The sequence below is a fragment of the Lycium barbarum genome, chromosome 8 (genome assembly GCF_019175385.1).
Source record: "Lycium barbarum isolate Lr01 chromosome 8, ASM1917538v2, whole genome shotgun sequence".
NCBI classification, from domain to species: Eukaryota; Viridiplantae; Streptophyta; class Magnoliopsida; order Solanales; family Solanaceae; genus Lycium; species Lycium barbarum.
Window position 1 is genome coordinate 129,203,396 of NC_083344.1, and position 71,771 is coordinate 129,275,166.

General features: G+C 35.0%; 8 protein-coding genes across 8 annotated transcripts in view; 4 read left to right on the forward strand and 4 right to left on the reverse strand.

Moving 5' to 3' along the window:
* LOC132607379 (protein NCA1-like) overlaps positions 1–3,731 on the forward strand; it is a 4,722-nt gene extending 991 nt beyond the window's left edge. The window contains exons 2-8 of the mRNA XM_060321319.1: positions 653–1,117; positions 1,231–1,459; positions 1,546–1,691; positions 1,856–1,943; positions 2,069–2,212; positions 3,093–3,242; positions 3,334–3,731. Of these exons, the coding sequence (XP_060177302.1) occupies positions 666–1,117; positions 1,231–1,459; positions 1,546–1,691; positions 1,856–1,943; positions 2,069–2,212; positions 3,093–3,242; positions 3,334–3,387 (1,263 nt within the window). The 5' untranslated portion in view covers positions 653–665 and the 3' untranslated portion in view covers positions 3,388–3,731. The remainder of the gene's footprint in view (positions 1–652; positions 1,118–1,230; positions 1,460–1,545; positions 1,692–1,855; positions 1,944–2,068; positions 2,213–3,092; positions 3,243–3,333) is intronic.
* Positions 3,732–3,883: 152 nt separating this feature from the next.
* Positions 3,884–7,406, forward strand: LOC132607378 (probable L-type lectin-domain containing receptor kinase S.5). The gene is made up of 2 exons (XM_060321318.1): positions 3,884–6,209; positions 6,419–7,406. The coding sequence occupies exons 1-2, from the start codon at positions 4,861–4,863 to the stop codon at positions 7,107–7,109; spliced, it is 2,040 nt and encodes a 679-aa protein (XP_060177301.1). The 5' UTR covers positions 3,884–4,860; the 3' UTR covers positions 7,110–7,406.
* A 3,506-nt stretch (positions 7,407–10,912) lies between these two features.
* LOC132608337 (E3 ubiquitin-protein ligase BIG BROTHER-like) lies at positions 10,913–11,998 on the forward strand. The gene is made up of 2 exons (XM_060322372.1): positions 10,913–11,160; positions 11,464–11,998. The coding sequence occupies exons 1-2, from the start codon at positions 10,913–10,915 to the stop codon at positions 11,996–11,998; spliced, it is 783 nt and encodes a 260-aa protein (XP_060178355.1).
* Positions 11,999–12,478: 480 nt separating this feature from the next.
* LOC132607380 (actin-66) lies at positions 12,479–16,320 on the reverse strand. Its single transcript, XM_060321320.1, has 5 exons — positions 16,133–16,320; positions 14,840–14,911; positions 14,354–14,747; positions 13,154–13,767; positions 12,479–12,846 (listed from the first exon to the last, which is right to left on the reverse strand). Exons 2-5 carry the CDS (start codon positions 14,897–14,899, stop codon positions 12,781–12,783), a joined length of 1,134 nt encoding a protein of 377 aa, XP_060177303.1. The 5' UTR covers positions 14,900–14,911; positions 16,133–16,320; the 3' UTR covers positions 12,479–12,780.
* Positions 16,321–28,988: 12,668 nt separating this feature from the next.
* LOC132607382 (probable plastid-lipid-associated protein 13, chloroplastic) lies at positions 28,989–34,000 on the forward strand. The gene is made up of 7 exons (XM_060321321.1): positions 28,989–29,354; positions 30,724–30,845; positions 30,929–31,012; positions 31,931–32,027; positions 32,572–32,788; positions 33,261–33,313; positions 33,664–34,000. The coding sequence occupies exons 1-7, from the start codon at positions 29,121–29,123 to the stop codon at positions 33,751–33,753; spliced, it is 897 nt and encodes a 298-aa protein (XP_060177304.1). The 5' UTR covers positions 28,989–29,120; the 3' UTR covers positions 33,754–34,000.
* Positions 34,001–36,108: 2,108 nt separating this feature from the next.
* LOC132605479 (VQ motif-containing protein 25-like) lies at positions 36,109–37,424 on the reverse strand. The gene has a single exon (XM_060318617.1). The coding sequence runs from the start codon at positions 37,380–37,382 to the stop codon at positions 36,864–36,866; it is 519 nt and encodes a 172-aa protein (XP_060174600.1). The 5' UTR covers positions 37,383–37,424; the 3' UTR covers positions 36,109–36,863.
* A 12,658-nt stretch (positions 37,425–50,082) lies between these two features.
* Positions 50,083–54,399, reverse strand: LOC132607383 (zinc finger CCCH domain-containing protein 14-like). Its single transcript, XM_060321322.1, has 3 exons — positions 54,088–54,399; positions 52,937–52,997; positions 50,083–51,143 (listed from the first exon to the last, which is right to left on the reverse strand). Exons 1-3 carry the CDS (start codon positions 54,158–54,160, stop codon positions 50,396–50,398), a joined length of 882 nt encoding a protein of 293 aa, XP_060177305.1. The 5' UTR covers positions 54,161–54,399; the 3' UTR covers positions 50,083–50,395.
* Positions 54,400–63,477: 9,078 nt separating this feature from the next.
* On the reverse strand, positions 63,478–64,715 carry LOC132607384 (uncharacterized). Its single transcript, XM_060321324.1, has one exon. It carries the CDS (start codon positions 64,616–64,618, stop codon positions 63,644–63,646), a length of 975 nt encoding a protein of 324 aa, XP_060177307.1. The 5' UTR covers positions 64,619–64,715; the 3' UTR covers positions 63,478–63,643.
* Between the last annotated feature and the right edge of the window lie 7,056 nt (positions 64,716–71,771).

The following is a 71,771-nucleotide window of genomic DNA, read 5'->3' on the forward strand; positions in this document are numbered from 1 at the left end:
TATTGTTGCAGTGTATTAAGTTTATTGCATGGACGGTGATGGATGATCACTTTCTGTGGAATTTTAGGATAATTGTCACAGTATGTGATCCAAATTTTAAGTTAATTAAGACAATTCTTTTAACATCCTATATTACTACATATTTGATCAGCAATTAGAATTATTTCGTTTGTTTCGCAAAGTAGAGCCTTTTTTCCCTGGTGACGAGGGAAAGAAGCAAAATTAACTCTTTCAAAAAGGAAAAAGAGGGACTTTTTAGGTATTATGAGAGTTATTATAGGTGAATGAGAGGGTAGAGATTTGTTGATCTCTATTAAGGATTACATTAGAAATGTCGATGTGTGGTGCCACTTCTTGCCTTTTGAATTTTTTTTACTAGGGTATTGAGTCTGCATTGTTTGAAGCCAGATGGCAATCTTAAGTTAGACAAAGGTTTTAAATAATTTATGTGATTTTACGTGTTAACTATATTATGTAGACTGAAACAGAATAAAAAGCAATAGCTAGTTCTTGGTCAGAATAAAAAGTTTTGTTGACAAAGCATGTGCTTTTTCTTTGTCGAACTGCTGGATTTGTGGATTTTCAGTAATTGTCTGGTCTGATCATCTGTTTTTTTTCGTAAAAGATATGAATAACTTTGTACCCTTTGCAGTGAATTTATAAAGATGACCTCGGTTTGCCCTTTTGCTGGAGCTTCCAGACCTGATGATTCAACTCTTAAGAAACAAGAGTGTGGAGAAGCTGCAACCATGTCACTTAAGTGCCCCTTTGGATATGATTCGACTCTTAAGAAACCTCGTGACGACCAAAATAAACAACAGGCTGTCCAGGAGAGTAATGCTAAACAAGAGTCTGGAGAAGCTGCAACTGTGTCACCTAAGTGTCCCTTTGGATATGATTCGACTATTAAGAACCCTCATGACGACCAAAATAAACAACAGACCGTCCAGGAGAGCAAGCCTAAACAAGATTCTGGAGAATCTGCAACTGTGTCACCTAAATGCCCCTTTGGATATGATACTCAAACATTTAAACTTGGTCCTTTTAGCTGCATGATATGTCAGGCACTTCTTTATGATTGCAGTAGATGTGTGCCCTGTTCACATGTATTCTGCAAGTAAGCGGTGTATATTTGTATTTTTTTTTTTTATGATATTTTAAAATCAAGAAAAGGGAAAAGACAAAGATTCCCCTGGACATTTTTAAGTAGTATACCTTTTTGGTAAACAGGGCATGTATCTCCCGGTTTAAGGACTGTCCATTATGCGGTGCTGATATTGAAAAGATTGAGGCCGACATGAATCTTCAGAATGTTGTTGATCGCTTTATTGAAGGCCATGCCAGGATTAAGAGGTCTCAAGCTTATAACGAACAAGAAGATGTAGGCGAGAAGAAAACAGTTATATATGAGGACGCGTCTTTGGAGCGGGGAGCTTTCCTGGTGCAACAAGCCATGCGGGTATGGTTAGCAAAAATTTCACTAGTCAAGACTAGCTAGTGAATCACATTTCACGGTTTCCACTAACTTTTGGTTTTAATTTGAAGGCTTTTCGTGCCAATAATATCGTTAGTGCAAAATCAAGATTTACTATGTGTGCGGATGACATCAGAGAACAGCTTCAGAGAATGGGGAATACATCGGAGTTGTGCTCACAACTTGGGGCAGTTCTTGGTATGCTTGGTGACTGCAGGTGTGTCTCATCCAAGTTTCTTCTTTTACTCTTGAATGAAAAAGATGTCACTCCCTTTCATTTATCATTGTCATCAAATGATCTTAAGGATTTATTTATTCAAGTGATTGTAGAACTTTTGAACAGTTAGTTTGTTAAAAGAAGTAACTTGAGGTATTCTGTAGTCGAGCTACCGGAGATGCTGTATCTGCAGTCGCTTACTTTGAAGAGAGTGTCAATTTCCTTTTGAAAGTACCTAAAGATGATCTAGAGGTAACTCTTAATGATGCTTTACACACATGTATTTTACGTATTTTGTCATAATCTATGATGATATTAGTACATATATGTTCATATATGAGTGTGTTGTTTCCTTAATTCGTTAAAAATCTTTGCAGATCACACACACTCTTTCTGTTTCGCTAAACAAAATTGGAGATCTTAAATACTATGATGGAGATTTGCAAGCTGCAAGATCATATTATATTCAGGCGTTGGATGTTCGCCGCAACGCCATCAAGCAACAGTCTGTGCCATCTCAGGTTAGTATTTTTCCCAAGCCGATGAACATCACTATCCACATTGCTATTTGTTACTAATTTATGGCAACAGTCCTGTCAAAGAACCTGTGGCATCTTGATATCCAAAAGAATTAATCATTTTCTGTTCCCCTTTTTTTTTTTTTCATCTTGTGTTTTTCTGCTGACGAGTTCCATCTTTTACCCTCATATATTTGAACTTATATCCATCGATAAGATGTTGGATCAACCTTTTACCTCGATTGCCCATTTTGTCATCTCTAAATTTGCCTAAAACTTTGTGTGGGCTAGTCGTACGTTATGTGTACGAACCTTCCGCAGATCAAAAGCCTGATATTTAAGGGGAAAAGGGTAGAGGAGCTAGCTGGCCATTATCCACTAAGTTACGCACCATGCGCAACTGGCCTTCTACGGATCTTTCGATTATCAAAAAAAAAAAAAAAAAGCCTAAAGCCTTAATGTTGATCAGTATGCTTGAAGAAACCTTCAGAATTTGCTATTTCCGGATCTTGGACCAAAGTCCATATACAAAATGGAGAAGATTTATTCTGCTGTATGTGTTTTAGATCTTATGGAATCTTCATCAACTACAACAACAACAACATACCCAGTATATCCCACAAGTAGGGCCTGGGGAGGGTAGAGTTTACGCAGACCTTCCGATAGACCCTCAGCTCAGGATAAAGCAAAAATAGAATCTGCATCAATTATGCCCAAAAAAACAGCTAACTTTGGCTATCTTATACATGCATGCTGATTTTCATGTTCTTTTGCTCAGTCCACCCCATTTTTCTTTGATTGATTGATTGAAACTCAAAGCATTGCCCTCTCCTGCTTTAAGTAACTCTCTTCCATATTTACTAAATCTCTTCCGTTACTCCAGATAGTCGATGTGGCCATTTCCTTAGCAAAAGTAGCTGATATTGATCGAAATCTTGGCGATGAGTATGCTGCAGTTGAAGGATTTCAAGAAGGCATAAAATTACTGCAATCCCTTAAACTAAATCCTGAAGAAGTTAGCCTCGAACAACGGGTAATACTCATTTGTTGTCCATTTAATTGTCCTCTACTTCATTGGTGTATTTACCCAGTAAAACTGATTTAGCCTTGTATCTTGCTTGCAGCGGCTATCAGTGCTCGAGTTCCTCAACAGCCAGCTTGAAAAGAAACAAACTTGATTCAGCTGCCCGGCTGAAGTCATTTCCAACATAGTAAAGGACGAATAAGGGCAATACGTGTTGTCATATCGTTTGGTGGTGTGAACACTAGGTGTGGTTACCTATCTCTTGCAAGCTCGGTTTAGAGACAACCCGAGATAAATTTCGGTGTAAATGCAGTAGAAATAAGTGATAGATGCTAAAAGATTTTCTAAGTAATATGCCTGTGCCAAATCAATATAGTCGTATATTCCAAAGATTCAGCATCTTGTGCGTGTACCAGTTGGTACTTAAAGAATCTCTACAATTTCAGTATCCTTTTAGTTACCAAAAAAATAAAAACAATTTCAGTATCCTTATTACAAGTTGACTATATTATTAAAGTTCCTTTTGAACAAAAGTTATTGGAGGTTTCCGATAATGTTTTAAAAGTATCATGTGTGGTTCTAAAATATGAGTCTAAGATATTTTTGTCTTTTAACTTTATGCTATTGGCGACTAATTCTACTGTTGAAAAGGAATAGGTGTCATTTTCATGACACAAGGAGATTGGTGCCTAATTCAATATACTAAGATTTTTAACCGAAGAAAATATAATAAAAGAGCACATAAAGTTCAGCTTAGCCTCTGGAGACAGAACATAGGTGAGTTTAGTTTATAGTTTATTAGTAGATAGATCTGCCTGTGAAGTATCTTTAGCAGTTTCTACTAATTAAACTAATGATTTTACAAGTTATACCAGAAAACGTAGAGCCTTATTCCAGTATTGACCTAAGAGATACTTGAAAAAGCGTCAGTCTTTACATATTAGTTTATATAATATGACGAAATCCTCTAGTTAGACTTTTCTCAAGCTATAACGTCAAATATCAGAACTCAACCCTTGTCGGGTCTACCCTTTGGTTAGAAAAAAAAATATTTATTTGCACTCGGAATTTATGCCAAGCTAGACAATTCAACTATAAAGGAATCAAAAATAAAAGTGAAACTCTTTTTAAAAGAAACTTTTTCCTTTGAATTGGGGGGATCAGAACGGGATAATGAAAATTAATGAAAATCAAACTAACACCTATGGAGTGAGAGTCTTCCATTGATACTAATAAACTACTATAAGTGCTGATTGTGAAAGTGAAAATATAGACATGTTACTTAATCATAATTAAGTGATAAACGTTCAAAGTGCAAGACACATATATTTCATTCGTTTGCAAGTTTTGGTTGCATGAACAAAATTCCATCTAGAAGTACATGAAACACCTGGGAAGTTGCTTCTTCATTCAAGTCAAACCATTTGATCAAATCACTTATAGAAACTTTCCCCATAAATAGAGAAACATTCATCTCCCTTATTTCAACTGAGAGTTTATCATTTCCTTCTTAATTCAGTTTTTCAAATAGATTTTCAAGTACAAATTTTCACTACAAATCTACCATTATCTTCCCTCTTGAGGCCAAAAAAAAAAAAACTATACCTTTATTGTGATATATGTTGCTATGTATCATCTAGGCAAGATTAGTTACTTAACTTTCCCTATTCATCTTTTGTTCATAGTCATACTTCTCTTGGAAGTACTTTTGGATCTTAGAGTGGATTGTCTAAGTTTCACCTACCCAAGTTTCACCCAAGAATCCGAAAATGATTTCATCACTACTAATCATTCCAACATAGCCTTTGATGCTATCCAAGTAACTGAAGAAGCTCGTGGAGCTTCCATTACAAATTTGTCTGGAAGAATATGGCATTCACAGCCTTTGAATCTATGGAACCGAAAGAAAAACATCACAACATCGTTCAATTCCACGTTCGTGATTAATATCAAACCTGAAAGTGATCCATCAGGTGAAGGATTGGCTTTCATATTGACTAACGAAAGTGGTAATGGCTCCATCCCAAATGATAGTTATGGACAATGGCTTGGAATTGTGAATGCAAGTACAAATGGATCTCCAACAAGCAACATAGTTGCAGTTGAATTTGACACAAGGAAAAGTTACCTTGATGATCTTGATGATAATCATGTTGGCATTGACATAAACAGCATCAACTCTGTCAAACAAGTTTCTTTAACTGATCACGGTGTTAACGTTTCACGAGCTATTGATGTGATAGCAAGTGTCCGGTACGATGGAGAATCAAAGCTCTTGAAGGTTTATACATTCATGAGTAATCAAATAGGAGACAATGAGAAAAATCCCATCATTTCCATGACTCTTGATCTTTCTATTTTTCTATCCGAGGATGTTTTCGTGGGATTTTCAGCCTCAACTGGGATATATAGTCAGCTGAACTGCATAAAGGCATGGAATTTTACAAGCACAGAAATTGGGAATGATCATAAAGTTAGCCTATTATGGTTGTGGATCTTGGTACCAATAATATCAGTTCTGGTTATTTTCTTAGGAGGGGTTTGCTTATATTTCATCTCAAGGAGGAAAAAGAAGAGGATGCAAGTGTTAGACCAAGATGAGAATATAGAGATTCAGATTCAGAATTCAGCTAACGCACCTCAGAGATTCCAGCTGAAGGACTTGAAACGAGCGACCGGGAACTTTGATCCCAAGAATATTCTTGGAAGAGGAGGATGTGGAGTAGTATTCAAAGGGTTATTAGCTGATCATAATAAAGAGGTGGCTGTGAAGAAATTCTTTAAAGATTCAAGTCAAGGAGCAAAAGATCTCATAGCAGAAGTCACAACCATTGGCAATCTCCATCATAAGAACCTTGTCAAATTGATAGGATGGTGCTATGAAAGCAATGAACTCCTAGTAGTTTATGAGTTCATGCCAAATGGGAGCTTAGACAGGTTGATATTTTGCGAAGAAAAAGGAGAAATCAGAGGAAGGTGAGGCTTTCTTTTTTCTTTTTATTTTAATTACAGTCCAGTGCCTTTCAATGATCTAGTTTACAAAATAGCCAGCAAGTGTATAGGTTTTTTATGTTTAAGTATAAATATATACATATAATATACATAGTAAGTGTATAGGTTCTGTATATTTTTCCTAGCCCCCGTAATTAAGTTTGGCTGACTTAATTTTTTTTTTTCCTCTTAAGGTTGAGACTTAACTGGGAAAGAAGGCATGGCATCACCTGTGGCATAGCTCAAGCACTGGATTATCTGCATAATGGCTGTCAGAAAAGAGTACTTCACAGAGATATAAAAGCTAGCAACATCATGCTCGATTCAGAGTTCAATGCTCAGTTGGGAGATTTCGGATTGGCTAGGACAGTTCAAGTGAACGGAAAAACTCACCATTCGACGAAAGAGATTGCTGGAACTATAGGCTATATGGCTCCGGAGAGTTTCCATATAGGCCGAGCCACGGTTGAAACAGACGTCTTTGCATTTGGAGTGCTCGTTCTTGAAGTTGCTTGTGGTCGAAAACCTGGAAAACAAAACGAGGAGAATGGCTATAGTAACAAAGTTATTGAATGTGTATGGGACATGTACAAGATTGGAAGGATCATTGATGCAATAGATGTTAAATTGGAAGGAGAGTTTGATGAAGAACAAGCTGAATGTGTGTTGATATTGGGATTGGCTTGTTGCCATCCAAATCCTTATGAAAGGCCAAGTATGAAAACTGCTTTGCAGATTCTTATAGGGGAATCAGTTCTGCCAAGTATTCCTACTGAGAGACCTGCATTTGTATGGCCAGTTAGAGCTCAGTCGACTAACAAAGCTGCAGGTGATTCTCTACAGGAAGGCCAACTTACACAAATTACAGTTCTCAGTGGCAGATAACAAGGTTCACAAAAACAATTCCTCATTATCAAACTTAAATGCTTTGTCAAAGCAGCAACTCTTTAGGAGGCAAAACATACTTGTAAATTCACATATGCAAGGCAAGAATGAGTGTTTTTTACTACTTTTCTTCATAGTGTTTTTCTGCATTGTAAATAATTTGCAACACCAAATTCCTCTCCACCCTCTGTTTGGCGTCATTTTGTGCAACAACTTCTCTATTTTAGGAGTGAAAGTGCTTTTTCTTTATTTTGTTACACAAGCTTACTCTCGAAGTGTTTGATTTGAGCAGAGCCTCAAAGTTGGAATAACAGAAATGACGCCAAAATTATACTCCAATATTTATCATTTGTATATGCATTTATTTCAACTTAATAAAGGAATACAAATGGAAATATTTCAAAATTGACTAACATAATATGTTATTCTAAAACAGATTTTGAACTAAATACTACACTCATTTCCCAATTTATGTGGGCCAAATACTTGTGGGTTAGAAAGCACCTCTCAAGATCTATCATTAACTGATATTGCAGAAATTCTTTACACAATCAGTGTATATGAGTAAAATCTTTGCCTGAATTCACTATCATAAGCAAATCAGACTAATGGATTAATCCACGCATCAGATTCTTGCAAGTAAAATCTGAAAACAAAGGCAGCTACATGACATACTGCTACATAGCATAAATATTCGGCAGAATAGTCTTGTAGACCCCTGTACTTGTCCAGAATTGTCATGCCGGTGTTCGTATTTACGAATTTGTCAACCAAAACCCTCTACCGTAAAAGATTGACAAATTCGTAAGACGTTACAAAAATTTCACTATCAATCACTAGAAAATCCATCATCATCTTCATGCTCTGCCACTGTAACAGCTCAGCCTGCTAGTGATATTGACCATTGGGGCTTAGGTCTGCACGACTTTAAAACGTGTCGGTAGGATATAAGGCCTACTTACTTATATACCCAACATACCTCTAGTGTATTGCCGAAGTGGGAACTCTTCCAAGGAAACTCTTCCATACTCCACCAAGAACAGCTTCTCTTGATTGTTCATGCCTGCTACGTCCATTGTTTATTACTGCCAAAGTGCTAGTGCAAAACCTAAAATTGAAAAAATGTAGAGCAATCATACCAAATGACAAGCCAGCAAATAAACAGTAAATTATCTTTCAGTTAAAGGTGTCAATGAATTCAACCAAAAAACAACTTCTTATAGACCAAAGATTCAGTCTTTCTATCTTGATGAGATCTACCAAGAGCAGCCCAAATAAATTCAACGGAAAACACAAATTTTTGCGCGCACCTCGACTAATTCCCTGGGGTACGTGCTGCCAGAGGGGAATCCAGGATTTTTAGAACATTGATTTACTACTAAAAAAAAAATGCATTCGTGGGAATTGCACCTTGTTCCACTAGGTAAATAACAAAACTTTTAACCAAGTGCACCATTAGGCCTTTTTGTAGTATGGGTGTCATTAGGTAATATTAGATCAATTCTAGAAATATGTACATAAAATGTCTAGTTTTGCGAAAAGAAAATAGGTTCACGTGTCCCAAAATTCACACATAAATTCGCCCCAGGAATTGGAATTATTGAAGAAGCTCTTTATACTGGAATTGAATCCTACACATAAGAGCATTCCGAATGCTAAAAAGTTTCGGTTCATTTTATTTACGATGTAAAAGATTTTAAAAAAACTTTCTTTGCTACCTCCCACCAGCACAGGTATTGGTTAACTCTGTCCGCCTTGACATATGGGAAGATATCAATTCTCATTCAACTAGAAGCTCATGAATCAAGTTCATATAAACAATAAGGACAACGATGACGCCTACAAAAAAAAGAAAACATTTTTATGGTAATATCAGGCACTCCAAACGGTGGATGAACAGAAATCCATTTTTAGTTAAGGGTATCAATGAATTCAATGAAAAAAAAAAAAAAAAACTACCTAAAGACCAAAGATCGTTCTTTCCACCTTAAGTAGTCTATCAGTGCAGGCCAAAAGAACAACTAACGAGTAAATAAGCACGAATGAACTGAACAAAAAGAAAGGTCTTGATTAGATTAGTTATTTTACACCTTAAAGCTTAATGGTCTTTCAAAAAACGAATGTCATCTTTTATATTTAGAAATAATTTAGTTTTATGAGATGATTTATCGCTACACAAATATCTACGACTTATTTTGGATCATAAATTTCCAAAATTCTTCCTATTTTTTTAATCTCGATACCTAGTCAAATGATGCCACATAAATCAGGACGGAGGGAATATTATTTGTCTGGGAAGACTGTCGTAAGGACTCAGGCTAGTATATTTGTAACGAAATTATGATTATTTTTTCATCAAAATCATTTAATTATATTACTTAATATAAAAATCAAAAAAATTCACCCTACTAACACAAAATCTCATCCGCCGAAAAATCCAACTTTCGATAGGTATACTACTTTTTTATTCTTTTTTTTTATTTTTAATCTAACAAAAACAAAATTTCTATATATATTAGATGAGTTTAAATGTAATGATATGATCAATGAAAATTCATATTTACAGTTGATATCGAGACTCTTAGAAATTTTTTATGTGTTGTTTTAATATAGTGTAACGATAAAATTGGAAACAATTTTTTTATAATTTAAAATCTAGAAAAATTTATATTATGCATGATATATTCATAACCTAATAATGAACCATACATTTCAACAACAAAGGGTTATGACCTGTACTCAACTATTATATAATATATAACTTATTCTTGAATCAGACGAGCTTTAAATTTCAATTTTCTGTTTATTTCTAAAAAGAAGTAATGTATTTAAAAAAATTGGCTGTTGTTTTTCTTTTGATCTTACATGGATGAATCTCTAGTTTCCCCATTCATTAAGCCCAAGAGAAATATTATGTTGATAAATGATAATGTGATTTTTTAAACTCTTCAATATTTTATCAATTGAAATATCTGGTTATACTTTGTCCAAAAGGTGTTGTCAGTGCTTCTGTTTACCCATCGTAAACTTATGTGAAAAAATATTAGTGAATATCAATCAAATAGTTAATTTTATTAAAGCAATGACTCAGAGACTTTTTAATGTGGCTACTCACTTAGTACATGATATTTGGTTAATAGGTTGACTAATTTAATTCAGGAAAATCGTTTACAATACACTATCAAAAGTTTCTTTTCTTGTAGGGTTTGAATTCGTAGTTTTTGTTCGGTTTGTATTTAGAATAAGGAAGAAAACTACTGAAAAGGCGACTCATCTTTAGGTTTTCTTAGTGAAAATATAAATGATATAATTGAATTTTCTATCTATTAGATTAAAACTAAAAAAAGAATAAAAATGTATTACCCGTCGAATGTTGAATTTTCCGATAGATGTGACTTTTGTGTTGGTAGGGTGAAAATGGTATGATTTTTGTGTAGAAAATATAGTGAAGTGATTTAGGTGGGGAAAAAAATTATAAGTAGATGAACATCTATGATATTTATCTTAAGATTTCCCTCAACCATAAGGTCTGTTCTAGTTTAGGAAATACTAAATCCTAGTCCTAGTAACAAAAGGATTATGTGAGCACCGCCTGATATTCCTATTTCTAATCGTTTTGGGCATGGTAGTTGCTTAACCTATATATACATTGCTCATACTACTGAATTGATCAAAATCATCGTTGCTCATTCCACTAGTTAATTAGTTTCTCTGTTCTTGGTGTGATTGCTTTCTTGTTTTTGCAAAAACCCCAACATCGATTTAGAATTGCTACATAGTTTGTTCCTCTGTTTTGTGTTATCATGAGTACGAATTCGCAAAGTCATCACTTTTGGCAAGTAGCCCAGAATCATCTTGGCTATTATCAAGCTCCAGCAAATAATCACTACGTTTCAAGAAACACTGATAACCACTTTGCTCCGCCTAATTTGCATCATAACTCTGTTTTTACTGGTCCCGATCATATGTATTATGGACAGAGTTCGTTTGATCACATTGAGGATCCATATTTATGGAATGGCTATGCTGCAACGACAAATTATGACACAGGGTATTATAATTATAATTATCAGCCAACAAGTGAATACATTGATGATACATGTCTATGTTGCTACTGATCGGTTTCCTTTTATCGTGAGTACAAATTCACAAAGTCGTCATCTTTCGCAACTAGACCAGCACCATCTTGGTTACCATCAAGATCCAGGAAATTATCACTACGTTTCAAGAAACATTGGTGATCATTCCACATAACTTGGATCACAACTCAACTTGGATCACAACTCTTCTTTTACTGGTCCTGGACATACATATAATGGACAAAGTTCGTTTGATCGTGGGATGATGGCTATAGTCAGTCAACAGGTGAATTCATTGATGATGTTTATGTTACAACTGAAAGTGAACTCATTAATGATCCCTACGACACAACTGAAAGTGAATCAAATGATGATGGATATGAGACAACTGATTGGAATCAGATTTTAGACATAATACGAGACCTTTATCGCATGAACATCGGCAGTCATCTCAGTGGACAGCCACTTGATTATGGAACTTTGCTTGATCTTTTGGCAGATATGGAAGGCGACAATGAGGAGGCTGCAGCAGAGGAGATCATAGAAAATTTGATGAAAGCAAGAATTCATTGTTGTACTGACTATGGAGAAGAAATGTGTGTTATTTGCCAATGTGAATATCATAATGATGAGACAATTGGCACTCTTGAATGCAGGCATGAGTTTCATGCAGGTTGCATTGAAGAATGGCTGATGAGGGGGAAGAAAACTTGTCCAATTTGTAGATCATCAGTTTTTCCATCACAGGAACATAGTTTACGAGAATTTTGCCTTAAGTTCCTAGATATTGTTTTATTGGTTATTAATTGATTCCTTTGTACAATTCTTTTATTCACCTGACATTTTTGCTCATTAAACTTAATAGAATGGAAAAGTGATATATCTATTGTTGATTTACAGTCACAATCTAATACTTACAGGAAGGTTTTACTTCTTCATGTTCTGAAAAACTATAAATAGCCAACTACATTTATTAACACAGTCCAAATATAGTTTGGCATTGAGACGTAATTGATTTGGTTAGTAACTTTTAAATGGAAATTGAAAAAACACATCAAGCTGTTAGGTAAAATTATGCCTATCTTGTGTGGAATTAGTCATTCCCTAGATGCATACACTTAGCAAATTTCACTAAATTGCTTCAAGAATCAGATCCTATAAGTGAGAGTCTTCGTATAGAATGCTAACTTCAAGGAATTATACCGTAAATTAAAGTAGACACGGGTCATGGAGATGGGAAATGAAGGATGTTTCTTATTTTTGGATACACAAAAATTGAGACCGAGAGAATATATAAAATGAATCAACAAGCTCTTTATCCATAATTCAAATCACAACATCATTTTTGACATACAACTCTTCTACATAAAAATATTAATGGTAAATTGACTTAAACATGAACTGCTTGCTTTTTTTTTTTTTTTTTTCAATACCAATGACCAAATATTTGAGATTGACTCAGATGAAGGAACAGAAACAAAAATAATCAAAAGGAAATACAAATAAGAAGCATATTATATGCAATGAATTGACGCGGTACTGCTCTCGAAATGCAAGTTTGTATATTTCTTCTCTTTCGCAGCATGCTGTATTTAGAAGCATTTTCTGTGAACAATCGAAGGTCCAGATTCATCGTACTCTGCCTTAGCTATCCACATCTGTACTCAAGAGAAAAGAGATCTCGTAAGTAAAATTTCTTGTGCGTCCTTGACAATTATTCATCACATTCAGTTGACAGAGCTCAGGCATAGAAAGTAATGGTCAGCGTTTGCTCTCAAATAATTCGCATTCTCAACCATAATAGAATCACCTAGGCAAGTTGGTTTTTATGCTAAAAAGCAAGTTGGTTTTTATGCTAAAGTAATCTACTATACTTATCGAGATAGTGAATAAGCTTTAAGATGTGCAACTTTGAAATGAAGCAGACTACAAAAAATAAATAGATCTCCTGCTGATTTTGCGTACCTGCTGGAATGTGCTGAGGGAGGCCAAAATAGATCCTCCGATCCAGACACTGTACTTCCTCTCAGGTGGGGCAACAACCTTGATCTTCATGCTACTTGGAGCTAATGCTGTTATTTCCTTGCTCATCCTATCAGCAATGCCGGGGAACATTGTGGTACCACCACTGAGGACGATATTTCCATAAAGATCCTTCCTGATATCAACGTCACACTTCATGATGGAATTGTATGTGGTTTCGTGAATACCAGCAGCTTCCATTCCGATCATTGATGGTTGGAACAACACTTCTGGGCAGCGGAATCGCTCAGCACCTATGGTGATAACCTGTCCATCAGGAAGCTCATAGCTCTTCTCCACGGATGAGCTGGTCTTTGCTGTTTCAATTTCTTGTTCATAGTCAAGAGCAATGTAAGCCAACTTCTCCTTCACATCCCTGACAATTTCCCGCTCGGCCGTGGTGGTGAAAGAGTAGCCTCGTTCTGTGAGAATCTTCATGAGGTGATCTGTGAGATCACGTCCTGCCAGATCAAGACGCAGGATTGCGTGTGGGAGGGCGTAACCTTCGTAGATGGGAACTGTGTGGCTGACACCATCTCCAGAGTCCAGCACAATACCTGGCATCAAAAAGCACAGTCCATAGTCAGATAAGCTTATATTTAGGAGTGGCAAATGGACAGCTCGAATTGAATATGAAGGGGTCTAAAACAGGTTAAACAAAAACTGATAAAATATCCATATTTAACACGGAAAAAAATGGGTTCACCAAAGGAAAATATGGATATCCATATTATCTATGGTTTCTGGAATAGTTAGGTGGGAACGCAAGCTAAAAGCCAAAATAAGCTCAGATTCCCAAAAAGCAAGAACACATGAAAAATAATAAGCAGACAAATGGGTATTGATAATTTGGATATCCATATTATCCATCTGGATATCCATTTTTAGAGGATAATATCGGATTGGATGGTTACTTGTGTTTGTTAACCATTTTGCCAGCCCTACTTACATACTTTAGGTGGTTTTAAATTGAGGAACACAACTAACTTCATAATTTATTTTCACTAATTCTATTCTCTACCTAACAAAAAGGACTCAACATAATGTTTCAACCAATAATCAATCTCATGCTTCAGTGAAGCAGTTGGATTTCAAGCATTCCACAAAAATATATATAAGTAGTTGGGCGAAGACAACGCTTACCAGTTGTACGTCCACTGGCATAGAGGGAAAGAACAGCCTGAATGGCGACATACATGGCAGGGGCGTTAAAGGTCTCAAACATGATCTGAGTCATCTTTTCTCGATTGGCTTTTGGGTTAAGAGGAGCTTCTGTGAGGAGAACTGGATGCTCTTCTGGAGCCACACGAAGTTCATTGTAAAAGGTATGATGCCAAATCTTCTCCATATCATCCCAGTTGCTAACAATACCGTGTTCAATTGGATACTTCAAAGTCAAAATACCCCTTTTGGATTGAGCCTCATCACCAACATAGGCATCTTTCTGGCCCATGCCAACCATCACACCAGTGTGACGAGGGCGTCCCACAATGCTAGGGAAGACAGCCCTAGGAGCATCATCTCCAGCAAATCCAGCCTAAAAATTTTAGGACAAAATTAACAGTCAGTATTTCGGATCAAATAAGGCCAATGTCGTCTTTAATGAATCCAGTGAAATATCGTTGTTACCTTAACCATTCCTGTTCCATTGTCACAGACAAGGGGCTGAATATCCTCACCTTCTGCCATTTTTTATGTGCTCTGGAATAAGATAAACGTTATTGTCATGTTACTGAAATCAAAAGCATAAAAAGATCTCGTGTAATAGCGAAGATCAAACAAAACACAATAAGCGAAAAATACTAATACTTCCCATCTTTTATGTGCTCGGGAATAAGATAAACACCATATTCACGTTACTAAAACCATAAACATATAAAGATCTCGTGTAATTTTGAAAACCAAACACCACAATAAGTGAAAAAAAATCCTAATGGCTAAAAAGTAAATCAAATTCACACGTGTCACAACTAACGCTCATAGCTGAGAATAATGAAAGGCTTTGACAACAAGCTCATATGATCATGGATACACTGCATGTATATTTATGAAAGCACAATAAAATTAGTACATATCCAACCTAAATCAGATCTTTCCATTAACTCTCGATGCTTTCCTTTTTTATGTGAAAGTAACCTCATTTGAATAATAAAAAAAAAAAAAAAAAAAAACAGAAATGTCAATTGAGGTGCATGCTTAATCAATTGGACATATTCTAAAGAACAGATTGAAAGGAACTACATCTACCAAAAAGAATGAAAAAAGAAAAACCAAACAAAAAAGCAAATAAATGAAATCACATCTAGCTTTTAACATTTCACTCAAATGGAAGACCCCCATTTGCAGATCCAAGAATCCACCTTCAACAGTAAAACTATTATCCATTTCCAGCACAATAAATCAACAAACAAAAAAGATCAAAATCACAAATACACTACCAAATCAATGATTAATGCAAACAGAGGAAAATGTTGCTTCAGGCTCTCTAAAAATGACGCCGCACCCGTGTTGAATCCTCCAAAAATGCACTACTTTTGGAGGATCCGACACACACCCCTCGACATTTTTGATGAGTCTGAGCAACATACATTAGACCCACAAAAGAATTTCTTTAAAATATCAATTCGGGAATATCCACAAACATGTATTAATAATGAGACGATTTTAAAATCACATACACTACCAAAATAAATGATCAATCCAAATAGATGACACCCACAAAATTCTTTCTCCAAAGTATCAATCTTTATTAGGAAATATCCACAAACATTGATTGAGAATGAGAAAAAAAAAATTAAAAATCACATACACCACCAAACTAAATGATCAAGCCAAAATGATTATCAATATTTATTGAAGAACATCCAAAAACATGCATTGAACATGAGAAAAAAAATCAAGATTCAATAGTAAAGTTTGTACCTTTAATGGATTTCCAAAAATGGTATTGTTGTTGATGGGCTATATTGCTCCTTGGTTCTTGTTTTTGAAAGTGTATGTTAAGTGTTACAATAGCAAATGAAATTGAGCCTTAAAATGAGCCTCAAATTTCAATATTCTGTTGAGAGAGGAGGAGTTCGTTGGTTATCATTATATCAACAAGTGAGTGGACCTCATGACAGCATTATTTTCATGGTGGATATAGCTGTCTGACTTTTGCCTTGATTTTTTTCTTGTTAGGACAGATTTACCCCTTCCATTTTTTTTATTTCAACTCCAAAACCAATCATTTTAAATCCTATTTAATGATTAATTTTGGAGGTTTCAATTCGTCAAAATTAGTTGTTCAGAAAAGAATAACATATTTTTATATCTAGAAATAATTAACTTTACACTTACTATTTATTCTTAATGAGAAGCTTAATTTTTATGATCACGTCACACGGATGTTATGGTAGGATAAAGCTACAAAAGTCTTTATTTCTTTATTTTATACCATTTAAATTATTTCACTTAAGTTGGAAAGCATCATATAATTGTTGTATGTATTAGGACAGAAAAAAAACTTGGAAACACTTCATGTTTTGTGTTGTGGAGACCTCATCGAGAAAAAAACATAGAGAAAAAACGTGACTTTTATTGATTTGCTTTTGTTGTAAAAACCGACATAATTAATTTGATTTGATAAATAAAAAATCCGAATCAAACCAACTTATATACACCCCTAATAAAAACTATGGGTGCAACTTAAGACTGTATTAAACTTAATTTCTTTAGCTAATATAATTTAAACACCATAATATCAATTATCGACTATTATTAATGTTATCACTTCCTTTGAGCCGAGGGTCTATTGGAAATAACTTATTTATCATACAAAGGGCAAATGTAGAGATAAGATCTGCGTGCATGCTGCCCTTCAAAGACCCACTTGAGAGATTAGGTATGTTATTGTTGTATTAATATTGTCACTAATGCTTTAAAGGACAAATGATTAAGATGCTAAACATTGAGATAAAATTATGTATAACCTTCCATATTGTCAGCAACTTGTGAGCTGTGACTTTATTATTATACATTGGTGTCGAAAATTAAGAAAAACGCATGGGACATAATTGTCCAATTAGTATCGACAAAAGGGCAAATTTGACATGTGAAGGGTGCCCCAGTATTTTTTTTCATAATATATGCTTTAATTATTTTTTCTAGCTCTGGCGATTTTAACTGTCAGTACCATCGTGGTGTAGGTGAGCATAATAATGACACATTGTGGGGGACGATTGCGAAAAGGAATCAGGAAGGGAATGCTCCTGCCACTAAGGATCACGGTAAGATTAACGTGATTATTTTGACCAAAAAAAAAAAAAAAAGATTAACGTGATTATTTCATCCTTAATAAAAAAAATCGAGTTCAAGTTTTAAGCATGTATGGGGAGCGTTTTTTCGTTTAATCTTACGAGGCACGAATTCATATTTGTTTATGATCCAACGTGGATACTGATCACCAAGGGCGGATATGGCCTTTCGGCTATATATATATATATAGAGAGAGAGAGAGAGATTTATAAAAAATTTAACAAATCAAAGGATAGCTTAGTGCACAAAGCATTACGAGTTAACAAGTTCAGGGAAGGATCGCACCTCAAAAGGTCTGATATAGACAATCTACCCTAATGCAAGCATTAATGGTTGCTTCCACTCCTCAAACGCATTGTCTATAGGTCACACGGAGCTAATTTTACCGTTGCTATTCCCTTTCAAGTTTTTTGACAAATAAGATCTAAACTTATAATAATGAATTTACAATAACAACATATGCAGTGTAATCTCATAAGTGAAGTTTGAAGAAGGCAGAATGTACGCAGACCTTATCCCTACTTTAAAAGATAGAAAAACTGTTTCAATAGATCCTCTACTCATAATGATGAATTTAATATTACCAATTGTAAATTTAAAATATATTTAATATATAAAATTCTGAATCCGTCCCTTTGAATATCGATTACCGGATGAAAAGAAGGGATGGATGCTCCTCCTCAAAATTGGTAGGTGGAACCTTGCCAGCAAAGAATTATTCCCTACCACCTCCCAAGAGATCATGTCGGCCTCTTTCCCTCACGTGTGGGGTGGATGTCCACTCACCATTAAATTGACAAATTGATCAATATTTATATAGCCCTGGTTCAATTTGTGTCTTGATAAAATAAGATACGTTTATATTTTTATGGGTTAAAATTGGTTTCCCTAAGTTTACCTAGCAAAATTTCTCAATATTTCGTTGTTAGTTCTAAGCCTTTTTGTCATTCCTACAGATTTAAGTCCCTTGTTACCCCTTTTTGTAATGGCTCGCTTATGAGTCCTCCTAGTTTAGGTGCTATCGCTTGTATGGTAAATAATATTGACCTCTCGGTGCTTTCGCAACATCTCGCGCCTTTTACGACGCTTTTGCTATAATATAATAAAATATCGCTTGTACCAAGAAAGAAGATTTAATTTTTTTTCCTTATCTTTGTGAGTGTTTCAAAAAGAAAAATGCTAGTCCTTTTATCCCAATGCGCGGGTGTTATTGTAGATTTGTAGTGAAGCGTTCATTATCAAATTTCGATCATCATTCATGAGTAACTACGGATGCCTACGATGTGTGGCTAGGCGGTTGTGGAAATTAATTGATGTACTCGATCAAATAATATTGAGTTTACCGCTTGATAAAAGACTAATTGAGAATCTAAGCAGTAATATCTAGATGAATATCATCTTATATATCCACCTGATCTACATTTGACAAAGACTACACCAAGAAGTTATATATTCCAAGTCCATTAGTTTGGAGGGCCAAGCTAGCAAAATAATTGCTTCTAATAGAATATAATAGACTTGGTAGCGATGATTGTTATTTCTCACATCCTTTTATGATCTGGCATATTTAATTATTGATGAACAAATTACACAAAAAATGGCTATCCTTTATTGGGCAATAATAATGTTGAAAGCTGGATTTCAAAAGCATAATATATCCGTGAAGAAAATAAAAAAGATATCAGAAGAATAATATAAATATTTATCTAGCTATGTGGTTGTGGGGGGAAATTAAATTTGAAAACCCAAAAGTTATAGACAATTCATGTGGGAAAATGAGTCTTTAGACGTGCATAGCTATATGGTTGTCGCTATCAAAATTGCCCTTTAATACCCCCTTTAAAGAACACTTTTGATAGAACATATATAAGGGTACTTTTGATACCCTTTCCACTTCTTGAATTTTGATATAAAACTTTTCTTTGATTCAAAAGGTTTTGGTCGTCTAAGATTTAGGATTTATTATACTAACTTATTTAGTAGATTTTTCAATTAATATACAAAATGTGAATCAAGATTACTAGATTATATCGAAATCTTACTTCTTATTCTAACTCCGCCTTTGAGCCTAGTGTTAATCTGACAATATTTTGAGCCAGATTCAAAGGTTTAGTTACGGGTTCATGTAACCTAGTAGGTTTTGCTCAAATCATGTATATGTATTAGTAATTCAGTAAATATCTATAAATATTTGATTGTGAACCCAGTTATTGTTGTAATATTAATTTAAGGTCAATGTAAGAATCCTCTATATAGGGCAAAATCCGTAGACACCGAGTGGACATATCAAAAGATGACTCGTGGCGATGGTGACAGGTCATATTCAAATCAGCAAGCAAGGGGCTCCGGGAAAGCATAACGACACTCCGGAGAAATAATTTGATAACCGCTGCTGGAGACAGAAACTATAAAAGGCCCAGAGAAGCACGCCAACTCACCGGTCAAACGTCATTCAATGCATAGCTGTTACAAGAAATCCATAGTCTTTCTCCAGTCTTAAATGCGCATTAATACCCTTTATTACCATTCATTATCACATCATTAATATTGGTAGTAAAACTATTCATGGAACTTGTACTCCTAGTTCCTAGTATAAATAGGACTTATCATCCCATTGTAGATGACACGAAATCCAACAGCAATACACAAGAGCATTGCACACTTGCCTTATTTTAAACTCTTATTACTTTAGTTTGGAGTCAATTGAGGGTCCGGTTGGTAACTTAGCCGGAATCGCTAGCTCGAAGCTCCACGAGGCTCAGGCTATCTCTTACTTTTTTTTTATTTACATTTCATTCATATCGACTTTACTGCATATTTTATTGCTTTACTGGTCACATTGATTCACGTTTTCTGACCACGAACACAAATTCAACTGTACCGATTTTATGACTAAACATCCTCAAACTTCAAATCCTCGATCCATCTCTGACAATATTAATTATTACTTTTTTTAAAAGTAATTATTCACCTTGATCTTCTTGTTGGGTGGTTAAAATGATCATGAAAGAGAATCAATCAAGTATATATACCTTAAACTCCAAAATTGTTTCTTTTAATATTCAAAGTCATTAAAGTTTATATGGAGTAACTTTTATGCTGACCGTCAATGTCAAGTGTCAAAAGTGATGATTTAATTGGGATCTATTTAGTCTTTAATTTCTCGCAATAACCCAGATAATTATCGGACTGTCATCATTTGTTTGTTTTTGTTTCCCTTCATGTTTAAAAATTTCTTTGATTTTATTTTTAATACATGTATTCTTAAACTATTAAAAAAAATAGTTTAAGAATACATGTATAGTACTCACGGTACTTTATTCACTATAAAAGTACTAAAATTACAATAACGAAAAAAGATTGTAACATTAAAATAACGGAATTCTAATCATTATTATAACAGAAAGTTATTTTGATGGTAGTGTTATCGTTATAGACTTATAGTAATTAAATCTAGTGATGTACTTCTATATATAGTATGTAAGTCAGTTATATATTTCAGCATAACAAAACATTATTTTGTAACTTTTCTTATCATAGTGGATAAAGTTTAATGACTTGTTGTTATAGTAGGTGAAGATTAGTTACTTTAATATGAAAAAATAATTATACTATTTTATTTGCTATAGTAAATAAAATTTAATATATAATCACATGTGAAATTAACCCTTTAATTTTGTGATACATGAATCTCCATTTCTTGGACTGTTATAGTTAGTTGTAGTGGAAGTTTTCTTCTTTATACATACGAGATCCTTTTCTTGAAAGTAAAGTTCCTTAGTGTGTTTGACGTAGAAATTTAGCAAAGGGATTATGTTCTCCTAACAAATAATTGGTAAAATGGAAAAGATTGAATAAACAGTAAACCAGAAAAAATAAGGAATTTACTGTACGGTTTAAAAACTTCCGATTTGGTAATTTTAGTTTTTGGTTTTTAAATATGTTCTATCATTGCCGTATCAAATTAGTTCGATTTGGTTCAATATTTTTAAATTTTGATTTCAGTTTGTGCACGGTAAATTGATAATTACAGTTTGTTTGACTTCGACTTACATAAAGTGAAGAATTATAACTTCAAAAACGATGAAAACTCTTTCATGCGATCAAATGTCTAGTGTTGGTCATGGCTGGAAACAACACACATATTTGAGTAATTTGTATCATATATAATTATATGTAGTTAAATATTTAGTAGTAACATCACAAAAGCTTTAGTCAGGAGGATTTTAGGCCTTTTATTAATTTATATTTAGGATTAATTAAATTATTATCTATCTATATGGATGGTATATTTTGGATTAATACTGAATAGTGTAATATCAAAATCTAATTATTAAAAATTTCGATTTTGATATGGTAATTCGGTATTTACCAAAGCATGCACACTTCTAGCCCCTAGGGAATTCTCACCATGGATAATGTGTTTTCTATTAAAGGCGACTCTATTTAAAGATGAAGGGATACTCACCATTCAATAATCTTTGGTGGTTATATTCTTCAAAACCATTGTTAAAAATTGGCAATTGTTCATTCGCACAAATGCCCTTATTCGGGGGTGGTCTTTAATTTTTGGCCCTCAAATTGCTGATCTTTAATTTTTGGCCTTCGGCACTTTAAGTGGCCGAAAATATCCCTGAGATTTTGGGTTCGAACCCCAGTAGAGTATAAAAAAAAATCGCAAGGCAAAATTTCGTAACAAATTAGGCCTATTCGGGCAAAAATAAAATCCCAACAGTGTAAAAAAAAAATCATAAGGCAAGTTATGCCTTAAGCCATAGTTTCCATATAGAAGTTATGCTTTAAGGTATAACTTTACCCCTTATCCAGCATAACTTTTGTCGTAGGCATAACTTAGAACTACAGAAGTTATGCCTTATAAGGCCTAATTTAGAACTACAACATAGCAAAGTTAGGTCTTATAAGGCCTAACTTTCGCGAAATCTTGTCTTGCGAAATTGTTTATTTTTGGATGAGCCGGGGTTCAAATCTAGAATCGCGGGGTATTTGTGGCCATTTTTTTAGGCGAAGGAAAAAAAATAAAAACCAGCAATTTTGAGGGCCAAAATTAAAGACCAGAGCGTTTGAAGGCCAATCCGCGCAAAAACAAAATGGGGCAATTTGCACGATTGTCCTTATTCGGTGGTGGTCTTTAATTTTATCCCTCAAATTGGTGGTCTTTAATTAAAGAAGGGTAAATTACGTATATATACATATTAAGGAGAAATATTTACAAAACGTGACGATACTTTTCTATTTACAAAACATAACATTACAAAATGTATACAAATACACATTCTACCCAAAAAAAAACCATTACAAACCCAAACGGCACCACTGCTATTGGTCTTGGTCTTCCTGGCGGCGAGGGTTCCGACCATCCTCCGGCTGTGAAATCCACCGGAGCTTTGGTAAAGAACCGGCCAGATCTGGCGGCGGAGGGAAGAGGATAGCGAGGGTAGCGGTGTTACTTCAACGGTGAAACGCCGGAGCAACGTCGGAAATCTGGTGGCAGAGGGAAGAGGATAGCGGGGGTGGCGACGTGGTGCTGTTAACGGTGTTGCTTCAACGACGAAACCCCGGAATGGACAAACAGGACCAGATCTGACTATTTTCCGGTGAGCATGAAAAATATGTGTGAATTGTGTATGAATATACGTACTGTATTCATACACTCTGCAGAGAAAAAATAAAATTTTCTGGACTCAATATACTTGACTCCATATAGTATTCATACAGTATTCATACACTGTCAAGTTTTGTAATTATTCTTTATGTTTTGTAAATAAAGAAAATTATCGTCACGTTTCGTAAATATTTCTCCTTAATATGTATGTATACGTAGTTTTCCCATTACAAAATAGTTGTACAAGTCCTGGGCTGTTCAACTGGGTTTGTTCCTTCTAGATTGACAGGAAGCCCAAAGCTATTTCTGGCCTCTCTTTCATTTCTATTTCTTCAAGAAAATCCACTACCCCATTGTCAACAATATCAAACCCAGCTGGACCCATCATCTTCTTCATCAGTGGCAATCCAGTCCAGAACTACAGCATAGATTGGAACTTTTGCCCCTCTTTTTGCCCTCGTAACAAATAGTAATTTTTTTCGCAAGACATAAGTTTATATTTTCGCATCATAATATCTCATAAGTTATGTCCCACGACCTTAACTCATATTCCGCTAGGCATAAATTCAATGTCTAAGGGTGAAAACTAAAAATCAGCCCGTATGATTGGAGAAGTGCAATTTTTTCTATACATAATGGTATGTATATTGTAGTTCGGTTCAACCTTTCCGTTTAAGATTTAAGCTATCTTAATTGTCCGTTAATAAGTTGGGAAAATACATTAAAACCCCCCCAACGTATAGCCGGATTAATTATGACGCACCCAATCTTTGCGAGCGACCTATTACCCCCAATCTTAATTTTTCAGTATTTTAGTAGTATTTTTTGGCTGACGAGGCAAAAAAAAAAATTGAATCCCAATTGCACAGTGGAGAGTGTTGCACACGTCACTGCCACATCACCGCCACTTTTTTTTTTCATTTAATAATTCAAATTAAAATAACACATTAATAATTAAATTAACACATTAATAATTAAAATAAGACATTAATAATTAAATTAACACATTAAAATAACACATTAATAATACCTCACCCACCCCCACTCCCACGTCACTGCCCGTTGCTGCTGCTGCTGCTGCTGGCGGCGGCAGCGGTGAGGCGTGGCGGCGGCGGCAGTGTGGCGGCAGCGACAGCGGTGGTTGAGGAGAAAGAAGAAGAAAGAGAAGAAGGGTGGGGGTGAGTGAGATATTTTAATATAAATAATTTTTTAAAGATTAATCTTTATTAAAATATCACATTTGGTTCATTTTCACTCACCAGATTTTTTTTTTTTTGCCACGTCAGCCGAAAATGCTACTAAAATACTGAAAAATTAAGACTGGGGGCTAATAGGTCGCCCGCAAAGGTTGGGTGCGTCATAATTAATCCGGCTATACGTTGGGGGGGTTTTAATGCATTTTCCCTTAATAAGTTTTTACAAATTTAAACCATCAGGTTAAGTTCACTTATAACCATTTTTTTTTAAATTGTTTTTTTTTTTTTTACAAAAATTAACTCAACTAGCGGCCCATATTGGGAATAAACTCAAAATAGCCCCATTCTTTTTTCGAAAAAGGGTCAAATATACCCTTGAATTATTAGAAAAGGATCAAAAATATCCTTCTTTATACTTTGGGTTTAAATCTATCCCTACCGTTATACTTTGGATGCAAATATACCCTTCATTTTAACGGAGAGACAAGTGTCATCATCCTGTTGGCCTATTTTAAGTATCTCCTAATTAATTAAAATCTAACCCGTAATTAAAATCTAACGCATAACTCATATCCAATTAAAAAAGACCCATACCGCTATCCAAAAAATTGAAGCAAAGCTTCATCAATGGTGGCTGCCAATACTCACTAACCGTCCGTCCCCGGTGCTAGTTACAGCAGAAAATGTAAATTAACTGAAACGTGTCCCCTGCTGCTGTAAATTTTCGATAATTGCAAGTGATTCATCCGTCGGAGCAAACGCTAAATCCCGACGGAACACGAAAGCTTCTTTTTCCCTCTGCGAGAACTGTAAAAACAAGGCAGAGCAAGAGTAGAATGCAGAAGGAACAACTGTGTTTTAATTTGTTCAGTGTGTAATCTAAAAAATGAAAGCCCTATAAAACTAACAATACATTTTTGTTATTACAATCGAAAAATCATTTTATTAAAATTGCACAAATTGAAGACGAAGACCCGCAGGGCCGCATGTATATAGAACTAGAAAGATTGTCCTCTTTTTTTTAGTCTGTCCTAAAAAAATTGTCCCTTTTCTATATTTAGAAATAATTTAACTTTATAAGATAATTTACAGCAACACAAATATCTAAAGCTTGTTTTGGACCACACATTTCAAAAATCTTTCTTTATTTTTTAAATTTTGTGTCAAGTCAAAAGAGGACAATCTTTTTAAGACGGAAGGAGTAACAGAGAGAGAGAGAGATATAGAGAAGGGAATTTTCATCTTTTATCCATCTGGGTCTGTTCAAATCTCAAAGCTTATTGTACTGATTTGTTTCTGTTATTTTTTTATTTCTTGCTGTGATTTTTATCTAAATTTTCTTTCTGAATTATCACTTGTAGCTATTATCTTTTTTACTCTTTAGTGAAACAATTTGCAGTTTTAGCTATCGTTTCAATCTTGTTTGATTTCTGGGTTTTTGAGAATTCAGCATAAAGGAATATGGCAGATGAATTGAGAAACTGTAACTAGCTCCGACTATTGGCAATTGCCACGGATGGTCAGTGAGTATTGGCAGCTTCCACTGATGAAGCTTGGCTTAATTTTCAGAAATGGATATAGTTCTTTTAATTGGATATGGAGTATGGGTTAGATATTAATTATAGGTTAGATTTTATTAATTAGGAGATAATTAAGATGGACCAATATGACGATGATATGTGTCTCTCTGTTAAAATGAAGGGTGTATTTGCATTGAAAGTATAACGGTAGGGATATATTTAGCCCCAAAATATAACGAAGAGAATATTTAACCCTTTTCCGATAGTACACAGCCTTTTTCCGTTCTTTTTTTTACCACCCGTTTTAACTGCTGGGTAATGTTTCTTTTATTTTTTAGCCGGTTAATCGCAATACACAATGGTTCATTGACTAGGCCTGCATTTTAGGAAATAACTTTTGAAGTACCTAAGCCTACATCTTTTGATGTACTAACAGATTCAGTATTTCACTTCAAATTTGTAAAAACATCTACCTCCTTTTTCATCAGCTCTCACCGCCGTCCCCATCACCGCAAAGAGCCAAAGTCCATCCTCTCTTCAGGCATGCATTGTACACTTAGTAGGCGTTTGGCCATGAATTTTGAAATCATGGTTTGGTTTCAAACGAGCGTTTCGACATGCGTTTTTACATAAGGTTTCAAACCCTAAATCATTCAAAACGCATGGTTTCAAATTTTTTAAATATAAAATTTAACCCATAAATTTATATTTTATAAAAAAAGACTCATAAATAGATAGATATTTTTAACAATTACCCCCATCAATCATTTACAAATCACATTAACTTCCATCAAATTTTATTTATGTCTACTAACCTTTTAATTTTGTAAAAAAAAAAACCCATACTTTAATTTTATTTATTGAACTAAAATTTGATCAATTGATGTTGTATTTTTAGAAAGATATTCTAGTATTACTTTTGAGCCGGTTGTTATGAATTAGCGTATTAATTTTGTTATGAAATATGACTTGCTCATTTGGTAAGATTATATAAGAATTGAGAGTGTTTTGATAGTTTTCCCAACTTGTGGAATTTTTATGTCTATAAGAGAAAATACTCCTTAAAATATTCAAATTGAACGTCCAAATATGATTTCGAACCAGGTCCAAACGGGCCCTATATACACAATGATAATGAGTGTATAATTTGTGCATAATCTATATCCAATGTATAATTTGTGTATAATCTGTGATTATACACTGAAAATACATTGAATATACATTGTATGCTCAATGTATAAAATTGTATAATGTGTATATTTGAAGTATGTATGTATAAACATTCGTGAAAAACCTTCAAGAGCAAAGAAAAAAGAGATCGCCTGAGTGAAGCTTTTCCGATCGGCTAAGGTTTTTCCGGCGAGATTGTTGTTGCTTCTTCCTTTCAAATCTGTCGATGGTAAAGTAGGTTAAGAAATAGGGAATTGGCGAAGTAAAAAATTTCCGACTAACCCGGGTATTTCCGGTGAGATTGTTGTTGCGTCTTCCATTTCAGATCTGAGTAGAAAGATAGGGAGATAAATGGAAGATCTTTTGGAGCTTTAATTGGCGTTGTTGGATTTTAGTAGGAGCTTTATTTTATTTTTGGTCCTTAATGTATGAGGGTTGGATTGTTTTGGTCCTTGATATATTTCACTTGATTGAAATAGTCCTTGATGTTTCGAGAAAATGATCAAAATGGTCCTTAATGTATGAGGGTTCAATTGTTTTGGTCCTTAATATATTCACTTGATTGAAATAGTCCTTGATGTATGCAAAATGTGGATGGTTTTGGTCCTAAATCCTAAATATAATGTCGTAACATTATTCAAATGTTTGACACAAAAAATCCATCAAATGTAAGTGAAAAAATTTTAATTTTTTAATTTTTACTTTTTTATTATTTTTATTTTTAAAATGTATTATTCTTTTTATATTATTTATTTTTCATTTTCTTTCTTTTCATTCCCAACCTTTACTTCTTGTGATTCCATGTAATTGCTCGTATTTTTTTATTTTATTCATTTAGCATAACCGTGTTATTATTCTAATATTTGAAACTACACCTCTTAATATTGAAAAGAATGAGTTATTAACAAACTTGACATATAACGGGTGACGTTATTAAAGTAGAATTTCATTGTGAATGGGGTTATAAACTTATATTTTTCCTTTCTTTTGAATTATTTACTTAAGTTACGTTGAAACTTACTTATGTAATGTTAGAATTTGACATATGAGTATTATGTTGAATTTTTTCTTTTGGATTTTGAATTTAGGTTATATTTTCAATTTTAAGTTATTTGCTTTCACATTGCATGTTATTTATTTTTCACTTACATTTGATGAATTTTTTGTGTCAAACATTTGAATAATGTTACGACATTATATTTAGGATTTAGGACCAAAACTATCCACATTTTGCATACATCAAGGACTATTTCAATCAAGTGAATATATCAAGGACCAAAACAATCCAACCCTCATACATTAAGGACCATTTTGATCATTTTCTCGAAACATCAAGGACTATTTCAATCAAGTGAAATATATCAAGGACCAAAACAATCCAACCCTCATACATTAAGGACCATTTTGATCATTTTCTCGCTACTTTCCTGTAAAAGAAAAAATGTGGTCAACCTGAGAAACTCGAGAGCTCCGCACGGCTAAACGTGTTGTTTGCCCTTTTTTTTTTTTTTTAATTACATAGGAATAGGGGTAGGGAAGGAAAAATGAGATACAATATGGGGACATAGGTGAGAGTTTAGATAGCCCTGAGCTATTAGATCCCTAGAGTCCACTTATAATCATAAGGAAATTCTTATAGCAAATTTGATATGACAATATGAAAAATAAAAGTGTGTTATAACATATTAATTTGACCTAAAATTTCTCTACATCTTTTGTGAATGTATATAACTTAAATACTTTGTTAAATACCAAGCAAAAATATTGATGTTTTTTGGCATATTGAAAACCAAACTAAACCTAAGTTAAACATACATGTTCATTTTCACATCAATTTGGATGAAATTTCGTTTAATTTTCTTCAATAGTCATAGTTGAAACTCTCGCTTAATTTATTTATTTTGTGTACAACCTTTGCATGTGAATTGGATATTTGCACCTGTTGTTAGTTAAAAAAAGACCAGTCACAAAAAAAAAAAAAAAAAAAAAAAAAAAACCTACCAGAAAAAATAAGAGGCGGGTGAGGGAGATAGATTAATGAAGAATTTCAGTTAAAAAATAGAAGAGATTTTCTAGAAAATTCACTGTGTTTTAGTCCTTTTTCAATGGCGATGTTAATTCAAAACTTAGCATTACCGTCTTTATCCCGGCATCCACTCTATACGTCGTCGTTCCCACTCCCTTCTTTACTTTCTGTAACAGTTTCCCCAGAAAATTACAGAAATGGCCGGAAGAAATTGAAAGTTTGCAGAGCTATGGTTGAGCAGACGGCTTATTGTTATTCCCCTTTTGCTAAAGAAATGGAAAGACTTTCTGCTAAAGAATCTCTGCTTCTTGCTGTGAGTCTTTCATTCTTTCATCAAATTTTCGGTTTCCCTTTTGTTGTTGGATTGTTTCTTTCATCTACCTAAAAAGTATGTTTGTGATTTTTAACACTCTGTTTGCATGATCGTTACCCCATGGTTTCATAATGTACAGTATCATATTGTATTGTATTGTATAGTATCGTAATGTATTATATTGTGCTGTATTAATGAATATTGTATGTTGGTAGGGTGGGGGTGGGGTATAATGGGTAAATGAAATACATAACCACGCAAATCCATCAAATCCTTGGTTACAAAAGTGGGGGGTTTTCATCAGTGGCGGAGCCACACCCCTTGGCGGAAAAAAATGTTGTTTTTACAAGGTTAAAATTATTTTTCATGTATATATAGTAGGTGTTGAACCTCCTTAGGCTTCTTCGTAGGTTTACTTTTTTATATTTTGATATTTTGAATTCCCTCGGCGGAAATCCTGGCTCTGATTTTCATGGTTATATAACCACGAATTTATAACGGATTTACAACACCATACAGCATAATTTTAAGAACAATGGAAACAAACATAGTTTCATAGTAAACAATACAATAATGAACCACGGGAAACAAACATCCAAACAGGGGTCAAAGGTTCAATCTTTTTCCTATTTAGCTAAAGAAACGTAGAAGAACTAAAATTTGATGGTTGTTGAGTGAAAGTAAGCTAATTTTAGGCCTGATTCCACAATTTTACAAAATTTGATGGTTGTTGAGTGAAAGTAAGCTAATTTTAGGCCTGATTTCACAATTTTTGGTAATAAGAATTTATTTAGCGCAGTTCCTTTATTGACACCTTTCTATATTTATATTTTATCAGATGTCTACAAAGGGACACTTTGGTAAATGCTTACCCGCACTGGGTATTTACACCAAATCGACTTAACTTTAGTTAAGTGATTTAATGGAGTGAATATATACATTAATTAACCATGATTAAGTGATAGTTGTATATTCAAACACGTGTCATGCAACCATTGATTTGGTGGAAACATCTTGTGCGAGTAAGCTTTTACCGGGACACCTTCCTATATTTATAAACTAGTTTACTTTAATACTCCTAATTATTTGGTACAAGTGCGCTTTGATATTTTATTCATATTCATATCTATTCTATGTGTCAAAAGTCTCTAGTTCTACCTCAACTCTTGTGTCTAGTCAAACTATGCCACAACTTTGTAATTAATGCTAATTGGAAAATACTTGAGAAAATGGTTTTTGGACCAAAAAAAAAGAGAGAGAGAAAGAGAAAATGGTTTGACTCACCTAGTAGTATCAGTATTATTCTTATATAGGGAGTAATTGGTATTAGTCCCTTAAGCACTTGTGTATGTTGTTCATTCTACAATAGTTGAAAGATGCTGGAGGTTTTGAGGCAGTGGTCACTGGGAAGACAACAGATGTACAGCGCATTGATGTGAACGAGCGGATCATTGCCCTTGAGAGACTTAATCCGACACCTAGACCCACAACGTAAGTTGTTTAAAATCTGACTGAGCATTTTCATTGTTCAAGCTTCTTGATAAGTTATTTACTTGTGTTTTTCAGCTATCCAGGTCTCCCTATTTGGAAGGTCTATGGAATTTTGAGTGGTTTGGAACTGCAAGCCCGGTGTTCTTGGCTACCAGACTTATATTTGGGCAAGTATTCCTTTTCTTTATCCTTTTGGTGGATTACATCCGGTTATATTAAGTATCATTCTGACTAGACAAGTAAAATATGTACCCATATTGCACGATGGACTTTGGTTCAACCTTAAATTAATTACAACGCAGATGTGTTGTAGGCGCACAACACAAGTTCGAAACTTGGCAAGTGAATCAACTCTGGTAGTTAAATGGAGAAAGATAGAGGGGGCATCTAGAAATTGAAAACCACGGATTGTATAAAAAATGAAAAACATGTACCTATATGGCTATATTAATGCAGAAGCTACTTATATTTTGTTTCAGTTTACCCTTCTTCTGAAGTACCAAGTTTGCTTAAACATGTTGGATATTTGCTGGAGTAATACAGAGACTTTTCAGTGAGGAATAACAATTTAAAGGAGATCTTCCAAAAAAAAAAAAAGAAGAAGAAGAAGAACTTAACCTACACTGTTCCCAGCCCCTCTTGTGCCGCATGCGCCATGAAAACTAATCTATTGGCCTACCAATTAGATTTCATAGTTCATCCTCCCGACATACTTGTATTGAAGAGCGTGACATGGATGTAGGTACTTCGCATGAAATAGTTTAAGGTACAAAAAAGAATAGTAAAATACTGCACATATATACTGGATACTTAGCTCGCCTGTGTTATATACGTATGTCTAAGTCCTTTTTTCTCTTCATCTCCCTCTGCCTAATCCCTAGAAAGCGTTGTCCCATCGTGGCCACGCATTTCTCCACGCAGAACAGGTCCCTACTGTATTGACATATCTAATTACTTGTGTGGTTTGTGGGTTTAGCCCAGATACGTCTAGCTCTACATCTAAAATGTGAAAGCTGATCTTGGATTTTGTGCAAGTTCAGTGTGATTTAAATAGCTGCTAATGTACAAATATTTTGATTTTGCAGAAGAATTCCTCCAACATTGGCAAATTTATCAAAAATAGATCTGCTAATCAGAAATGGATATGGGACTGCTATTGCTCATGTGAAATTACTGAATTCGGTAATTCGTCTATGTGAATACATTTCATATGCAGAACATATACTATGGTCAAATAGAAAGAAAAAAATCTTTTTACTAATTGGAAGGTGGAAGGAAAAGAATACCAACAGAGTTTGTTTATACTTTCTTAGTCAATGCAGTGCTAGAACTGGATTAGGAAGATGGGAAGAAATCACCTAACTATTCTGCCTCAACTAAAATGCAGATTTCTAATTCAGCAAATTTAATTAGGGTTGAGTTTGCCTTGGTTCACACTGATTCTGAACAACAACAGCATACCCAGTGTAATCCCACAAGTGGGGTGAACCAAAATGCTAATTCTCAGTTAGCCTGACAGTCAAAGCCTGGTCCTCGTACAAAATTAAGAAGAATTAGTTAACCCTGAATGGCCTAAGCAAGTCAGTCCAGCTTGAATCAACCTAGTCAAGGCCTCAAGGTGCTGTGTCATACAGTTTATTAGTTCTGGTCATCATGAAAATAAATAGTTGAATATATCCTGTTCATGAATTTTAGCAGAAATAAATATAATGATGGTGGAATGCAGATCGAAAATAAATTTGTTCTCTCCAGCAAGTTTTCTGTTGAGGGTCCTCTTCGAATGAAAGAGGAATATGTTGAAGGGATATTTGAAACTCCGAAGGTAAAAGAGGATACCGTGCCTGAGCAACTAAAGGGTGCTTTGGATCAGGCTGTTAATACTCTCCAGCTACTTCCTGTTCCCATCAGAGACACTGTGTCCCGTGGGTTGAAAATTCCTCTCGGTAAGCATTTAATATCTCTTTAGGACAACTTCTAAGCCATTCAGACTAAGTTAGTATATCTTGATAAGAGAGCTAAATATGAGTAATAATGCACAATTCACATCACAAGCATATTTAGGCCTATGAGCATATAAAGTGATGCTTTTAAAAAAAAATGAAGGTATAAGGGTGATTTGTCTTCTGAACATTACCACTTCATCTCGCTGAGTCTGTCCCATTTTTGTCTGGAATTTTGAGTTCTTCATTCACTTGTTAACGGCAGCTTGAGTTGTTTACTTTATTGTTCTGCATTGAAGTGCAAACCAATATACTTGCCTTTAGTCAGATCTCTCTTCCTGGTTGTTCAGTCCTTTTCAACTACTCGGCAAACTCTATCTTGGCATCTTAATGATCCGACACACTTAACATTTCCTAAATTTATATTTGGGCTACTATCTTAGTCGTTTTTAATAGTAGTTGTTATTTTTTACAGGCGAGGCGTTTCAAAGACTTATTATGATTTCTTACCTTGATGAAGAGATCGTGGTAAGTCCTTTTTTATTAGTTCTATTTGTTGCTTATCAGATAGAAATACTCCCATTAGTGGACAATGCGGCAATTCCTTTCATAAATGCCAAAACAGAGCCCCAATCATCGGTCTTGCAAAATTATTAACTCATAGCTCATTCACTAGATTGATAACTGAGTACTTCTATAATGTAAAACTGACAAGATATAAGGAATACTTGAATGGATTTATGCAGTTGAATGTTATTGCTTATGAATCTGCAGTACGTGTGAATAAGATATTACTTCATGTAAATTCTTTCGCTAATGCATTGATCCAAAGAGCTAATATTAATTTCTGATGTTGGTTGTTTCATGTTTGAAAATAGATAGTAAGGAACACCGCAGGAGAACCCGAGGTTCTAACAAGGTTGGATGCGGCCCTTGATCCAGAACCAATATCTGATTACGAGAGCTGAGAGAAATGAGGAGCTCAATTTCTTTGAAAGAACCTAGTCATTTCTTTCATCACTTCATAGCTGTATTTAGCATCTACACGACGTTATACATCAGTATCATCATCCTACCTATCTTCTTTTTTTTCCACCAAGTGTTGTATAGATTCTCACAATGATGAGCATCGGACAGGAGGTCATCCGTCTATAAAGGAATTGTAAAAAAAGTTTTAACTTGTATAATTGGCAGTGCAAAGAAAGTTTTACAGTATCGGTCATCTAAAGGGTAAATGAAAGTAAATCCATGATGAGCGTAACTAGAAACCTTGAAGATAAGTTTGGTGACATGCAGTGATAGATTGAATTACATGGCTAGTGTAAAAAACTTTACACTACCAGTATATATAAGTTATAATTCGCTGCTAAATATTTGCACTCATCTTTTGATTGGAGTCATCTTGACGTGGAAGGGGCGGTTGATATTTATAACAAATAGAATGATATTACGAGAGTTGGTATTATATTATCATGGTCTTACGTTTGTATGCTTGTTTCTCTGGTGTCTGCATTCACACTTATTGTTGTCAATTGAGGTGATTACCCTTCTGTGATTTACCAAGAAATTCGAATTTTTAGAAGCTAGTTTGAATGTTCTGATAGGGGACTAGGATTTATAAGTTCTTGTGAATTATGTTAGCATGTCACTCCAAATAGAGAAGAAATCTTAAACTTGTTGATTTAATAAAGAAATGACTCTGGTCCTCCAATTAATGTCATATATATGTTAATTATGGTAGGCATATCGAGAGAGATCCTCACTTATAAATACAAGAATGGCACAGCCATTTGTTAGAATCTAACCTAATGATATTAATGTCGAAATTAATTTTAATCCTTCACTGGATTAGTATACATCATATTAGCCAGCTTGATCATCAAACCCAGCTTAACACTTCATTTGCTTGGATAATATAAACTAAGCTAATGTTTGGAAAACAAACAACACCCAGTAATCAAATTCTTATTAGACAGTGGTATAAAAGTTGCAGGCTTGCAGCTAGTGAGATAGTGATTGCATAGAAGCGAGAAGTCTCAAATTCCTCCAAATTTCAATAACATATATATTACTCCTAATCCAACTTGCTATAAATAAACAATTAAAAGTACCTTGATAGTATAACATACGTACGTACTTTTGGAAACTGCTAACAGGGCATTAGAATTCCAATTACTTAACATAGTGCAGCTATACTATGTATTATAATCTCAGCTTTCATCAGAGTCGTAAACAAAAAAGAAACTCAATCGATTCTTTCTTTTGTTTTTATTTGTTTGTCAGTTTGCAATCAAAGTGTTGGATGAAATCCCATTGCCGTTTGCATTGTGATTGTTAATCATTATTAAGTGATAATTGATAGAGCTATCAGAATCGGAACAATCATAATCTCCAACTATCTTGTTAGCTGTTCACTTATTAATTCAATTCTAACTTGGAAACAGTCACTCCCTTCAGCAAATTTTGTTTCATTTGAAAAGTTGAAAGTGGACTCTTAAAATTTATGCTGGTTGAATTTTGAGTTTTGTTGTCCGTACATACGTACTTGTGCCGGACATCAATCGGCCATCATATCCTTTTCACTCCAGCTAATTGTTTTCACTTGTAACTCTCTTGCCCATTAAGTCTGTTTTCCGCTACAGCTAGACTGCATGAAAAACACCTGCTATATAGTCTATCGAAAGGTCCATAATGTTGCAAAATTCATGCATATATAGATCGAGCTACCACAACATAAATCATTAGTAACATCAGTCAAATGCTGTAAATAACCGCTATTAATTAATATGATATGAAAATATAATTTTGTAACTTTGTAGTTTTAAGTAATTTACAAAATTTAGTGATATTCGTGAAATCAACTCTCTAAGAGTCTAAGTCACGTTGCTTTTCCATGCATATACACAGTGAGGTATGGCGTATATATGCTCTCCTCCGTCGTATCCATGTTTATCAAATTAAAAAGTAATCATCTAGATATAAGAATTTTATTTTAAAACGTATTAAGAATTTTTATTTATTTTTGAAAAAGCATGTCATATTATTATATTTAGTAAGTTTTAAATTTTAATATTCTTGAGTTACCCGTATGACACTCATTTAAAGGGACGAGACATTGCTTATAATAAGACAAGACGTAAATGGTATTTTTGGCATGATATACATAAATGTGTAAGACAAGAAGGTACAAAAGTTACATTTTTAAACTTTGTGTCTAGTTAAATTTAGAGACATAAAATGAAATGGATAGAACATTATTTATGAAAAGAAATATTTCAACTTATCATAAAAGTAATATCTTTTTCTAACGTTTGTTTGGTTGGTTTGCGTTGCAAATTCTTGTTAAGGTAAGATCAGACATTATATACTTCAAAAAGGTCCACAGAGGAAGAAACAAAAAACCTAGTGATTGAGTGAAGGAACAGACAAAACAAAAAGAAAGAGAATTTAAAAACAAATATCCAGTAGCACGTAAAAGCATCCAAATGGAGCACAAAGGGTAACTAAGAGCATTTTCTCAACACAAGAATTAAAATCAAGACTGCTCCTAGCTAAATAAAGTCCATGATTCTCGTATACACTCTCCCCGTTTCAACTCATGTGATATAATTTGGATCCATACAAAAAAAAAAAAAAAAAAAAAGAGGATTCTCAACGATTTGTGATCTAAAACATATTACAGGATTTGTGTGGCTATGAGGCCTTTGAAATTTGTAGCCTAAATATGTCATATTCGTGTGGCTATAAAAGTTTCTCATTAAGGAAAAAATGAGAAGTATCAAATTAATTGTTTTCAAATTTAATTTTTGAAATGAACTAAATGGGAAAGTGCGCCACATAACTGAAAGGCAGTGAGTATACAACAAAGCTCTTAAACTTAACACAACTGAAGATTGATACTTAATTAGCCACAACGAGAGAAGGGAATGATCAAGAATTGGCTTAATAAAGACCATCAATTAAGTTAAGCTCCAAAAACCCCAATAGAACAAAGAGGTAGAAAATTAAACAAATACTACTCATGATTAGACTAATACAAATAAATTAAATCCATCTCTCAAGCTAATTATCTAGTTAATCAAGCTAGTGGGGTTTCTCCATAAGCATCCAAATGAGCAGTAGTAGTAACATCCAAATTAGGGAGTAATGGAAGTTGATTAAAATCTTGCATGAAACCATCAAATTCTTGAAAACCACCCAAAAACCCTTCCCCATAATTTGCATTTCTCCATATATCTTCTTCTTCTCCTTTAATATTTTCTCTCATCAACTCTGAAGGATAATTACAATATCCACTCCTAATTAGCTCCAATTTGTTGGGAACTAACTTCTTAGTACTAATTCTTGATCTTTTCTTGATATGGTTGTTCTTCTTTTCTGATGGCTTCCCAGTGAGTCTTTGAACAAGTTCTCGAAAATTCGCCACGTCGGTCTTGATTATCTCAGGTGCAAATATGTGAATAATGCGAATTTTTGGCTTCAATTTGGATATATTTTGTGAATTCTTGTTCATCCTTAGAGGTGTTGATGGACTTGTTGTTGAAATATAGTTTTGTTTTTGTGTTATTGCTCCACCAGCTTCTATGTTGTACATCATTTTCAATGCAATTCTGTAGAGGTGAAGGGAAAAAGAAGAGAAATAATGAGATATTGAATATGATTGAAATACAAGGAAGTGAGGTTTTATATATATATATAGGAGAAGAAGCAAATTAAATGGTCTTATTTAAATAATTGGACAAGAGAGAAAGTTTAAAAAGAAAAACAAGCTGTACTTTTGAGGCAAGGTTTGGATGAACCCTTTTCTGACATAGTACAAAGGGGGAGAGAGTCAATAAAGAATAGAACTCAATGGTCCCCCAATGATTTTTTTTTTGTTTTTTCATCCCATATCCTAGTATATGTTTCGGGCTCGACTAGTTCAGATTCATATCGGAAAATCTCACTTTGCTGTAATAAAGCGCTCCTTACTAAAATCGATTTCATACTCAGGGCCTGAACGAATTCGAGACTTTTGGTTAAGGATGAATGAGTATTTATATCCAGAGACAGAGCCAGGATTTGAAGCTTGTGGGTTCGGGATTTTAATTCGTTTTAGTTACAGGGTTCTAAATTAACAATTTATATAATATTCAATGAATTTTTCAACACAAATACAGGGTTTAGACCAAAGTTACTGAGTTCAGCCGCACCCCCGACTACCAAGCTCCGCCCCTGTTTATACCTCCACCACAAAATTTGGGATCCACATGATTATACTATTTTTTTCATTTTCGCACCCGGTGTTCAATATTCTTTAGGACTGATTAATATGGATTCACGCCGGAAAGTCTCACTTAGAGATAACTATAAGTTAAGAGACCTCATACACAATAATTAAATCTGGGATCTCTGATTAATGATGGAAGAATATATACTACACTACCCCTACTTTTGGTGGTCCACATGATCATAGACTAATATGTAATATGTATATCAAAGACGATCCTTACTTAGGAGTTTGGATTACACGAATGACCCCTTTCATTTACTAAAGGAGTATAATGGTAATATGATAATTTACGTGAATTCTTCTCTCATTATAGTACAAATACATAATGGCCAACTTGTTGAAATCTTAAGAAATGGCTTCCACCACTTGGCACATGGAGCATTTAAAATTCTTTTATTTATCTCCAAAAATTAGGAAAATTGACTTTGATCATACATCTCTTATTCTTCAAAACATTGTTGTACGGCCAGAAGAACTTTTTTTTAGCAGTATCAGAATTTTATTTCTTTAATAAGCGAATCTACAGTGTAATTTATGGATTTACATGAACTGAGTATTTTTTACCTAGACACTTTATATGTATTGAAAAATTATAAATATTTGACTGTGAAACCAATTATTATTAATTGCATATCAACTTGAGATTGTTGTAAAACTCATAAACTTCAAATTTTGCCGGATTTTCTACCTATGCCTATAACCCCCGGCAAACACCAGAAAGAGGGCATATTTTGCGAATAGAAGAAAAACTATAGTTATTGGTTTAACATGCATACATTGTAGGAAATGCATTATAAGTAGGTGATTCCAATCACTAGATAACATGAATTTTTCCCTAGTTCTGTAACAAGAAAACAAAAGGTCATGGCCTGCATTATGAGTGTGGTCCTTTGTAAGGATATATCCGTTTCTCAGATTCAGACATAATCTCCAAATATCTTAGTACAACAATTAATATATATTTCTGTCTTCCCTATAATTGAGTACCCCAAGATACAAAAATCACCACTGCAATCACCACTGCTGATTGCTCAACATGTTTCCAATAACCTAAATTTAACATCCCAACTTGCATTTTAAAATTACTTTAATTCGTTACGTCTAAGGAAATGAAAAGGATACTAATATGACCTTAAAATTACAATAACTTAAAAATGGGGAGTTGTAATAAGTATTATAATCTCAGCTTCGCCAGACTCACTATAAAATAAAAAATAATCTGTTGGTGATCTTGCAGTGAAATTATAATTACAATTGAAAAATCACAATGAAGCAATAAAATTTTTTATGGCTGAGGCGCGGATATCTCGCTCTCTTTAAGGAGATTCAAGCCCACTGCAGCAAATTTACCGGTCCAGCAGTAATCTTTCTGACTTGTCCCCTCCAGGATACAACAGCCCGAACACGTCGTATAACTCAACGAACTCTGGACAAGATGTTGAGTCCAAAGCTCCACCAAAAGAACACCTTCCTTCAACTAATAAACTCTTTTGTTTTTCACTTTCCTCACTTTTCCTCTCTACACCCACAAGTTAAGGATTGAACTTATTTTTTCTTGAATGTATAAATGGTGAATCATAATTCATCCTTTTATAATGGATGAAAATGTGAAAAACTTGTTCAACAAAAAATGTGAAAAACATTGTCACATTTTTTTACTACAAAGCAATGTGAAACTAAGACCAAATATGTTCATATGGTGGCTACCATGTTCATATGGTGGCTACCATGGTCTTCACATTTTTTCCACAAAAAATGTGAAAGATATGGTCAACTTTTGTGGCTACCCAAATGAAAATAAAATTACATGGCAAGGCACAAAACATGTGAGGAATTTGGACAAAATTTGAAAGATATTTGCAATATTAAAATGCTCAAAACCTAACAATCCCCCACTCATTTTAATATTAACATAAGAGAGTTTATCAGCTGAAGGTAGATTAATATGCATAATGAAGGTGTGCTCTGCATTGAACCTCCACTTAGTAAAACAATAATCTTTACTCCAGAGCCGTAGTGGTCTCAGACTTGAACTATGAATGCTTTAGGGAAATAAAGAATTACTGCTTACACATAATAATCAAGATGTTGACATGAGCTTTAATAGCCAGCACATTACGGCCTTGTGCTATCCCGGTTTTCATGAGTGCTTTTGAGAACGAGCCCAATTCTCATAGAAAGCGGCCTACTTCCACACTCACATAGGTGAAATCTGTCAAGAGTGCTTCTGTAACTTAACACCCCACTCATACGAGCTACAGAGTTTCATTAAGAGTTTATAAACTCAACCTCCACAAATTGTTACAGAATAATGCACTTACATCATAGGGAGGGAATAAATAAAATAGTGCATTTTTCTCAACAAGTCATCATATGATTCGTTTTTCCCATTGAACCTGGTTATAGGATCTCTAGTCCCCAGGTTGGGTTTCCTCATATACGACTCATGAATTTATGAGCTTCAATCCCATCCCCCTCGATGTGCTCCAGACCTTTTCTCTTGCCAAGGCCTTGGTTAGTGGATCTGCAAGATTATCACAAGATTTGACATAATTAACATTAATGGTACCACTTGTCAAATATGATCTCACAGTACTGTGTTTTCTCCTTATAGATCTGGATTTACCGTTATAATAACGGTTTTGAACTCTACCAATTGCAGCGGTGCTATCACAATGAATTAAAATAGGAGGAATTGGTTTTTCAAAATAAGGAATTTGAAATAATAAATCTCTTAACCAATTCGCTTCTTCAGTAGCTGAAGCTAAAGCAATTAGTTCAGCCTCCATGGTAGAGTTAGCAATAATAGTTTGCTTTTTTGATTTCCAACAAATAGCACCACCTGCCAATGTAAAGATATAACCAGTGGTAGAACAGGAATCACCAGATAAAGTGTTCCAATCTGCATCAGTAAAGCCTTCAAGTACAGCAGGATATTTTTTTATAAAACAAGGCATAGGTTATTGTACCAACTAAATATTTCATAACTCTCGTTATGGCATGCCAATGTTCACTACCTGGCTTGCTTGTAAACCTGCTAAGTACTCCAACTGCATACGCAATATCAGGCCTAGTGCAATCAGTCACATATCTCAAACTTCCAATTAAGCTAGCACATTCCTTTTGATTTATCACATCATTGTCACTTTGAACAGGAAACAAGTGAACACTTGAATCAAAAGGAGTTATAACATGCTTGCAATCAAGAAAGTTATATTTTTTCAATATTTTTTCAACATAATGTGACTGGTCAAGGAATATTCCATCACATGTTTTAGTAATTTTTATTCCAAGAATTAAATTTGCCTCACCAAGATCTTTCATGTCAAAATGGCTTCTAAGAATATTTTTAGTTTCATCAATAACATTCATGTTAGAGCCAAAGATCAATAAATCATCAACATAGAGGCAAACAATAACATGTGAATTATTCCAAGAATTATGATAGATGCACTTATCACATTCGTTTGTTTTAAAACCATTTTCAATCATGCAGGAATCAAATTTCTCATGCCATTGCTTTGGTGCCTGTTTCAAGCCATATAAGGATTTAGTAAGTTTACACACTTTGCTCTCTTGGCCTGCTTCAATAAAACCTTCGGGTTGTTCCATATAAATTTCCTCATTTAGGTCCCCATTTAAAAAAACAGTTTTTACATCCATTTGGTGAATGTGCAAATCAAAAATTGCAGCAATAGCAATTAAAAGCCTTATGGATGTAATTCTAGTTACCGGAGAAAAAGTATCAAAAAATTCTAGGCCTTCTAGTTGTTTAAAACCTTTAGCAACTAGTCTAGCCTTATATTTATCAACAGAGTCATCCGGTTTTAACTTTTTTCTAAGGACCCATTTACACCCAATTGTTTTACAACCCGGTGGTAAATCAACTAACTTCCAAGTTTTATTGGAAATAAGTGACTCCATTTCATCATTTACAGCCTCTTTCCAAAAAATAGCATCATGTGAAGATAAAGCTTCTTGTAAATTGAGAGGGTCATCTCCAACATTAAAAACATAAAAATCAGGACCAAGATCTTTTTCTACTCTAGCTCTTTTGCTTCTTCTTAATTCAAAATCATCACTTTCTTTATTTTTCAAAACAGAAGTAGAAGAGCTAGGTAGTGACAAAATATTTTCATTAGTCCTATGACCCCCACTATTTTTAGAATCAAATGGAAATTTGTTTTCATGAAAAATAGCATCTCCTGATTCTATTAGTATATTATCTTCAAGGCTAAAAAATCTATAAGCTGTACTATTTGAAGCATAACCAAGAAAAGCACAAGTAGTAACTTTTTTACCCAATTTACTTATTTTGGGATCCATTAGCCTTACATAAGCTAGACAACCCCAAACTCTTAGATATCCCAAATTTGGCTTGTGACCTCTCCACAACTCAAATGGTGTTAATTTAGTCTTTTTATGAGCCACACGATTCAACACATAACAAGCAGTTAAAATAGCTTCACCCCAAAAATTTAAAGGTGCACTAGACTCAATAAGCATGGCATTTGTCAACTCAACCAAAGTTCTATTTTTTCTCTCCGCTACACCATTAGATGCAGGAGAGTAAGGTGGAGTAGTTTCATGAATTATTCCCAATGATCTAACGAAAGAATTAAATTCGTTAGACTCATATTCACGACCTCTATCACTTCTAATTCTTTTTATTTTTCTACCAAACTGATTTTCAACTTCATGGAGATAAATTTTAAAATTTTCAAAAGCATCACTTTTATTTTTCATCAAGAAAACATATGTATACTTAGAAAAGTCATCAATAAAAGTGATAAAATATCTATTTCCTCCACGAGTTAAAATTCCTCCAAGTTCACAAATATCAGTATGTATTAACTCTAATAATTCAGTTTTTCTGTCAACTTGGAAATGAGGCCTTTTTGTGATTTTGGCTTTACTACAAGCCTCACATTTTTCAAAATCCTTTTTAATCATTGGGATTAATCTTAAACTACTCATGATTCCCACATAACGATTATTAATATGACACAAACGAGCATGCCAAAAATTAGTGGAAGAAAGCATGTAAACAGAATTAGTAATTTTATTCATCGCAACATTCAGCTTGAACATCCCATCACAAGCATACCCCTTTCCCACAAAAATACCTTTTTTCACTATTACATATTGATTAGACTCAATAATTTGTTTGAAGCCTGCTTTATTAAAAAGAAAACTAGACATCAAATTTTTTCTCATGGAAGGAGTAAAAAGTACATCTTTTAGAGTTAACACCCTTCCTGAGGTAAAGCTCAACTCGACATCTCCCTTTCCAAGCACTTGAGTAGTGTGAGAATCACCAAGCATGATGGTTTTGGGCTCCTCAAATGGAGTATACACTTTGAACCAATCTTTGTCATAGCAGACATGACGGTTTGCACCAGAATCAGCCCACCATCCATCAACATTTTCAACCATATTTATGTCTGTTATCACCGCCACAAGTGGCTCTTTGGTAACGTTGGCCTGAGGTGTAGGACCACGTTTCCGAAACTTGCAAAATCGAGCAATATGCCCACTCTTGCCACAGACAAAGCATGGCCCTCTATTTTGTGCTTGTTGATTTTGTGCTTGGTTCATACCACCATTATTTTTCTTGGGAGGTCTACCGTTATTTTTCTTAAATATTTTCTTCTTAGGCTTCATTGAGGTATTTTTGTTAGCATTAGGAGCAGCATTATTTGAAGTAATTAAATTTACCTTATTTGTGACGGGTTGTAAGTTGCTCTCTTCCATTTGCAAAAGTGCATCTTGGCCCCTTGCTTCTTCCTCCATGCGGATTCGCATAATCAACGTCTCAAGAGAGGTTTCCTTTTGTTTGTGGCGCATAGTTTTTTGAAATTCCTTCCATGAAGGTGGAAGTTTATCTATTATGCCACAAACAATAAGGTTATCTCCAATTTTTATATCCTCTGACCTGAGCTCTCCAACGATCAATATAAAATCTTGGGCTTGGTCTACCACTGATTTGTTGTCCACCATTTGGAAACGAAAAAATCTACTAGCAGCATATTTTTTCGCTCCAGCCTCCTCGGTATCATATTTACTCTGCAACGCTTTCCAAATTTTCTTTGCAGTAGAGTAAGTTCTATCATAATAATCATAAAAATTATCTGATAGACAATTAAGTAAATAATACCGACACTTGTATGAATCTTCATCGTACTGTTCAGTTTTTTCTTGAAGAGAAATAAGTTCTTCATCATTCATGGAAGTGTTGTCTATTTTATTTGGATTCTTCTCAGTTAACACATAAGAAACATTGAGAAGACTTAAGTAGAAAAGTACTTTACCCTTCCATCTCTTAAAATGAGTACCGTTGAACCGAAATGGCTTGTTAAGATCTCCTACTTTGACATCCGCCGATTTTTCAATTGTAGCCATCTGAATCTCCTTAAAATTGTTGGTGATCTTGCAGTGAAATTACAATTACAATTGAAAAATCACAATGAAGCAATAAAATTTTTTATGGCTGAGGCGCGGATATCTCGCTCTCTTTAAGGAGATTCAAGCCCACTGCAGCAAATTTACCGGTCCAGTAGTAATCTTTCTGACTTGTCCCCTCCAGGATACAACAGCCCGAACACGTCGTATAACTCAACGAACTCTGGACAAGATGTTGAGTCCAAAGCTCCACCAAAAGAACACCTTCCTTCAACTAATAAACTCTTTTGTTTTTCACTTTCCTCACTTTTCCTCTCTACACCCACAAGTTAAGGATTGAACTTATTTTTTCTTGAATGTATAAATGGTGAATCATAATTCATCCTTTTATAATGGATGAAAATGTGAAAAACTTGTTCAACAAAAAATGTGAAAAACATTGTCACATTTTTTTACTACAAAGCAATGTGAAACTAAGACCAAATATGTTCATATGGTGGCTACCATGTTCATATGGTGGCTACCATGGTCTTCACATTTTTTTCCACAAAAAATGTGAAAGATATGGTCAACTTTTGTGGCTACCCAAATGAAAATAAAATTACATGGCAAGGCACAAAACATGTGAGGAATTTGGACAAAATTTGAAAGATATTTGCAATATTAAAATGCTCAAAACCTAACATAATCAAACTATCTTTTTACTGTTTGCCAGTTTGTGATCCAATGAAATTCCATATTGCCGGTTGCATTGGAAAGTAGTGACTAGCCAACTGATGGAACTATCAGAATAATTCTACAATCACAATCTCCAGCTATCTTTCTGTTCACTTGCTAATTTTTTATGTGGCATCATATTTTAGTATGTTTCAAAAATGAGTTGTAACTTCCTAAATTTGTAGATAATTTAACTTACATTTTTCATTTATCCATTGTAACAAGCTTTAACCATATAATGTTATGACGCGTTTAAATCCACAAAGTCTAAAGTTTTTTTTTTCTTTTCTTAAACTCGATATCCAGTCGGGCTGAAACGAACGGAGTACCGTACTTAATTGGAAACAGTCAAATTCTTTCGCAAAATGCTTTCTGGATAATTTTGTTTCCTTTGAAAAGTTGAGAATGAACTTTATGTGATGTTGGGATTTATTATGGCGGAAATGAACGGATTCTTTCTGTGTAAAAAAATTATTAAAAGCCGTTTGACAATCCTTTTTACTCCAGCTTGCTCCCTATATCATTGCACTCAACTTGATTTCCTTGTCATTAGTCATTAATTACTATCAAAATGAATGAAAGTGACTGGAAGAAGGGAAACAAAAGCTGTATAGGTTGTCTGAAATTAAAATTAACCAGAAGGTGTCAAAAATCACACGGAGAGGCTGGAGCTATCCTACCTTAAAATTAAATAGGAATATATGTACCTTGATCAACCGTAACTCTTGAAAGATTAATATTGGTTTCTCACGCTCAAAATTAAACTTTTACGTCTAAGCAACATATTAAAAAAGGAAAATATAGTCATGAGAAATTTGTTTGATTATATAGAAATTTGCTTAAGCAACATAGTATTAAATATATAGGAAAATATAGTCATGAGAAATTTGTTTGATTCTATAGAAATATGTTTAAGCAACATATGTGATAGACTTTCATTCTTTAATTTATTTAAAAAAAAAGAATGACATCTTTATCTCTTTGAAAATTATTTAATCTTATCATTTTCATTTGAAAAAAAAATATGTTCATTCTTTTTTAAAAGAGATAAAAAAATGATAAGGCGTGTGGAATTCTTACCATCACACGCTTAACATGATTATTTTTGTACTTTGTATACATTCGCGTTACATATCAAAATCATATTACAACAACAACATACCCTGTGAAATCCCAACAACAACAACAAAATCATATTACAACAACAACATATCAAGATTGTATTAATATATTAAACCGTGCCCAATCAAACAATTGAATATAAAGTAGGATGGAGTGAGTAATAAGGATCGATAAACTAATTATTTTTCAATAACTACATAAATTGAGCAATGACTTTAATATGTTATCAACTTTATGTGTCACAGAAATGGATATAGGGCTGCTCTTTCCCTTAACCAGAGCTCTCGGTTTCCAACCCTGGATATGAAAAAATCATTGATAAGAAGCGTTTCTCCCTAATGAGCCCTACACAGCGCGAATCTGCGGGTTTTAATGCAGATACCGGAAACGGGATGAAGAAAAAAAGGGATACTACTTGAACGGTAGAGGTACCAGACTTGCAAGATCAGTATAAACGGTGAAGATCGTCCGTAGCGAAAAAAGAAAAAATAACCGTCCGATCTGCACGTGTAATATACGTGAGAGAAGCGTATCTTCACTGTTGCAAACATTGGGCCCAGTTTAGGCCCATCCAAATCTCACCTATCGTCATAATGGATTACGAAACGCGAGACTCGTGTGCCGGCCCACGCATGTTTGTTAGTCTCCACGTGGCAAATCAGTTACGTTCCCCAAGCGGGGAGCCAGCAAAAATGAAATGTTTTAAATTTTAAATTTATTATGTGGGGACCATTTTGTGACGTGTCACACATGACCGGCCGTTAGGGTGCACGATTGCTGCTTAGCTGGAATATTGAACACTTTTTAAACTAACGTGCCACTTGGTTCTATTTGAGAAAAAAAAAAAAAACACTCGCTCTTTGCTTTTCCCTTTTTTTTTTTTTTTTTTTTTCTCTTAAATAAATATAAGCGAAGATGCACTGCACATAATTTGTTGTTTTAATTTGTGAATCTATTGACTCAAAGTTTAAGAAAAACTAAATGCTTTTGAAATAAGTGATTTTAAAATCTCAAAAAAAAAAAATGTTGATATAACATAGAATCACTGTGAGTTTGTACAACAAACAAACAACAGCATACCCAGTGTAATCTTAAAAGTGAGGTCTGGGGAGAGTAGAGTGTACGCAGACCTTATGCATATCTTAGGAAGATCTATTTATATCTTAGGAGGTAGAGAGGTGGTTTCCGATAAATCCTCAACTAAAATAAAAACGAATCGAAGCAGTTCAAAAAAGAAGTAACGACAATTTCACTGTGAGTTTGTGTGATTCAAAAATAAATCAATCATTTTACATTAAGAAAAGTGACGACTCCTAACTCCTCCGTAATAAAGATAGGTATATTAGCATTTGGGCCTTTGGGGAAGTTTTTATAGGGCAATTCGGGGAATGCCCTTCTTTTGGGGTGGTCTTTAATTTTTTCCCATTAAATTGGCGGTCTTTAATATTTTTCCTTCACTTAATATCATGAGGTTTGGGGTTTGAATCCCGCCTCAGTCAAAAAAAAATCGCAAGACAGAGTTTTCTGCCTACAGGTAGGGCTGTTCACGGTTTTGGTTAAAACCAAAACCAAACCGAATAAAAAAATCGACATTTGGTTTGATTTGATTTGGTTTTAAATTTTAACAACTGATAATATTTGGTTTGATTATGGTTCTTATAAAAAATAACTGAATAAATAACCGAACCAAACCGATAAATTATATACATAAATTTTATAATTATTTATATGTGTAATATTAGTTTCTCATAGATAATTATAAATATTTTATACCTTTTAATCATTAATTTGATTTTTGGTCTACGTATTTCACATGATTGTTTAAGGCCCATGTTTTTAAAAATACGTCAAAGCCCATGTGTTTAAGTCTTTTAACTCTTTAAATGTTAAGTGTAAACCTACTAACAGAAGCTCACGTTAGAGTCTAATGTCTTTAACTTAAATTTTTAGCCTTTCTTTGTCAGCCATTTGATTTTAGGTTGTTTCTTCTTCTTCTTTTTTTTCCGAATTTGTACCTTTCTTTTTTCTTGTCTGAATGGGTCCTAAACTTCTAATATTTTTCACATGAAAAGGACAGAGGTTGTAGATTTGGAGGTTCCTACAGAAGATACTTCAGTAACATTAGCATTTGCTGCAACTCAAGCACATGGTAATGCCCTAATACTTCTTCCGTGGGTAATCCTCCTAAAAAGCATAAAAGAACAACTCCTTGTAGTCTAGACCCTAGCCTTGGGGATAATGATAGAAAAGCATCTGAAGTTTTGGATCATTACACAATTTTTTTTTAGTAAAATGGGAGAATTGAGGGCAAAATGCCAAGTACGCCCCAAAGTTTGGGATCATTACACAAAGTGTTTTTATTTCATATATTTTCATTTTAATTTTAGGTAGTCTTTATGTTTAATTAATATGTATGTTTGTAACAACAACTAAAAGCTCCAATGCTCTACTTTATTTCCAGGTATGTGTATTAAGATGACAAAAGTGGTACAGCCACTACTAAGTTAGTTTTTAGCTCTATATGTAATAGTTTACCAACTTTGGGTAACTTGAGTACTACACTATCACTAATAGTGAAAATGTTTCTATGATGTATGTTCCACCTTAAATTATAAATAAAAGTTATCGTTTGAACCAAAAAAAAAAAAAAACATGTCTTTTTCAACTTTTTAATGCTTTCTGATAAGTCTCATACGTGCTAGTCATAAACCGAAAAATCAAACCAAACCGATAATAACCAAACTGGTGGTTATTATTTTATTTGGTTTGGTTATGGTTTTAGACATTTAAAAACCGACTAAATTGGTTTGGTTATGGTTTTAATCAATAACCGACCCAAATCGAACCATGAACACCCCTACCTGCAGGTAAAGTTTTGTATGCCTGTAGGTAGAGTTTTGCAAACTCTAAACTCTGCCTGAGGGTAGAATTGTGTATGCCTGAAGGTAGAGTTTGTATTCAAAATTATGTCTGAGGCATGCAACACTCTGCCTTGTGAATCCCAACTTATGCCATACAATTTTTTTAAAATTTTTTGACTGAACTGGGGTTCAAACTCAGAACCCAGGGGCTTCAAGCGAAGAACAAAATTTAAAGACCACCAATTTAACGGACAAAAATTAAAGACCAGTGCTTTTGAAGGAAATCCGCACAAAAAAATGGTTTTTGTTCCTATATGGTCCACATAGAAAGGCCCAAAGTTTAATCAGGCCAAAGTCCACTTTACGAGGTCTGGGACACAGCTTCCATCAAGCTCCAGGACACAAAGCTTCCATCATAGGTTTTTTGGGTTAATGATTTTTCTGGTTTGATAAAAGTCTTTACGCACTATGATGACTAAACTGAAAACTAATATCTACTTAACCATGAATTATAAGTTACAACAAACATCTATATTATCTTAAAACAAGAAATTAATTTTGCTATTGCATGTGCCGAGTCAAGCTTCTCTACATTCAGGAAAAAATGAATGGATTCTAACTCTGATTATGTCAAAGAGGGCACTTCGTTACATGCACGTTACTCCATATACTCTATATTGACAGTTATACACCAATGCTTTAGTACTTTCCTTCAACAATTAATGCTTTAACTCCTCAGTCTTGTGAGGTTTTGGTTCTTTGTGAATAGTTGTTAAGAATAAGTATTGAACCGCACCTGGTTTGCTCCTATGACTTCAATTACCATATGAAATGGACATTATCCAACATTATGTTCCAACAAATGCAAATTGATCTTGTAAAAGATCTGCTACAGAACAAATACCAGCTGCACCCATTCAAAATTTCAGCCCAATCAAATTATTGGCAGCTTCTTTTTTACCATATCAAAACAGCTAACAGCTCAAAAAAAACAAATGGAGCAAAAGAAATCAAAGGAAATAAGCTTCTATGTTCTAACACAAATATGCAATACTGTAAGTAGAACTTCTGCTTTGATACAGTGTCAAAAACCCTGCCAGACTACTAAATAAAACTCAGTTCCTCCCATGAAGTTGCATCGCATAACCAGAACTCAAAATTGAGAATAACACAACGGGTCACACAACTGTGCTGCCAAAGAGCTAGGTACTTGAAAAGTAAAGCAGACTATTACAGTCACACCCCTGTTTTCTGCAATTCAGCAGCACCATGGGCGAAGTGACACCTGTCTCCAAAAGTGCAAGACCCTTTGGCGAAATTCTCACACAACTTTGTCTTGTAGTTGCTCCTTGGAGGAGCAGCGCCGCCAGGATTTGCATGTGTTCTTCCAGGGCCACCTACTGGACCAAGGCTGTTGATCAATTCCCTTACCATGGCACTAGCCTGTGAAATTTGTTCAAACGTGCCCTCTAACTCGATGTTTCGGAGATTTGGATCTGTTTCATGATCACGGATAGCCAGCTTTGCCCCTGTCTGCCTACAAATCTGCTTAGAGTTCACTCCACTCTTCCCAATGATGGGTCCAGCAAGGGAAGCGTCTACACTGATCTTCGCAGTGGCTGTTGTGCCAAAGCTAGCAGCAGGACCTGAAACAGGAGGCTCCGTCCGCCCACCAAAACGACCTGGCATAGATCCAAACCCCATTGCACGTGGATCCTCCTGTGAAGGCACGATGGGCTTTCCGATTTCCCACTCCCCATGAGCAAAATTGCATTTGTCTCCAAATTTGCATCCCTCCGCCGAGTTGAATCTGTTGCAAAGTTTGGTTTTCACAGCAGGGGCATTTCCATTGGAATTGGGGGGTGCTGTAGCATTTCTCAATGATGGAGCAGGTGCCAATTTCATCATCTGGGCCACCGCATTATAGCCACCAGGGACGTAATGAAGGAAATGGCAGCTCTCGCCAAAGGGGCAGCCAGCAGTGCTGCAACCAAAAAAAGAAAAACATAAACTTCAAAGTATTAAAAAATCAAATTTCCCATCTCAATTGGACAGAACAGTTAGAATTCCAGACAACTGGATTAGGATAGTACAATTTCATGTGCAATACTTTCCGAAACACAACAGGAAACCCAAGTTGGGTCTCTCCTTGCCTAATGGTGAAGTGGACATGTTTAACAATTATGATTCCAGGAAAACAATATACACAAACAAGACAGATATGAAGAAAATAGGGTTTTAAAAGTCCAGAGTCCTAGGTTCCAACTTCCAGGAACAGGATGAGAACCTCTTTACTTTGTCCAGTATGCATATAAACAAAAAAATAATATTCATTCTGACCAACACAGAACAGCAGTTATGAATAAATGAGATCATTATCAAAAGAATTTTAAAAAAAAAAAGGCATAAAACAAAACTCTTGTCCAAGAAAATCCCACCTTTTGCCCACTCAGCACAATATATTCATCTGAATGAATGTCTAGAAATGCATAAAAGGACCAGAAGCTACACTAACAGTTAAAAAATGGCAAAAAGAATGAACAGTTTTTTATCAGTAACGAAAAAAAATTGTACAAAATACATAAATCAAAGATGCAAATCACAGGCACTGCATCCATGAAAGGACCTGGCCTTCAGATATGGTATTTGCATCCTGATTAGATGGTTAGTAGGTAATAGAGTGTTATCTTACTTTTAGTCGTATGTTTTAGGGTAGTCATGTAGTTTCTTTTTGGCTAATGTGTATTGATATATGTTACTGCATTTTTGTACTTTTGCTATTTTTGCCGTCCGTTTTTCCTTTCTTAAGTTTCTGCATCGGTTACATTTCTTTTGAGCCAAGGGTCTATCGGAAACAGCCTCTCTATTGCAAAGATAGAGGTAAGGTTTGCGTACATCTTACCCTCCCCAGACCCCACTTGTGGGATTACACTGGGTATGTTGTTTGTTTTGTTTATTTAGATTAAATTTGCTTGTCAACCAACCAACTCAGAATATAGGATAGTAACCAACAAGTAGAACCTAATCATTCTTTAAACAATTTAAAATAAACTATCTTATAAACCTTTATATTCATGAGCACCAAAAGTGAGCAAAATCTCTTGTAGAAAGTTAGTCCCGAAGCTACAAAAGAAAACAGGATACACTGAAGAAGCACATCAAATAAAAGAAACAGAATTGGACCTCGCAGTGCCTCAGAGTATGATTTTGCAACTTCAAATTATTACCAATAATTCACTTACAGGAAGACCCACTAAACTGGTTTTCAACAATTAACTTCACTAAATGCCAGACTTAGTATCGGAAGAATATCATGAGTGACTTAGTATCAGAAGCATATCATGAGTGACAGTCATGACAGCTATCCTTGTTAGGCTGTAAGAGATAACTTTTAGTAACATTATAGTGCACTAAGTAAATTAAAGTGGGTCACATACCTGTTTTCAAATGTATAATTGAAAAGCTGATAACACCCATTTCAGTACAAATTAGGTAGAGATTAAGAAGACTGTTGGTGTATTAGAAACCGTTTCTCATTCCTCCAAAGTGCATTACAGCTGGCAATATTTATCTCAACAAAATTGTTAACAAACAATTGCATAGTCATTAAGCTTCTACAGCCTTTTAAGCATTTAACAGCCTCACAAGCTGAAAAGCATAAATCTACCTTTTCATCTTGTGTCACTATGGAAATATTAGCAATTATAAATGTTGCACCTGACATTAACTTAAAGTCCAAAGTAAATTAAAGTTCATTAGGTAGACAAAGATTTGCACCTGAAAAACTTCGTGCATGGCTTTGATTTGCTTCCTACACCACTTGATAAGGAGTCCATTTCTGTTGAGCCAAATTAATTATTTATCCCAGTTAGAAATCTTCTTGTTAAAATTAATGGTAGATGAAAATTAGACAGATATCAAATTTCTTATTACCAGCACAGTACAACTAAATTGTATACGTTGAAAACTTAGAAAGGAGCTAAACACTTATAAGAAAGGTTCACCAAATCTTCTCAAGTCCAACTCATCAGAGTAGCAATCGTAGCTACATTACATCATAAATTCAGTATCTTTTTTCATCTGAAGTAATATGTACATACGTGTATCCAAAATTTGATGTGTTCAACATTAATGTTATTACACTTGAACCAATTACAATTTTGAAATTAATAATTCAATATGTAATTCTTTTAATGATTCCTCCACATATATGTCTATAATCCGTGTCAAAATTGTTGGGTTTGACTGAATCGATGTTTAGATTCTGCCTTCAGCGGAAAATTACACAGTACATACAAAGTTAAAATTATTTTTTATGTATCGCACATGTTGTGCACTCTACCCCTCCCCATACCCCACTTGTGGTACTACAATGTGTATCTTCTTCTTCTTGTTGTATACAGTGGCGGATTCAGGATTTTCACTTAGGGTGTTCGGAAAAATAATTGAACCTAAATATACACTGTAATATATGTTCAGGGTATTCAAAAGTTAATATATGTACATAAACATATAAAATTTACCCTAAATATACACTGTAATTTTTTGTCCATGGTGTTCGGGTGAACGCCCTGCGCTCTTGGTACATCCGCCCCTGATTGTATAATAGTCGATGTTGAATCCAGTTGGCTTCAACATGTGTTTACTTATCTATATTTTGAACCCCTTAGTGAAAATCCTGGCTCCGCCAGTGCCACTTAAATATTTAGTAAAGCTTGGTATCTTTACGAACCTTATATTTGTTTCTTTTTTTCCCTCGAGTGTAAATCCTACCAAGAGAAGTTCAAAGGAACATGCCATGGTACCACAAAACATATAGGAAGAGCCGAACACGAGACACGTAATAATTCCTTATAAATAAATCTAATAAACAAGCATGAACTAAAAATATATATATATCAAGAGACACGAAAGAATAATGTATAAACCTGGTTTATATTTCTTAGCACCACCATTAACGTTAGCACCAGCATCGTTTCTCGTCCTCTTTCGGAAATCCATAGCTTAAATTTACCTCAAAGCAAGTAACCAAAAATTACTGCAAAAATTGATTAGGGCTAAGCTAAATAGAACACAAATCTACCTAAACTAACACGAATTAGGAAGACTAAGTAGAAAAGGGGGCAAAATCAGAAACCCTAAAATGAGGACTAGGGTTTTTTCGCGAAGGAAGTAGAAGAAGTGGGAGCGGTGGGGTTTTATGGATTTGTATATTTGGGTTTAAATTCGGTTATGAGTTGTGTTTGGATTCCAAGCGGGATTTTCCGAAAATATTTGGTGCGAATCTAAAATTTAAGGAAATGTCACGTGCTGTTGATGTGAGTGCTGATGTCACTCGTGCTTTATGGACTTCTCTATTTTTGGGCACTTTTTCCTTTGGGCTTTTTCACATGTGGCAGTTTTTTTGCACGGATTGTCCTTTAAAGGCGCTCGTCTTTAATTTTCGCCCTCAAATTGCTGGTCTTTAATTTTTAACCTTCCATTAAAAAGTGATCGAAATTACTTTGAGATTTTGGGTTTGAATTCCTGCTCAATTAAAAAAAATATCGCAAGGCAAGACTTAGTGAAAAAATTCTACCTTAAGGCAGATGTTTGTCTTAAGGAGGCAAAAGTTTGCGTCAAGGCAAAAATAAAAATAAAAACTTTTGCCTTAAGGTGAAAAAAGAAATTGTTTTACTCTGCTGGAATTCTGCCTTACGAATTTTTTATTTTATTTTTTATTGAGCCGGGGTTTAAACCCGAGGTTCAGAACCTCGGGACATTTTAAGCGAAGAAAAAAAATTAAAGACCAACAATTTTAGGGTCAAAAATTAAAGGCCACCCCTCAATAAGGACAATCGTGCAAATTGCCCAATATTAACAGCCAATACCCGTAATAGGCCCAAAATGTGTAGAAGTCCTAACTCCTAAGTGGTTGATTTAAGTGATTCTTTCTGGGCAATTCGCACGATTGCCCCTATTTTGGGGTGGTCTTATAAGGTATAACTTCTATAGTTCTATGACAGAAATTTCGCGAAATCTTGCCTTGCGATTTTTTATTTTTTTTTACTGAACTGGGGTTTGAAAACAAAAATTCAGGATATTTTTGACCACCTTTTTAGGCAAATGGCAAAATTAAAGACCAGCACCTTTGAAGGACAATCCGTGCAAAAAATGATTCTTTCTTATCAGGTTATCATTTAGGTTTTTCTCCTTTATCTTTAAAAGTTGGAGAAAGTATGACTTTGAATAGTATGAATAATCCTTTTGGACAATGTTCAACTCTGGTTCAGTGTTTGCTTATATAGTGCTTAATTTTATTGATAAAATTGTCGATTATGTCTAGCGTTTGTGATAGCTAACAATATTTTAAATCGTGATCTAATATTTTCACATAAATTTTCCGGTTTGCTCAAAAAGAGTCTTTAGACCTGATCTAAATGATCCATAAATTATAAGAGAAAAATCAATTACTATATATCCCAAAAAGCGGCAGCCGACGAAAACTTTACGTCCAAAATTTTAATGGCAGCTAAAACTCCTAAGTTAACATGCACCTTTGTGACAAAAATCTTGAATTAATATTTTACAAGTAGTGAACAGGGGTCGCTCCAAGGGGAGGTTAGTGAGCCTCTGCTTTAGGCCCTCAAAAATTTGAGGCCCCCAAATTTTTTTATTAACAGTAAATTTTATGATTTTATTTTCGCTTTAACAATATTGAAGTTTGTTTCAAAAGTTTAAAAAATATATAAAAAATAAATAAAGAAAGAAAAAAACTAATAACTTTTGTAATAGAAGTATTTTAGAAGTTTAATTTAAACTACCCCGTCTTTATATTAGTAAATAAAATTTTAGGCAACAAGATCCAACAAATTGTATTGCAATCACATGCATAACATCTTATTAAATTGAAGTAATCCTTACTAATATAAAATAATGACAGTAATATTACAATGTGAAGTTAAAAGCTTTATTTCTTTAAGAAAACTATATTACAATCAACAACTATGAACAGAAAAAAGAAAAAAAGCTTAGGCCTCTCATTAAAAATTGTTTTTAGGCTACTAATTTTATTGGGTCACCCTTGTTTGCATGCATTGGGTCGGAATGTGCTACAAAAGAAAAAAACTTTGTGAATTCTTTCTATTTTAATTTAGAATTTATATTTGAAAATTATTCTTGATATTAATTATTTATTATTTCTCTTGTTTTGGGAATGGTGCAGTCAAATAGCCCAAGCATTTGAAACAATACCCCAAGTTGCAATTTCTCAAAACGAAATTATGACGGAGACGGACAATAAAGTCTAAAGTTACAACTTCACGATGCGAGATGATACAGTTTAGTTTAAGCATTTTGTTATATATTCTATAAGGGTGGCAAATGGGTCATTTGGGCTGAAGTTGGGCTAATCAATATGGGTGAATAGATAGAAGGGCTAATGCCTAACCCTGTCCAAAGAGTATTTGGGCCAAAATGGACTAGGTCAAGATGGCTAAATAATGGGTCGTAACCCAATCCGCCCAAGTTGACTCAATTCTTTACAATATTCATAACTTTTAAACAAACCAAAAATCAATTTTTTTAAAAAACAAATTATAAATTTATTTTTTCAAACTATACTCAAATTTTGACACAATGCATCCTTAATTTTTCATACACAAAATTTTGACTGATATTTTTAAGTATTGAGCAAAAAATGAAAAATGAAGATTCTTATATTTTGTAGTGTTATGTTTTGTAAATAAAAAAAAGTATCGTTATATTTTGTAATAGAGTCTTAAGTAGGTAGTTTATGTCAATTTTCCCAATAATGAATGGGTCAATTTGGGCTAAAGTAATGGGTTGATTTGGGCTACCTTGGATAAATGGGTTAAGTTGGGCTAGCCTAAACTTAGCCCATCATAATTGTATGTCGGGCAATTCGCAGAATTGCCCTTCTTTTGGGGTGGTCTTTAAATTTTGCCCTTCGGCTAAAACCCATGGGTTCCAGGTTCGAACCCCCCCCCCCCCCCCCCAGAGTTAAAATTTTAAAAAAAAATCGCAAGGCAGAGTTTAAATTTCACTATGCCCCCATCGGCATATACTTGTGAAGGAACTACCAAAGTTATGCCGGACCCGGCATACTTATGCCTTATGGGCAGACTTGGCATAACTCCCGGCATAACTTTGGTAATTCCTTCACAAGTTTATGCCGGGTCCGGCATAAAGTTTGCCCATTAAAAGTTTGCCCCCACCAGCATAAACTTGTGAAGGAATTACCAAAGTTATGCCGGACCCGGCATACTTATGCCAAGTCTGCCCATAAGGCATGAGTATGCCGGATCCGGCATAAATTTGATAATTCCTTAACAAGTGCATGCCGGGTCCGGCATACACGCGACCCAAACCTTGCCTTGCAATTTTTTTTTTCATTTATGTTTGAACGGGGGTTCGAACTCAGAACCTCATGATTTCTGCGTGAACGCTCAGAGTTGCAATGCGAAGGGCAAAAATTAAAGACCAGCAATATGAGGGGCATAATTTAAAGATCACAAATATGAGGGGAAAATTTTAAAGACCACCCCAAAAGAAGGGCAATCCGCGCAAAAAAATGTTGTATGTCATGTCCAAACCCATGAAAATCTGGGCGGGTCAATTGGGCCTGGGCCACAATTGCCACCCCTAATATTCTACTTCATCAACAAGAAAAAAAAATTAGCATATTATCATTTTTACTAAATTATGTAGGACCGTTTCTTTTTAAATTCTTCTAAAAAGGAAGAGAAACTCATTTTATGAGAAAAATATAGTAAGGTTTCAAGTTTTGAGACGATGGGGTTCTTAAATGCTCTTCAAGATACAGTTAAGAGTTATAAATCGGAAATAAGCTAGTCATTCTCGCACATGACTTTGTTTCTCGTCATGTGTAATTTCAGTGAGAGATCACATAATCTGAGATATATGTAATTTTATATTCCTGTTTTAGTTTTTATTTTTATTTTTCATTAATAGAATTGTGATTGTTTTAGTGTTTCTTTTTTTTTTTCCAATGAATTCAGAGAAAATTCGAAATGGCTTTATCATGCCTTTTTTTTTTTTTTTTTCGAAATTCAGTAAAAGGATTGTTCTTCTATGATGCACCCAATCAGTATTTTGATTCAAAAGTTGTTGTGCTCTAATATGCCCTCCCATTATATGTTTGTTCAAGAATTTAGCGATAGGTCAAGTACTATTCGAAGTATCAATGACTATAGTCTAATAAATTGCTTAAACCATAGGGATCAACGGGGCGAACAAAATTATGTTGTGCCGTTAGGGCCTGTTTGGAAAGCCACCTGGTAATTGGAATTGGTGTAATTACTAGGGTAGTAATTACACAGCCTAGTAATTACATAGTAGTATAATTACAACGACATGTTTGTTTGTCATAACGTAATTACAGTGTAATTACAAGCGTATTGTTTGGTTGCACAAGTGTAATTACACAGTCAGTTTAATTTTAAAATAAATTTTAATTATAAAAAATTTAAAATTAATATTTAAAAAATATTTCTTTTATAAATGATATTAAATTAGTTATTTAATAACACATTGTTTCTTGAAAATATATTAATTGATAATCATATATTTGTAACTAATACTGTAACAAAAATAATTGATATATATTTTTCAAATTAATATTTAATTTTAATTAATTATAAAACTTAAAAGAAGACTTTTTTTGTGAGAGAGTCATGGATTGGATGTTTGACAAAAAAATAATATTAATAAATATAATGCCATAACATTATTCAAATGTTTGACACAAAAAATCCATCAAATGTAAGTGAAAAATATAAACAACATGCAATGTGAAAGAAAATAACTTAAAATTGAAAATATAACCTAAATTCAAAATCCAAAAGAAAACGTTCAACATAATACTCTTATGTCAAATTCCAACATTACATAAGTAAGTTCCAACGTAACTTAAGTAAATAATTCAAAAGAAAGGAAAAATATAAGTCTATAACCTCATTCACAATGAAATTCTACTTTAATAACGTCACTCGTTATATGTCAAGTTTGTTAATGACTCATTCTTTCCAATATTAAGATGTGTAGTTTCAACTATTAGAATAATAACACGGTTATGCTAAATGAATAAAATAAAATAAAATACGAGCAATTACATGAAATCACAAGAAGTAAAGGTTGGAAATGAGAAGAAAGAAAATGAAAAATAAATAATATAAAAAGAAAAATACATTTAAAAAATAAAAATAATTCAAAAGTAAAAATAAAAAAGAAATTAAAATAATAGAAATCAAAAATATTAAAATAATAGAAATTAAAAATAAATTAAAAATAAAAATAAATTAAAGTAAAAAAATAAACAAACTAAAAAGAAACTCTGTAATTACGGGGTGTAATTACACCCAATTCTCAGCCCCCCCTTGAGAATTGGAGAGTGTAATTACACCCTGTCAATTACACCCAATTCTTACCTAACTGTGTAATTACTTGGTCAAACAAACAAACCAAACTGTGTAATTACATCCATTTCCAATTACCTGGGTGGCTTTCCAAACAGGCCCTTAGAGATTTTTTGATTCATAAAAAACAACGATGGAACCTGAAAGTCACGTGTTGTGATGAGACAGCTGATGTCACTCATGTTTATGGACTTTCCTCTTTAACGGCTTTTTATCCTTTGACACGTAGGAGTGAAAAATTTCACGGTTTGCCCTTAAATGGGCTGGTCTTTAATTTGAGATGATTACACGACAATACCCATCGGGCATCTAATCTACCAAATTTTCTTATCTTTACCGACTTAGCCAAAATAGCCCCAATCTTTCTTCTGTCCTCAGCGGCTCAGCCTCTTACGTCCTTCGCTTCTCTTGTCTTCAGCTTCTTCTCTTCACCTCTTACTCTCTCTACGAAGGATGAAGATTGAATTGGATAAAGAAACTTAATGATTTCCAACTAAGTAGCTAAAAGAAATAATCAAACAATTAAAGGAATCACATACAACACATTCTTGAAAAGGAGAACGAAAAAAATTTACCCGTCTTAATCAGTTTTTTCATTGTCAGCACTAAGGAACTCATCAGCACGAGTAGGGGTGCTCATGGTCCGGATTGACTCAGTTTTTGGTTAAAATCAAATCAAGCCAATTAAGTCTATTTTTTTAAATATTTAAACGAAACCAAATCAAACCATTGTAGTATAGATTCTATCAGTTTTATCGGTTTGATTTTATTTTTTGGGTTTTTGCGGGTTTTAAGAATGTATTTTATAATACAAAAAACCTCTGAATTAAAGGGTAAAAGTTAAGGATTTGACCATGATCCATTCAAATTTAAGAATCTTCTTAATTTGTTCATTATCTTTATTCAGGTACAAGCCTATAGGTATGGGTATAAACTCACATAAACATAACATCTACTTTTTATGATTCCAATTACCTCCCTACATATAGCCTTTTGATAGTACACAGCTCCTCAGAAATTTTTGTTATCTAGACTCATTGTGTTTATGAAGCACTGCGAAGAAAACACAGAAGTTAAAACTGAAAACAATAAACAAAAAGAGCCATCAACTAACACTTTTTTAATTCCACTTGCCAATTTCCCTTTAATTTGCTACGAATAAAATGTTAGCTTAGTAATTCAGATGACACGTCTTAATAATTAAGGGAAAATACTTGCAATAGTTATGGATATATTTATCGGTTTGGTTCCGTTTGATTCGGGATTTTTTTAGTTTAACACCAAACCAAACCAAATGTTGTCGGGATTATTATGTCGGGTTGATTATGTTTTCCGGTTTCATTTGAACACCCCTGAGCACGAGTGTCTTGACGTCAAAAGGATTTGATTATTGTAATTTGACTTTTTGCTCCAAAAGTTTTATTTTTTTGAAATTCAAGTTCGTGTCATGTCTATCTAAATGATTTTTTTTTTTATTTTTTATGAAGAAGCAGTTTCATTAAAAAGACATCAAGTACATACCTACAGAACATATACATTATCCATACACTGTAATTGAGTTGTTTTGTGTGTTTATACAAAGCATATATATTATATATACAGAATACAGTAATGTCTATATATAGTTAATTAACTATACAAAACAAATACATTATCTATACACTGATGATATAGTGGGCTATATCGGCTGCAAACTAAATGTATATGCCGTATATATGGATCATTTCCTCTTGAGTATTTGATATTTGGGAAATTCCCGAAGATCAATGACGCACAGTTTGAAACCCAATAGATAGTGAATTCGCTTTTCTCGAAAGAGTTTGAACCCATAATATGCGCCTAACCACCCTCACGTTATGGTTATCGCTTGACCAAAGCCTGATACCAAAAAAGAAGTCTTTTACTGTTAGAAAATTTTAGATAAGCATGCAATGCAAACATACATAATTAGCTTGATTTCTTTGCTGGATTTGTCTGTGGTATCTGAATATTTTTTCGATACCCGCCCTAAGCCAATTTGATTATAACAGTTTCTCGAATTAGTTGCTGGATTTCGAGGTGCATTTTGCATCTTAATAGCCATCAAATTGAGAAAGTTATCGGTATTTTAGTTCATTTTGTTTCGAGAACAAGTCTTTAATCCATTCTGGTTATATTTGGACTCTGGAGCTGCTCACTGTTCAGCCTAACCTTTTGGCCAGAAATGGGTTACAGCGCCCATATTCTTGTGTTAAATTTGATCTATTTTGTCAGATATTAGTATAGTTTTTGGACCTTATTTATTTCATAGAAAACCATAAGCATGGCAGATTGAAATGGACTCTTTTAACGGAAATGGCTCAAATATGCCATCAACCTATTGGAAATGACTCATTTATGCCACTTATCAATAGTTTGGCTCATTTATGTCATCGCACTATCAGAAATAACTCATTTATGCCACTCATCAATAGTTTGGCTCATTTATGTCATCACCCGTTACCAAAATGACTCATCCATGCCATTTTCATTAACACCGGTTTTATAATACTATATATGACACATGACCTCTCTAATTAGAGGACTACATCGTTTAATTAAACCAGTCCAATTTTAAATCTCAAATTAATAAAAAAATCCGACCCATACACCCTACCCACACAACCATAATCTAATTGGAGGCCACGTGTTATATCTGGTATTGTAAAACCGGCATTAATGAAAAATGACATGGATGAGTCATTTTGGTAACGGGCGATGACATAAATGAGCCAAACTATTGATGAGTGGCATAAATGAGTCATTTCCGATAGTTCAATGGCATAAATGGGTCAAACTATTAACGAGTGACATAAATGAGTCATTTCCAATAGTTCAATGACATATTTAAGCTTTTTCCGTTCTTTTAATAACCAAGAAATGCCCGAGGATTAATGTTACTATTCGAAATTCGATGAATCACGAGACTGCTCCTTCATCCTAGCAAAATTCGAACCTATGACGTGTGTATAGCCTATATATCTGCGCTCACTAGACTAAAGCCATGAGATGAGGCAGATAGACTGAAAAAGAACTCATGAAATGCCCTTCATCGACACATCACACGCTTTGTTCTTACCACTAGGCCAAAGCCGTAGGCTAATGAACTAAAATATATTACGTTACTACTATAACAGTCGGAATAGAACATATTCTAAAATGACATGATAAAGGAAATGTTAGTTATCCAGTAAGTAACCAAAAACCAGCATTTGAACTTATAAATATAGCGGTATACATTTAAACCATGTTGCTGGAACTTTCCTAAATGTTGCCGTATCCGTGTCGGATCCTCCAAAATAATGCCGTAGGCATTTTTAAGAGTCCGAGCAACATAGCATTTAAAACATCACACTTTCCCTCCATATTATGATTCAAAATTTGATGAAAAAAGGGTCCAACTATTTACGCCGGCAGATTTTGAACTCACGACGTGCGTCTAATCCACACATCTGCACTCACTTCAATAGACTAAATACACGAGACCAAATAACGACGACACCAACAACATACCTAGTGAAACCCCACCAAGTGGAGTCTAGGGAGGGTATAATATACTCAAACCTTATCCTTACATTGGGAGGTAAAGAGATTGTTTCCGATAGACCCTCGGCACCGGAGACGAGAGAGACGGACTAAGAAATCTCATGATTGTGCTCTTTAGACCAAAGCCCTTGACTGATGATCCGAAAATGTATTATTACAGTCATAATAGCAAATATTCTAAAATGCCATAATAAACGAAATGTATTTATCCAATAAGTTACCAAAAGCCAGCACTTGAACTTAAAAATATAGCAATAAGTACATTTTAAACCATCACTTCCCCCCCCCCCCCCCCCCCCCCCCCATACTATAGAGATCTCATCAAAACAAGTTGTTTTCTATTATTACTTCACCTTAAATCCTCAAAAAACTCTTTTTAACAAGATCCAATATTACTCTATCCCCCATAAACAACAAAACAAATCTAAACAGGAACCTCATAGGATCAAAATAAGAACAATTCTGAAATAAACAGGAACCTAATTTAAGCCTTCTTCAAGTCCTCATTGACATCCCCTTCAATCCCTTTCCCATTCGACGATTTCTTATCGGAATTGATCCTCCGATCACCGGAATATTTAGCCTTACCGTTCTCTGCTCCACTTGTCGGAAAATTAAACGGTCTTGAAGCTATTTCAGATCTTAAATCATTCAGAGCATTTCTTAACAACCCATTTTCAGCTTGTATTGTCTCCAACTGCTGCTTCACATCCAAACAAGCTTTTGCCACATCAGCATTTTCGGTCTTCCCTTTCTTCGAATCATCTTTCGACACGTGTGCGATACCGATCTTATTCATCACCAACAACGGACACCGTCTAAACGAAATACCCTTCGGCGACCCGAATCCGGTGGGCCCCACTATAACAGTATCCGATTCATCCGCCGGATGACCCGCCGGAAACCTAAGACCCCACCGGAAACTCACCACCGCACGGTTTCTCACCGGAAAACAAGTCCGGGCACTCACCGCCGTGCCGGAAAACAAGTTTTCTACAGCTCCGGCGACCTCAGATTTCACCGGAAAACCACCAAATTCCGTTTTCAAAACCGGCGTCTCGAAATTCGTGCCCAAACTCTTTGTTAAAGTCGAAGATGAGTGAGATTTCTTGAAGCAAAAGTCACCGAAATTGGGTTTGAAGTGAATGAAAAAACTAGGGTTTTGATTATTCCCAATTAGATTGAATTCAGCACTCATAGTAAATGGGCTGGATACGGGTGACCCGAAATGTCCAATACCCGTTTTGAAAACAAAACTAAACGGGTTACCCGAATCATTTGGACGATAAGCGAATTTTAAAGAAGGACCAGAATCGAATAAAGTGCCGATACTTAGAGATAACTCTTTTGATTCACCAGCAACGATACCTGATTGGAAAGGAAAGTTTAATATGCTTAGAGGAACTTTAGCTCTGATTAATGGTTTTTGTTCCTCGCGAAATTTGATTGAAGCTTTCATTGTTTTTTGAAAAAAAAAAAAAAAAAACCAATTCACTTAAGGGAAAAAGAGAAAAAACCCAAATTTTGGATTTGGAATTTTTGTTGGAGTGACGAGTAGAGAAAGTAGTGAGGGTTTATATAGGGTTGGGAAAACGGAGATTCCGCTGAACTGAGCTGGCAATTGGATGCATTATTGGATTTGAGTCTCAAATGATGAATGTGTTTTTTGGCTTATTTGGTAGTCTATGTACGAATTTACCCCTAATCAAAATTAATTTATTTAAAGCAAATAAATAAGGATTATTTTATAAAAACTCTCTTATTTTGTTTTCCATCGGGTATTCGGTCCCGCATTGGAGCCCAACTCAATTTGAATGGCATACTGCAGCGCTATTTTTAGAGTCGTCGCTCCGGACAAAATTTTTTGGGGGATCCTAACCACCCCACTATAACTCATGTTGGTCTATTTTATTAAAAAAAAAAAAGAATTTGCTATTAATTTTTACATAGGGGCAGATACACCGTGTAATATACGAGTTCGGTAATAGCTTTAGTTCAGGTTCTGTATGTGTTGAGACAGAACAACAACAACAATAATTGTAGTCACAATGTTATGATCAGCTACAGGGGCGGAGCTAGGTAGGCTCCAGGGGGTTTATCTGAACCCCCTCGGCAAAAAATTACAGTGTATATACAAGATTAATTTTTTTTAATGTATATATAGTAGATGTTGAACCCCCTTGGCTTCTTTGTGTATTTACTTCTTTATATTTTTGACCCCCCCTAGGTGAAATCCTAGCTCCGTCACTGATCAGCTATATGAATCTCACGTTTATATTTAAACTCAACAACAACAACAACAACAACAACAACAGCCCAGTGAAATCCCACATCTTGGGGTCTGGGGAGGGTATAATGTACGCAGACCTTACTCCTACCAAGGTAGGATGGTTGTTTCCGAGAGACCCTCGGCTCAATAGAAGCATAAAAAGGGGGTCAGATAAGGTTAAAAGATTTAAAACGATATTGCAATGAAATAATGCAAACGACACAGTAAAACAGGATAATCAAGGAATTCAAAGCGATATGGAAATGCAAATCACGAAAGCGGCACAGATAAAATAGAGTAATCAAAGTACAGAAAGTAGCAAATAATAACATAAATCAAAGCACAAGAAATTATAATGCGCTAATGCGCCTACTAATAAGGAAAGATAACGAGACTTATATACTAGCCTTCTACCCTAATGTGGGTCCTCCACACCTTCCTATCTAAGGTCATGTCCTCGGTAAGCTGTAACTGCGTCATGTCCTGTCTAATCACCTCTCCCCAATATTTCTTTGGCCTACCCCTACCTCTTCTGAAACCATCCATGGCTAACCTCTCACACCTCCGCACTGGGGCGTCTATGTCTCTCCTCTTCACATGCCCAAACCCTCTCAGTCGCATTTCCCGCATCTTGTCTTCCACCGAGGCCACTCCCACCTTATCCCGAATAGCCTCATTTCTAATCCTGTCGCTCCTAGTGTGCCCACACATCCATCTCAACATTCTCATCTCGGCAACTTTCATCTTTTGAACGTGAGAGATCTTAACTGGCCAACACTCCGCCCCATACAACATAGCCGGTCTAACCACCATTCTGTAGAACTTGTCCTTCAGTTGTGGTGGCACCTTCTTGTCACATAGCACTCCTGAAGCTAGCCTCCATTTCATCCACCCTACCCCAATACGATGTGTGACATCATCGTCAATCTCCCCGCTGCCTTGCATGATAGACCCAAGGGTTTATATTTAAACTCATTTTATATTATTATATATGTGTTGAGAATTCCACTAAAAATGTGTATATACGCTGTGAATCAAGTAGCGTAAGTGGGTTAGGGGTTGTTGGCAAGCGAAGGATCACAAAAAAGCATAAACTTAAAATTTTGGATCGGCATGTATTTTTACACCGATATTTAAGTCTTTAACTAGATGTAAAAGAACACCAAACCTAATAAAAATTAATTATTGGAACTTTACTGTGTGAACTCTCGTGTTTAAACAAAGGACAAGAAATATTATTGATGGCTTTTCAGGAATTTAGCAAATATCTGATGATTTGGATTTGTATAAGTAGGATTTTAGAGGGAAATGCTGTTTTAGTATATTTTTGAAATTCAAATTTTGTATTGGCTGCCTGCAACTTAGGAAATTTGTAGCCACTTATCTTATCTGTATTTGGTTGGATGCTGATATGATATCAACTTAAATTTGAACTTTTCGGAATCGGTTTAATTTTTAAAGATATCTCAGCATCTATAATTTGACATCTGAAGTAATTGGGTAACTGATTAAAACTGAAGACACGTTTGGAAACATGTTTGTGAAATTTGAAATTGGATTTGAAGTTCAGATTAACTTTTGAAAAATTGTGTCAGTTACATTACGTTCACATTTTGCTTGTTTAAATATTTAATTAGTTGCCAGAAAAAAACATCAATTTATTATTCTTCCACGCTCCATAAACAGCTTCCTAATAGGGTCCCATTTTTTATAGGTACAGTCAAACCTCTCTATAACAGCATCCGCATTTTATAACAATCAAATTTTTTCGGAATCGATTTTTATGTTATATTTCACTTCTCTATAACAGTAACAACTAACTTTATAACAACACACTTTTTATAAAATTACTCCCATATAATAGCTATCTTCATTGTTTTGGTAATATAACATTAACCATCTTTATAAAAAATATCTATGATTACCAATAATAAGCGTAGACATTTTGATCAAATATTTGATCCTTTAGTACACTATTTATGATAAAGAATATTATATGAATGTATAATTTTCATCATGTAAATATTTTTCTTCGCTATAGAAAGTGTGATTAAGCTTAGAGTTTGACAATTAAAAATGAAAAAATAGATTTTATGTATCGTTTTTGCTTATAACGGCGAAATATTATCTAAATGTCAATGATGTTACAGGTGTATAACAACCAAAAAAAATTTGAACCTAATGATGTTGTTCTAGATGTTTGATTGTATTAGGGGCATCTCATTATAAAATCTATATATTTCGTACAAAATGTGAGATTGTTTATCTTGATATTAATATTGGGATAATCGTGTTTTGAATTAAATAGAGCTTAACACTTTTTTCTCATAACTAAGTAACTCCCACTATTGCCAGCAAAGGTTGTGATGGAGTGATAATTATTCTTTCATTTTTAATCAAATGTCTCGGGTTCGAGCATTGGGAATATAATCATATTTAGCTGCAAACTCTTCTTAAGGCAGAGTTTTGCCTTCAGGCATAAGGCAAACTCCACCTTAAGGCAGAGTTTTGCCTCTACCTTAAGGCAAAACTCTGTCTTAAGGTAGAGGTTTGCATTAAAACTTTTTTTTTTAATTCAGTTGTCAAAAATCTGCCTTAAGGCCTAACTTTTGCCCGAATAGACCTAATGCTACGAAACTCTGCCTTGCGTTTGTTGTTTTAACTGAGTCGGGGTTTGAACCCCAAACCTCATGATATTAGGCGAAGGATAAAAATTAAAGACCAGCAATTTGATGGACAAAAATTAAAGATGAGTGCCTTAGAGAGGAAATCCGCACAAAAAAAAAATGCGATAACTACAGGCAAATTACTGGGCTAGCCTGCTAGGGGCCAATTTGATGGCTGAATTACAAGAATAGTCTTGGAGTGGATGATTTACAATAATGTTTACCCCGAATTTGGGAAAACAATTGAATTTATACGCGGGTATAGGATATGCGCTTGGATCTTAGTATATGTTCGGTAATGGAAAGTATATATATGAGTATTTAATAATATGACGGCTAATAATGATAACTTGCTTGAGTTATTACGAACATGGACGTTTGGAGGCTATCGTCAACACTTGATGGAAGGAACACAATATGAATGGAAATAAATAGCTTTGGACGTATCAGATATTGAGAGAGAAAGATTGTATTTATGAAATTTTCTTATTACAAAGGTTCTTGGAAAGTAAAGGAGCCAACCCCCACAAAGGAGGGGAATGTCTCTATTTATAGCGTGACCTCCATGGGTTTTATACAATGTGAATTAATAAAATAATAGTAATAAGGACAACTCTAAACGGATTTGGTGGGATTAGATTGACGGCGCCGTCTGACACACGCATGGTGGGTAGTTGACCATGACAGGACGCTACTGACGCGTGGTTCGCATGCAACGACCACACGGACCAACGGCTATGCGGACCAACGACCACGGATGCTCGGGCTACCGGACTTGGTCGTTTCAATGACGAAGAAGGCAGATCAATCAGTGTCCCTCGCTTAGCTCCGGTCCAAGCGTTCCCCCGGTCAAGGGCTAATAATATCGGCACATTCTCGTTCCACCGGTTTGCCTCGTAACCGATTTTTACCGTATACAGATAGCCCCCACACTTCCCGTTACTCCGATTTATCGGAGTAACGGGGAGTGGATGACTTCTGAAACCGGTGGTTCTGTCAGCTCGTCGCTATCTTCTCATTTTGGCGGGAACGGTTGCGTAACGCCTCACTTCCTATCGGCCACGTGTCACACCCCGGGTGGTCTGCCTCTGCCAACCGCCCTTTGCACGTCGTTTCGAGTCGCTTCGCATTAATGATGGGGGCACGTGGCGCCCCTTGATTGGTGGTCCTCGGTAACCGTTCCTCTTCCATGCCTATATAAGGCTCTTTACCTCTTCATTTTATCATTTTCACGCCTTGCTCTTCTTCAACTCTACTCTGTTTCTGCGTTCTTTCATCAACACCACACACAATTAACTTCATATTTGTTCTGCTGTTGATTCATCGCTTCATATTACGTGCAAAAGAACCAACTCTGTCACCATTTCTGTCAACTATTTTTGCCCGAGTGTTGCTGCTTCGTACTTTGTCACCCCTCGAATCACCAGTTCCTTCATGTTTCTTAAATTCCTCCATTGAATTTTTTTTCCTTCATATTTCCGAGATGTCTGAAATCACTTCCCATGATGCTCCACTGGTGTCATCCCCGGGGGCCGAGCCTGCATCTCCGGCTAAATTCGAGCCCACGACTTCGGATATCATACCGGCTAAATTCAACTTCAACAAAGATCTCGAGGTCGAAAAACCTTCCTCCGTTTCAGACAGGGGGTTCGACGTGAGGCGGTACCCCTCATCTATTACCGAGGATAAGCTCGATATAGTCCGGGCCGACTGCGGGTGGGACACTCGTCCCGTTCGGGTTTTCGCCACCGGACCAGATAAATCTGTTACTGACCATCGTGAAGGGTTTCTGTATGTTTACACATACCCTTTCACTCTCAAACTCGACCCTCCGGTGGATCCGGTAATTCTCGACATGTGCCGGACTTACGGCGTCACGTTGGCTCAGATCGGCCCAATTGTTTGGAGGGTCGTAGCGTGTCTCCGGTTGTTGGCCAACAACGCCGGGAAGGAGTTCACACTGGGCCACCTGATACGCCTATACTCCCCGAGGCTGTTCCGGGGTGGCGTAATGAAACTGGCCAAGCGTAGCTGAAATTCGTTTTTCTCAAAAATGGATGAAGACAGGGACCGGGGGTGGTTGGAGCGATACGTCCGGGTGAAGACCGAGGACATTATTCCAGCCGTTTACATGCCTTTCCCGGAGAAGTGGAATAATAAGCGTAAGTCCGAAATCTCGAATAATTGCTTTAGCATGCTTCGTTGAATTTTGATTCTGTTTTCTCACTGCTTCTTCCTTACTTTTTATCAGCCAATGGGTATGTTCCTCCGGTCATTCGGAATCTGAGTGACTGGGTCACAGCACTCCTTGACCAGCACCCCTATGACAACCGGACATGGGCCCACCTGTCACGTGGTCGATGGGTCGTCCAGAATCACGGTAGTCTTGTACTTCTATTCTACTGCATCCTTCTCTATTCGTTCCGTCCTTCGACTTTCGCTAACATCTTATTTATTCAGGTTTGCCTAAGGGCTCGGCAACCCCTATGTCACGACCCAACCCCGTGGGCCGCGACCAGTGCCCTAGCTGGGCACCTATACGTACCCGATACCCAAATTAGCATATTATCAGAATAATAATATAATAATATTAGTGGATGCTACAGAATTTATCAGAAAAAGCAGACTTGGCACACATAGGCCGATAAGGCCATCATAGAACAAAGTATCCCAAACATGTGTACAGAACCCACACAGATGTATCCACAGACCTCTACAGAACATATCATAATCATAAGACGGGACAGGGCCCCGTCATACCCTGAACAAAGTACATATCCAGATAGCAGTGACAGACTGTACCAAAAGATGGGCTCTGTAGAAGAGAGCGCCCCAAAATAGCAGAAATGGGATCCTAAACGTGCGGATCAGCAAACCTGTCGTCTGTACCTGCGCGGCATGAAAACGCAGCCCCCGAAGAAAGGGGGTTAGTACGAAATATGTACTGAATATGTAAAGCGGAATCACAGAAGTCAAATCATAATGATTACAGAAAATGGGTACAAAATCCAGAGTGTCAAATGCATATTTCCAAATCAGACAGAATGTGTACAGAAACATATGTCATATCATATCCGATCCCTGCCACGGGACTCGGCAGACAGAACGTGGTCACCCTCCCGACACTGGTGCCACAATACAGAGGAATCAGAAAAGGGGGCGTGGCCCCGTATCATAAAATGTCATATCAGAATGGCCATAACAGATCAGATCAGAATAGGCGGACATGGCACATCATACTCCACAGACCCATGTACGCGTATGCCTGCCCCCTCACATCGGGGCGCGGCGAACAATGCAGAGAATTACGCTTGACAACATATCCTGGCCCGGGCTCAGTGTGGGAAACATTGGGACATCCACGAATGGAGTAGTGAGAGACTAATGCAATTTAAAAATATCATAAATGTTTTCAAAGACTCGATGAAGCGTATCAAAGACAAACCAATCCAATGGAGTCGGACGGAATCATAATAAATGTATTTCGGATATCATAATAAATTACAGAAGTATAACTTTCCCGAAGTCATTCCGAGTGTCAAAATAATTTATAATATTTAACAGAATATTTAAAATAATATTCGAGGTAAGCGATTAGTAGGGTAATTAAAACATTTCTTTCAAAAATCTTTTAAAAAGGAAGCTTTAACACATTAGGGGCAAAACCGTAAATAGTG

Bases quoted from the DNA above. Each gene is read 5' to 3' on its own strand.
- LOC132607380 (XM_060321320.1), bottom strand. From the start codon at position 14,899: ATGGCAGAAGGTGAGGATATTCAGCCCCTTGTCTGTGACAATGGAACA. The intron at 14,748-14,839 runs GTAACAACGATA...TAAAATTTTTAG, and splicing joins ATGGAACAGGAATGGTTAAG to GCTGGATTTGCTGGAGATGA. The intron at 12,847-13,153 runs GTACGCAAAATC...TCTTGAGTACAG, and splicing joins CCCTCAGCACATTCCAGCAG to ATGTGGATAGCTAAGGCAGA.
- LOC132605479 (XM_060318617.1), bottom strand. From the start codon at position 37,382: ATGATGTACAACATAGAAGCTGGTGGAGCAATAACACAAAAACAAAAC.
- LOC132607383 (XM_060321322.1), bottom strand. From the start codon at position 54,160: ATGGATTTCCGAAAGAGGACGAGAAACGATGCTGGTGCTAACGTTAAT. The intron at 52,998-54,087 runs GTTTATACATTA...TTGGCTCAACAG, and splicing joins TGCTAAGAAATATAAACCAG to AAATGGACTCCTTATCAAGT. The intron at 51,144-52,936 runs GTGCAAATCTTT...TTTTGGTTGCAG, and splicing joins CCATGCACGAAGTTTTTCAG to CACTGCTGGCTGCCCCTTTG.
- LOC132607384 (XM_060321324.1), bottom strand. From the start codon at position 64,618: ATGAAAGCTTCAATCAAATTTCGCGAGGAACAAAAACCATTAATCAGA.
- LOC132607382 (XM_060321321.1), top strand. From the start codon at position 29,121: ATGGCGATGTTAATTCAAAACTTAGCATTACCGTCTTTATCCCGGCAT. The intron at 30,846-30,928 runs GTAAGTTGTTTA...TCAGCTATCCAG, and splicing joins CCGACACCTAGACCCACAAC to GTCTCCCTATTTGGAAGGTC. The intron at 32,028-32,571 runs GTAATTCGTCTA...GGTGGAATGCAG, and splicing joins ATGTGAAATTACTGAATTCG to ATCGAAAATAAATTTGTTCT.
- LOC132607378 (XM_060321318.1), top strand. From the start codon at position 4,861: ATGTATCATCTAGGCAAGATTAGTTACTTAACTTTCCCTATTCATCTT. The intron at 6,210-6,418 runs GTGAGGCTTTCT...TTTCCTCTTAAG, and splicing joins AAAGGAGAAATCAGAGGAAG to GTTGAGACTTAACTGGGAAA.
- LOC132608337 (XM_060322372.1), top strand. From the start codon at position 10,913: ATGAGTACGAATTCGCAAAGTCATCACTTTTGGCAAGTAGCCCAGAAT. The intron at 11,161-11,463 runs GTATTATAATTA...TGATGGCTATAG, and splicing joins ACGACAAATTATGACACAGG to TCAGTCAACAGGTGAATTCA.